Genomic DNA, 72,089 nt, shown 5'->3' with positions numbered 1-72,089 from the left:
CCGTTCATTGAATTCCGTGACAAGGCACAAAAGGACAGGTTCGAGTATTTGTTAACTAAATCCATGAGTGCCACTCGATGCGTGGATAGGAAAATACTACGAACTTTAAAGATTGATGCGATTATGTATGGCATGTTTAATGAGATAGGGTTACAGGGTCTTTTCACACTTCATGAACTATCTTACCCTGCTTTAACCCTCGAGTTTCTAAGCTCATTTACTTACTTTCCCAGTGACCATCTTATCAAGTTTCGATTGCTTAACGTAGAACGGTCCTTAACCTTTGACCGTCTGTCAGAAATTATGGGATTAGATAAGCATACAGACGGAGATTTATACAGTGTTGCTGGGCTATCCGCTATTCGATATTTTCCATTGTTTACCGGTTATGCGGATGCGGATGTCAGTGCTATGGCTTTGTTGGACGTCCAACATGTTTGTCTTCGTTTATTCTTGAGGTATTTGAGCTATTTGTTGTATGGCCGGCACGACAAGAGCAAGACCTCCACTATTGAGGTCTTAATCCTTGCTAGTTACTTGAATCCTTATCGGGAGGAGACATTCCAGTTCTCACCCCCTGCTCTTGTGTGTTCGGCTTTTGACAGGATGATTGGGAGGTATGGGAACCTTGATTATGGTGCTCTTGTCACCAAGATAGCTAGGGCTGTTTGTGATTTTGAGGGTGATGACCCCTACGAGCCCATGGATGACCATGAGCCACTTGTTGATGCTGACCACCTTCGTTATGAAATTTCTTATATTGACATCAAGAATGGGAAGGACCATTACTGGAGGGTCCGGGGCGAGTCTTACATGCTTCTACCTTGTGACCGTTTACCTGCTGTAGACCCCCTTGAGGAGAGTACGGCTGTGGAGCGACCCTCGCCCGTTACTTATCTGGTTCCTGAGGACCTTCTAGTCACTTTTCCTGGGTCTAGTTCTACTACCACTACCGGCGGCCGGCGGCGACGTCGTCAACCCACTACCCATCTGCCTGGCTCATTCCAGTCTGCTCCTCCTCCACCTCCTTCAGCCTATCCTGCTTCAGGCTATGCTTCAGTCTACCATTTTGATCCGGTTATTGCACGAGAGGTGAGGATGCATGAGGGCATCAACACTGCTTTGACAGAGAGACGGATGGGGGAACAGATGGAAGCCATGTCTCTTGCTTCAGGAGGCCAGTATCGGGATGTGACACCTAGCTATTACACCACTCCGGGTGATGACAGCCGTGTGTTCCATCTATATGGTGTGACTCCTACAGAGTTCGGGCAGTTTAGTACTGCCTACGGTGCCTTGGGCCGTCCCTTGTACACTTCAGTCCGCCCCCCTCAGCCTACTTCTGTTTTTCCTGAGGATGTCGGTGTTCCTTGCTCCCAGAGAGGACCGTTTGGTCAGTTTAGTGCTTCTACTTCCGCTGTTGTTGTTCCAGGAGGCAGCCGTGGTAGAGGCCGTGTTAGGAGAGCCACCCGTGGTCGAGGTCGTAGTCCAGTTCCTGATCCTGAGCTGATGTCCCTGTATGCCGAGATTTATGATTATGATGATGGAGCCCAGTAGTGACAGCTGGTCACTACATCCCTCTCTTTCCAGCTGGTTTGGGGGAGGCTACTGCATTACAGCTGGTATTATCTTTCTTGTTTTGTTTTATTGCATTTCTTTTTTTTTCCTCTTCCCTATGTTAGTGGTGTCCTATAGGTTGCTGGATTTCTGTGTGATTGCTATGCTGTAGGCGTCATAATGAGGACACTGTGACATTTAGGTTTGGGGGAGTGTGTTTATTTCTGTTGTGTGCTTTTATTTAATGTTGTGTGTGAAAAAATCAAAAATCCAAAAAAAAAATTGAAAAATTATAAAATACAAAAACATGTTTTTTATTGATTTTGAGTCGAGTCTTGGTGAATTGTATAGCAATGATGATAATTTGCTTTGTTTTGGCATTTGAGTCCCATCTAGTTGTCCATGTACATTGTTTTGACCCGTTAGCTATGATGAACAAAGCTCTTTACTCAAGTCTTGACCGTCACAATATGCCTTATGCCGAGTAGACTTGACTTTATTTTGTTGGTAAACCACTTAAATTTCTGAGATCTTTAGAGCTTCCTAGGTCGGGAACATTATTAAACCGGTCTCATTGTTATTTAGGCTGATGAGTGTGGTCTCCTTGTGGAATATGTAATATCAAACTGCATAAGTGTGACATTAGTTTCTTAGCTTTTGCGCGTTCATATGATTAAGTACATGAGGAAAGGCGGTTCTTTTTGTTCAAATATGCCGTACATTACCCAGTTTTTGTTAGCCCGTTTGAACCATGTAGCCATTTTATATCCTATTTCTTAGCTACATTCCTGAATTTGTCTACCTTTTTCGGGACAGTCGCAGTTGCTTGAGTCCTTATTGTTATAGCTACTTTGGTTGGGTTGGGACTTTTATTGTCATGTGGGGAGTAGCTATGTTTTTGTAGCAATTGTGTGACCTCTTATGTTGAAAAAGAGAAGTATTATGAAGCAAAGAAAAAAAAAAGAAGAAAAAAAAAGAAAGTTTCGAAAAAAAAAGAAAGTTTCGAAAAAAAAAAGTTCAGAAAAGAAAAGAAAGAAAAGAAAAGAGAAAAGAAAGAAAAGAAAAGGAAAAGAAAAGAAGAAAAATGTTTGCTTCATTGAGTTTTGTTAGGAGGTCGTGTGTGGTAATTACTGGAGTCTCATGCACATTTGGAGAGCCTCTTCATTTCTCTCATATGTTGTCAAAGTTGAGATTATTTCTCCAGTTGGATTTTGTTTTATTTCTTATTAGATTTGGCTATTGGTCTAGTGCTGCGATTACCGTCTGAGCCTCACATACCCATACGTGCTTTTGCACAAGCCACTTCTATACCCATGCCACTTTACCACCATTCTGTCTTAGATACATGTACTTGGTCTGTTTTGTGAATGCGTACTAGTTGGAGAATATCTTATCACATTAGATTGCATGCATATTTCATAAGTTGAGTGAGAGTCTTATTTCTTTCTATCTTACATATATCTCACCCCTTATGAGTGCATGAGTGAAACCGCAAGAATCCAATAAAATTGTCTTGCAAGGTTGAAAAGCATTTGGCTGAGTCTCAGTATCATGTCACATCTTGAGTAAGAGCTGCGTTAGTCTATTACCCGTGCTTTTGAATTTGTTTTATTGGCACAACTTTGGTCATTACTTTGTTATAGATGTGGACAGCTGGGATTTGTATGTGCCTAGACATTTGCTCTGAGTTATTCATTCACCATATGTTTGTTGTTCTTTGTTTTGGCCTGACTGCTTTGCTTGAGGATAAGCAAAGGTTTGGTTTGGGGAGTTTGATGTATCACTTTTATATATACTTTTATAGCTCCCTTTATACCATTTTACATACCGTTTCGTGCCTATTATATCAATTATATGCCTTATTTCAATGAATTGTCGATACTGCCGCTATTTTGTGTTTTGATGCAGAAATGACTCGTTATGAGTATGATCAAGCTAAGATTAGCATGGCGGAGACGGCATAGTAGAATACACGAAGCATGGCACGAGAAACGAGGAAGCACGAAGACTAGAAATGAAAGAAGAGAAGAAACCGTCTGTGAAGCAAGTTCCTCGATCGAGTCACCACTGGCTCGATCGAGCAGCTGTCCTCGATCGAGTCACCTCTGGGTCGATCAAGGAACCTCTCTGGCAGACTTATTTCCGCATTTTCCTAAAACGATTATCTTTTGCTATAAATTAGAAACTCGTACTTTTATGTTAGACTACGTTTTATTTTACCTTCATACTGCTGGATACTTTCTTAGAACCCTAATTTCTTCCTTGTGACGGTACTAATCTTTCCTCATTAATTAATCATTCATCGTTTCATGTTAATTGATTATTGTTTCATGCTTTCAATTATGTTTTCATTCTTAATCGTTGTTGTTGTTGTTATCATTATGAGTAGCTAATTCCCCCATCTAGGATGAAGGGGATCTAGGTTAATTAAAGGGAAATTGATTAATTGCTATTGATATCGCTTAAGTTGTTGTTTGATTATTGTACTTCTTCTAGTTAATTAACTTGAGGCCTGAGTTATTAATTAGTGTAGCGAATTAATCCTATCGCCGACCGGGTTAGAAATAATATAGGCTGCGATAATCAAATAGATTGTATCTAATTATAGCGACCGCATGTTAGAATCGATCTAAAGGGCATAATTGAGTCGACCGATCTTATGACCTTGAACAACTTGATAGATTTAGCAATTGATTAATAATTCCCAAATAATTGACCTAGTGAACCGGAAATTCTAGACCTTTAATATTACTATTTAAACCTCCTTTTAATTACTTGCAATTAGTTAATTAGATCAAAACAAAACAAACCCCCCAGAAATTGGTTACCTTTAGACAACTTAAATAATTACAGACTTAGCTTTTACCGCCTCCCTGTGGATTCGATACCTGTCTTACTGCTAACTATTCTTGTTAGTCCTGAGGTAGATTTACTTTGGTTTGGTGATACGACTTTAGTCACATCACACCCCCTTGTCAGGGTTAAAACAATATCTCAGGGCCACTCGAGGAGTAATGAACTGGAAATGCATGGCCACGCTCGGAAGGTATCTATGGTAGATAACTCCGGTCAATCAGTTATTCTCCAGATCGAGGAAACCACTCTCGATATGATCACTTGCAAGTACGACCCGAAAGACACCTTGAATTGAGTGGGAGATAGTAATAGGACAAGAGAATTGGTGACGCACACTTGTCGAGGACAAGTGGGAGATTGTTGGAGTGTCCCCAACAATAATGCGATCACAATTGTCGATCATGATGATCACATGTTTAAATCTCATTTTTAAGAATACGTAAGGGATGATTCATTTTATAGTCAACTGATCAACATTAATCGGTAACGATTGGATTGCTAGAGTTTGACGTTACTGTCGTGGGACGGTGGTGGTCAGTTGATCCCTTAAGGTCACACCTAAAGGATGATGCCCTAATCTGTAAAATTGATTAATTGTATGACGATACAAGTTAATCAATTCCTTAAAATTAAACAATTCAATTTGTGAGAGAGAATATTGATATTTTATTGTAATGGGATTAAATAAGATTTATTTTATTAATTGAAATACTTTATTACTAAAATTGTTTATTGTTTGTGAAACAGCAGAGATGAGAATGAATGGTTAATTATAATTACAAGATGTTGTGAATTATAATTATATGACCCATTTTATTTATGTGATCAAGTATTACTAGTCAATTTGTTGTATGTAATTTAATTAATTTATAAAATGATATTTATGAGATAAATATGCATTAAATTAATTAATAACATGTAACATACTACATGTGACATATTGTGTGACAATTGACAAAATAAAATGGTAGTCCATTTTATAAGTGGACCAAAATGTAGAGGGTTTAGTGGATGGTGGTGATTTATTTTAATAAGCTAAAATAACATCATCATGACACTACTTACCTAGCCTTACATGCCTAAGGTTTTGATAAGAACAAAAGGAAAAAGGGAAGGACCATATATTGGTCTCCCAACCTCCAAAACCGTGACCCCCTTCAACACTAGAGATTTTTGTTCTCTACCTATTCAACTCATGCATGTTTATTCATACACATGCAAAGTTTTCCTCTCTCACATATTCATCTTTATCTTCATCAAAACATGAGATTTTTGATCCAAATTATTCAATCACATTACTAAAATTATTAATGTAATATATGAGTATTAGTAATCAATTTTAAGGTAAACTTCTAAACAAATATCTAGCACATATTATTTAGTAGAGATAAGGGATAATTTTGGGTGCAATCAAGAGGAGTGGCTTCTACACTTGAAGTCTTTGAAGGATCATCCTAACATATGGAAAGCTCAAGAACAAGTGAGGTAGGAGACTTCACTTGTGCCCAAAATATCCGAAATATCAAATGTAAGGAACCGTTTTTCTCCTTACTCTTGTATATGTTTTGCATGCATAAGATCCTTAAGTTTTTATAACTAAAACTTTAAACCATAATATGTGATATTTAAAATATGATTTCTAACACTTCTAAATAATCACTTTCAATATTTACCTCCGTCAATCTTATCCTTACAACCTCTGTCAAAATCAAAATAATTGTCTATGACTTCACCATTGCCACATTTCTTCGTTCACCACCTTGATCTACCACCACTTACTCTGCTTCACTCATCCCGTCTAACATGGAGCCCCTTGTCCCACTCCGATCCCTTCTATTACTTCTATGTCCACATTAATCTTTCATTCCCCATATTCGATTTTCGTTACCCTCCCTCCACCATAACATTTTTCTCCATCTTCTCATCACTTTCTTGTACCGCTATCATCTCACATAAAAGCTCCAAAGTCCTTCTCGGTCCTCACCACTTTTTCCGAGCACCAACACGCACCTTCAAAGATCTTAAATTGTTCTGATCCTCCCGGATAGACCAACACGCCGTCATGCATTCCATCCTCTTCGTCACGGCCAACTCCCTCTACGCACTCTCTCACCCGCTAGAACTAAGTTCTTATTCATCTTTAATCTTATTGCTATGACAACGGTGACAACCATCATCTTTAATTTGCTACCAAGCCAGACAACTAAGTTATAGCAAGTAACTCATTACACCGTTTTCAACAAACACCTTATTTTGGGGTAGTAGTACACTTGTACCAAGGTCTTCCAAATTGTATTGCACATCCATTTTCACGTGTATAGTTTGATTGTCCTGCCTTATTTCTCGCGGGATCACACTTCGAGCAGTTTGTAGGCCAATTTGGTAGTGCATATGCCATCTCTTCCATATCCCAACATCACTTGCCTATCTGTTGTGCAACACTCAACCATTTTTTTAAAGTACAATCAACTTCAAGGGCAAAAATAAGACTCAACTTTAGTCGATCCTAGCACCCACCCGCTTCCTCCAACAAGTGATCCTCAGTCATATGTAGAGCACCCTCTTTTTTGGTGAAATGTGAATATATTGATATAACTTTGAAGATATTACATCACCATACAAGTAAGACGTGCCCCCTTACAAATCACACTAATCAACTAATGCTATGAAGCCAATCATCAGCTAAACCATTACTAAAATTCCTGATCCTATGGGGTATGCGAGACATCAAGCATCGACACCCTTGTATTGGTGTCGTCTCCAATACAAGGGTTGCCCACACCCTTTTTGCCATCCTCCTTTCTAGGTAAAAGTACTCTTCTTAATTTGGTGTCGTGGATCCAAGGGTCGCCCACACCCTTGTATTGGCGTCGTCTCCAATCGTTTTCTAATGCCCAACAAGAGAACGTCTTACGCTTTCCACGTGGTTCTCATAATGAAACTTGATTACTCCTTATTCACGTCAATGAATAAAACATTCGGAAAATACTTCCCTTTAATAACTCGCACCATAAGACTCCCCTCTTCTATCATCAACCTCCCCGCTTGTTTTCCAAGAAGGGCTCTATTGCATTTTGAAAAATATGGAAAGCCCATACTCAATCCGTTACATATCGTATCCCAAACCACCCACGAGATTTTCCTTCTACCATTATCCGAACGACCAAACCCCACCAAAACCTTGAAACAAGCGAATGTAACTCATCACAAAAGTTTGTTGGTAACTTAAACACGCTCATGGCATTTTATCTTTTGATATTCCACTTCTCTTACATGTATACAACCCATATACTCTGACACTCTGTACTTATTTCATCTCTACTTTTGTTTATTTCATTTTCTTTCTAAAAGTATGTCATTTTTACTTTTTACGACACAAGCTATAAAAATGGAGAGAGTAGTATATTTATTGACTAATACATGTCAAATAAATAATGTGCCAAATATTCTTATTGAAATTTTAAATTTTCGACTTACCCTGCATGACAAATTCTCCAATGAGACGGTTATACAACTGGGTTGTAAAACATCGACGACGGTTTTTAAACAATCGACGTTTTCTTAAAAAAAAAAAGATCAAACTACCTTTACTCTCTCTAACTCTCTCACACTCTCCCTTTCACTTATTCAAAAAACAAAAGCAAAACCCTCCAACACCACCATCTCCCTCTCCGGCCGCGCCACCACTGCCCCATCGTCAACAACCACCGAACCACCTCCCCCTCCGGCCACGCCACCACTGACCCACCGGACAATCACCTTTTTCTTTATTGTCCACATAAAAGTAAGTAACCCATATTTTTATTTTTTTTAGTTAACTTAGGAATCAAATTTTATACTTTGAAATTAACTTGATTATGATTGTAGATACCCGTATCCGTCGATATTGGAATTTATAGAGAACCCGACAAACACCCGATGATGATAGGACACATGTATTCTTTAGTTGTCATTGTCATTATTTGGGTTCGTTTTACGATGTAGAATGAGCGTTGTCGACGGAGTATTTTATTAATTTAAATGATATTTAAATTAAATGTTTTTTTAAGTAAATTCATTTTATTGCTTTATTTTGAATTTATTTTCTCAAGTTTATTTTATTGAAAATAAAATAAATAATTGATTTGAAAAATCATTTTATGAGTGTATTTGATTTGAAAAATCATTTATTTTAATGCGTTAATCGATTTGAAAAATCGATTTAAAAATCGAAAAAAAACTCGTTTTAAACACGCGTTTTGGAGCTCGATTATAGCTCGGTTTTTGAGCCCGTTTTCTTTACGAGTTGGCACGAATCTCGAGTACACTAACCAACCTAAGCCTCTACCCATCCAACCCCAGTTCGAACCCCATATCCATGGCCCAAATCACGCCCCAAATCACCCCCAAACAGCCCGCATACACAAAGCAGCCCCCCTGTTTTGCAGCTCAAACCCGAGTCGAAAACCCGCTCCAAACACTACCAAAACCCGTGCCCATTAACCCTAACCCATACCCTAATATCCTACCCATATTACCTTACCTTAACCACCAAGAAAACCCCCCATACAAACCCTAGAAAACCCCACAAAAGCTGCTGGACAGCAGCTATGCTCGTGGGAGCCCGTCCGCCTCTCCCCCTTTTAACCTACTTTAACTCCTTATAAATACCACCCCTTCACCATACATTCATTCCTCTAAGTTCTCCATACATACAACCTTCACTTACAAGCTTTAAACTCCAGAAACAAACCCTAATTGCCTCCCAAAAACCCTCGACAAAACCGACATACAAACAGAGAATCAGTTTGTGTGTCCTCTTTGAAACCGTTCGTTCTCCCTTCAAACTTCCATCAAAATTCGATTTTCTTGTTCCAAATTAACCATACAACATCCATCTACACATTAGACAAAGATTTACGAGCCAAATTGCCCTTGAGAGTACACGAATTCCCTCGAAAAACAGAGTGTTATACACTCTGTTTTGTGATTTGTTCCTGTCTGTCCAGTTCTGTTTGTGCTCGTTTTTCGTGCCCAATAACTCAAAAAGAGCAGGGATTGTTTTAAGATATCTGTTCTCCTCTCTTTCTAGTTTTCAAAACATCTTTTAAATCAAATTTTCACCGTGAAACGAGAGAGAAATCGCAGTTTGAAAGTTGCTGTCCAGATTTGCAAAAAACGTGTTGTTTGCTTTGTTTCTTCGTCGACGACGGCCTCTCGAGATAAAATCTACCATCGATTACGACCCAAGACGGTGTCAACGATACATGTAGGTTGAGGGTGCATCAAATCCTCTTCTTTCTCCCTTTTGTTTCGTTTTTTATGTTTGTTTTTTATAGTTTGTTTTTGTTTGTTTATCGTTTTTTTGTTTATCGATTGTTCTAATTAACTACGAAACTAGTTTAGTCCGAGTATGAGTTAAAGTACCACCATGAACACCCGCGTTGACTTGAGATGGGAAAGAAACCGCTACATCAGTCGGTCGTACACCCCCGTCTCATTTACATATCCTCGTGTTCAAGGTAGGGCATTAATAAAACGAGTTCTAACTTCGCTCTTCGCTTTTGACCCCTCTTTTGTTTCGTGTGATTCGACCCACCTTAGGACCCATTCACATGTTAGTTTGACCTCTGATTGTTAACATATAACTCATTTAGATGACATTAGATCAATTTAATAACCTAATTAGACACGTTAGGGTACATCGACATAGCTTTAAAAATCAACTGACAATTCTGTAACTTAATTGAATACATCTCTCTCTTTCACAGAATTTCTCGCTAGTATAAGAGTGTGTGATTAGCATCATCTTATTAACACTCGATGAGTTAATTTAGTTAGCGAACTTGACCTAATTTGACCCCTTAGGCCGTGTAGAATACACCTTTGCGCGACATCCTTCCAATCGATCAACGTTGTTTCTAACTCGTTTTCTAACTTGTTTCCTATCCCGTTTCGCAATCATCTATCTAACCTAATGAATCTAACCTAAGGATTAGGGTATGCTAGATCGTGTAGGCCGTGTTTGGCCGTGTCCTCGTAGTCCCTTTTCTCGTTGTTTTCTCATCTTTATCTCGTTATTTCGTATCTTGTAATTACTTTGTTTATCGAGTCGTGTTTGGTAGTTTGTTTGTAATTTTCAAGTTAGTTTTCTCTTATCGAGTCAAAACCTCTTTCAAAAACCTTAGTCTTGTTTGGTTAGATGGTTGTGCCCTAATGCATGTAAGAGCGTAGTAAATCGCATGTTGTTTAAAGCAACATGGCCCGATTTATGCTAATGCATGCTTTGGTGTGTGACCCAATGTCTAATTCGATAAGATTAAGTGAAAGCACGCATTACGAGGAGTGACCCAAGGCCGTGAGTCATGTGAGCCGTGGGCCACCCCTTTGTGCACGTTTTCCTAGGCCGAATGGCCGTGTGTCGTGTATGGTGTCGTATATAGAAATTGTATTTAGATCGAGTTGTATCTTTAATTCCTCGTTGTGTCGGCATGAAATGTCTGGGTTGTAATAGGATAGATCCCAACGGCTCCCCCATTCCCCCTAAGCCTTGTTTGCTTTGTTTTGTATGTTGATAGATCAATCAACCCACATGCTAAATTACAACTTTGACAAAGTTAGTTTAGTTGCATCTAAATCGATATAGAAACTTCACATGTTAGAGTTTTGAAAACGATGTTTGCATATCATATATCGTAGTAGCTATGACCTTGTTTGAAATCCGATACTTGACTTAGTAGAGGCCGTTATTGACGGGCGGGGTTAGGTGTCCTTATGGGCTTCCTAACACGTACCCTCACCCCTTACTCAAGATCTATGGTTTGTGGATCCGTCTAAATACCATTGGATTACGAGAGTCATTCAAATCGAGTGATATAGGGTACAAGTCTTTATCTTTAATCACTCGTAGTCGATTGGCTTTATGCTTTTCGATGAAAGGTGTAAAGTTGACTTGAACGGTTCCAAGTTCCCATAAAACTTGGTGGCGACTCTAATTTGTCTTAATTCGATTCGAAAGAACCTCGAGTCGATTATGCCTAGTGTGGATCCCGCGGACAGCTCCCGAGAGCCTTGTCCACGATTTGGCGACTCATTTGGGGAAAAGAGGACTAGTTACACTTTGTTTCTAGGGTCTTTTCCTCCGAGGTGAAACTTGAAAAGAAAGTATTGGAAAGTAAAACATTACTCATAGTGCTACGATTCATGCATAAACCCTTAAGGATTTTCCCGGGCCGTCCCAGCGTTTCTTTGTGATGCGTGGGGGCGACGTCCCACTATGCCAGGAACTCGCACATTGCTTGCTTCCGCTCCGCCTCGCGTGGTTCTTGATGGTGGGGATGCTCTTCTAGGTACTCTACCTAAAGGCCCTTGCTCTATAAGACCGCAAAAGGATGGAGGGCATAGACCTTCTTGTAGAAGACTTGCCGAGACTTAGAGATGTCTAGGAGCATACATCCTTATAACATGAGAATGACAATGTGCAAGGTGTTTTTTTTCCCGATTCTTTTCAAAATTTCCATGTCAATTTCAAAACCGAACTTTTGAACAACTTACTTTCAAAATAGCATGATTTTCAAAACGCGGAATGCTGCCCAAATAGGACTAGAATTTTCGGCCAAAATGAGCTTTTATAGCCGGCATGCTGCCCATTTCAAATCTCATTTTCAAATCAATTATTCGTTTTTTTCCAAATTCAATCCAAAATGTTTCTCGAACCTCAACCAAGCATGAAATGCGTCGAGTCGTGTCCGGGTCCTGGCCGTGTTAGGCTAGACGTTTTTTCGTTCCAAGAGTCTAGAACACGACCATGTTGGGTCACCCAAGCTCACCTCTTGGGCTTTGAGTCATGTTGGTCGACCATTTGGTCTAGGATAGTCCACAGAAACGTCCAAACTAGGCCCTTTAGGACGTTTCACCCGAACCTATGGGCTATGTTAGTCCAATCACGGGTTTAGTCACACCGAGTCCAGTTTAGAACCGAGCTATGATAGCTTGAGTCATGTCGTTTGTCGAGTTTAAAATAAATCGAGGTCTAAATCCAACCGTGAGTCGAACCTTTGGTTAGTTAGTCTCAAGTCGAGTCTTTGCTTGAGTCAAGTTGGTGTCGTGTCCTTAAGTGTGCAGGGGCTCTTACTTTAAATATTGACTCGGTTCGGGGTTTTCTTGTAGAAAGGCCGCCCAAAACCCGACGTCAAGCAATGGAAGATGCTGTCAACAAGCTCACCGAGGCCGTGAACCTCATGATGACCCGAATGGATGCAATCGAATATAAGATGGGTGAAGATTCCCCTCTATCTACCCCACCCCTAACTGATCTGGAGAAACGGTTCAAGTTCATTGAAGACCGTCTGAAACTCTCCCAGGGGAAGAACATCCACTATGAAAATGCTAGGGCCTATGCCCCAGTTCAGAATAAGTTGCCCACGAACATGGTACTCACTGACATCCCAAAGTTCAAGGGCACTGAAGATCCAGTCCACCATGTTAAGGCCTATAAAGGGTACTTAGCACTGAAGGGAGTGCTCACGACATGCTCTCGAAATTTTTGCTCAAATCTCGCATGAACACCGAAGGCGTGGTTCTATAATCTTGACCTTAAGAACTTCCCCACTTTCGAAGATATTACGGTGGAGTTACGCAAGCACTATCTTTGACAATGTTGAGATTCAAACCAACATAAGGACTTTGGAAGTGATGACACAAAAGGAAAAAGAGGGCTTTACTGAATTCCTCGCAAGATGGCGCGCTGAAAGTGTGAAACTAGCCAAAAAGCCTGATGAAGTTGAAATGGTAGATAAGTTCGTGAAGAATTTACAACCTGTTTGCCGTAATGCTCTGAAATACCAGAATTTTGGTTCTTTCAAAGAATTGATAAGAATCGGGATAAAGGTAGAGGATGATGTCCGAATGGCTGAAGCTGAGAAGCCAAAAGGATACCAAGGGGCCTCATCGTCTAAGGGCAAGGCCCCAGCAACGACCCATATTGATGAAGCCATCAATCTCTTAGAAGGGCAATCGAAGAAGTCGCAGCGCCAAACACCTAGGGCATTCACCGATATCGGATGCACTTATACATATGCTCTCCAAAGGCTCATAGCCCAAGGAAAGTTGAAGCCTATTGGTCCAACTCCGGACCCTCCCGCTGATCAACAAGGTAAATGGTATAAACCAAATGCCTACTGTGCCTTTCATCAAGGGAAAGGCCATGATACTGAAAGGTGTTATCGACTGAAGCACGAAATTCAAGACATGATCGAGAATGGAACACTCCCGATCCCAACTGTTAAACCCAATAACATCACCAATCCATTTGGCGATCACGCCAACTTTGTTTATGTCGAAGACAATGTCGATTATTCCCATCTTATCCGCCCATGTCACTTGAAAGGGGTGTTTATCGGGAAGATATTTGTGGATTGCTTTGAATTCTTGCCAAACCCGAAGAATGAAATTCGAGTCGGGAGTCTTGCTCTAGAATGTACTCCTCTGGTTAACGAAGTTAATAAAGGACAATTCGATTCACCAACCTTCATCACTGGCGTAGATCCTCAGAGGACTACCTCAGGATGGAGGCAGACCATCAAAGGGATCAAGGACTAAAACCGAGCATCTAAGCTGACAGCTGAACAAAGGAAAGCTCAAGACCAGATTTGAAAAATTATGAGTCGGGATCTGTTTTCTTTTCTTAGTCGAGTCGAATCTAGGACTTTATTTTCTTAAAGTTGAGTCGTTTGTTCCGCGATGACCTAGGGTGTGTCCTAGGAGTCGTTCCTTCGAGTCTGTTAAGCTTTTGCCATTCCAATAAAAAGTTGCAGTTACGTTTCCAAATATGTCTTGTTTTCAATCCTCAATCATTCCGAAAGCATGATAAAAATACACAACACACTCAAAGAGATCCCTGGGGTAGAAATATGTCTCGTTTCAAAATGTAAGGTACACTAGGATCCCGTGTTTGATTCCTTTACCTATTCCATGTCTGGTGGTAGAAAACCTCCATCTGAACCAATGTTTGTGACAAGCTTTTAGATGATTCTATGACAAACCCGGACTAGCTCCTTGTTTCCCCTATCGATGATGGAAGGCAAGCCTTTTCCCCAACAAAATCATCCCATCTCGAAGAGAGAAGATATCAACCCGTTCTAACAAGGAATTGTTAGTTCTTACCCAAATTAGTTGGCGAAGCCCAGTTTTCAAGGTGTATCCATTTGTGACTAAGGGAATGAATAGAAGACCATTTTCAAGAAGAGAAGAAAAAAAAAGATGAAAAAGAATGAAAAGATGAGAAAAAAAAAGGACGAGAAAAAAAGCAAAAGAAAAAAATGAAAAATGAAAAAAAAAAAGAGATGAAAAATAAAAAGAAAAAGGGAAAGAAAAAAAGAAGAAGAAGAAGAAAATAAAAAGAAATGTCGAAATGTTGATCGAAGTTCAAAGGCGAAGCCAAAATGGTCAGGTAGTGCCATCAGCAGTCATCCCTACCTCTAAGTCCTTCCTGAGACAGTTACAAAGGGATAGTCGGGAATTTTGAGAATTATTCCGCTTGTGTTGTTACACCCAGCCTTTAGGGTCCAGACATGGAAATTTGAACCCACATCATTTTTCAACCCATTTGCACTCATGGTTCATCAAACCCGAGACACCCATTCCAACCACATCAGCAACCATAGCCCTTGGCCTTAGCACCACAAAACAAACCTTTAGAATGATGGTTAACCATTCCAACTTGTTATTACCAAGCTCCACATCCCAAAAGATCCAAGCCTTTTACACCTAACCCCAAACACGGGATTTAACGGTACCTTACAGGCTAGAATAGGATACGACATGATACCTTAGGTGAAACCTTTGAGTGTGTACACACAATCAAAATGCCAATTTAATGCACCTTGATCGAACTTCGTCGGATTTGATTTCGCTCCACGCGAATACGTAGGCAGTCCTTCAGAATAAGGGATTCAATCCACTCATCAACCAAGTTGTCATCTTGTCGGTTTCATACGGGTCCTAACCAAGTCCAAATGAAGCCACCTTTGTTTGAGTCGGTCTTAGCACTCGATGTAGCCTAGGATGAGGATATAGGTTCGGATGAATAGTATCGAGTCTCAGAATGAGCTTTATCTAATGGTTTAGGCAAAGATGCTGAGTCACATAGATGTGGGTTTGTATTGGGAACAGAAAATATGAAAAACCCGCTGAAAAGAAAGAAGGCGTGGAAGAAAAATAGTAAAAGCCCGCTGAAAAGAAAGAAGGCGGTGGCAAGAAATGATGAAACTCGCTGAAAAGAAAGGAGGCGAGGAGAAGAGTGACAGAATGTTCCCAACAAGAGTGATGTGTGATGTCTAAGTGTTCTCATAAAATAAATCTGTGTTTAGTGTCTGGGCGAAGCCAACGTTGTCGCTCCGTGAGTTTAATCCACCTTGTCAATGCCAAATGATCTTGATTCCCATGTGCCCTCGGGAGCACGCCCATGCCATATGATATCTCCGTCCTAAGTCCGACGACCTTGTGATTCCCATTTGCCATCTTTTGGCGCCAGAATGGCCAATTTACATTTCTACCCCCAACAAGTCAATAATCGAATTAAAACCCGTGCACACTTACGGTTTTATTTTCTTTTTTTGTTTTACGGTAGCGGGCTACGCCCACGTTATTTACGGGTCATACAGAGTGTCTGAGTCATATTTCCTGCTCACCTATCAAGGTTCAATTTCAAAATGCGAAATATTTCAGAATTCCGAAATTTCAAAAACTTTTTGCATCAAATTTTGGGTCGACGACCCAACATCCAAGGAATTCATTTCAAATTTAATCAAATTCAAAATTTGGGTCGATGGCCCAATTATTCAAAATTTTCAACTTGTTCAAATTTCGGGTCGATGACCCAGTCATTCAAATTTAATTTTAGGTCGACGACCCAGCATTCCAACACTTCAACTTCAAACCTCGGGTCGATGGCCCAATATTCTAAGTGATTCAAAATTCGGGTCGATGGCCCAATTATTCAACATTTTCAAATTCAATTTTCGGGTCGATGACCCAATCTTTCAAATAATCCAATTTTAAGATCGATGATCCAAATGTGCTTATGTGATGATTATTGCTAGTACGTTTTTGTGTTTCAAATGTAGCAGGATATGCTTCAACTGGGGGCTCTAAAGTCTTCGACTTTAGAGCCATCACAAACTGGGGGCTCTAGAGCCGTTGGCTTCAGAGACCATTATCAAGGTGTAAGGATGACATCCACCAAGAATTCAATTCAATACAAGAGTATGAAATGGAAGAATTCCGTAGCTGAAAGCAAATGACGAAAGCGGCGGCAACCTCCTCGGAAAGTCCCGTCCCATTTGGGCACCTGCCAGCAGATGATAAACTTTGGGTATGTGTCAGCAGTTGCCGAACTACGACGCGGGTTTGATTCCGTCAGAAACGGATACGTAGGCGCCTAAGGATAAGGCTCAATCCACCATATAAGCATTTTATAGGTCAACGACCAACGATGATAATTTGACACAACAGAAGCAAGAGTCAATCCCCAGCGAAGTTTCAGGTATGATCTCTTCTTATGGCTGGCGAGCTTATATACGCAAGTCTAATGGACTATAAACGACCCGCAGAATCCTCAGGTCGAGAGGGACCTGGGGTATACTTTGACTTTCGCCTTGTCCAAGCCTCAGTCAAAGTGGGGGCTCTGTAGATACCCGTATCCGTCGATATTGGAATTTATAGAGAACCCGACAAACACCCGATGATGATAGGACACATGTATTCTTTAGTTGTCATTGTCATTATTTGGGTTCGTTTTACGATGTAGAATGAGCGTTGTCGACGGAGTATTTTATTAATTTAAATGATATTTAAATTAAATGTTTTTTTAAGTAAATTCATTTTATTGCTTTATTTTGAATTTATTTTCTCAAGTTTATTTTATTGAAAATAAAATAAATAATTGATTTGAAAAATCATTTTATGAGTGTATTTGATTTGAAAAATCATTTATTTTAATGCGTTAATCGATTTGAAAAATCGATTTAAAAATCGAAAAAAAACTCGTTTTAAACACGCGTTTTGGAGCTCGATTATAGCTCGGTTTTTGAGCCCGTTTTCTTTACGAGTTGGCACGAATCTCGAGTACACTAACCAACCTAAGCCTCTACCCATCCAACCCCAGTTCGAACCCCATATCCATGGCCCAAATCACGCCCCAAATCACCCCCAAACAGCCCGCATACACAAAGCAGCCCCCCTGTTTTGCAGCTCAAACCCGAGTCCAAAACCCGCTCCAAACACTACCAAAACCCGTGCCCATTAACCCTAACCCATACCCTAATATCCTACCCATATTACCTTACCTTAACCACCAAGAAAACCCCCCATACAAACCCTAGAAAACCCCACAAAAGCTGCTGGACAGCAGCTATGCTCAGGGGAGCCCGTCTGCCTCTCCCCCCTTTTAACCTACTTTAACTCCTTATAAATACCACCCCTTCACCATACATTCATTCCTCTAAGTTCTCCATACATACAACCTTCACTTACAAGCTTTAAACTCCAGAAACAAACCCTAATTACCTCCCAAAAACCCTCGACAAAACCGACATACAAACAGAGAATCAGTTTGTGTGTCCTCTTTGAAACCGTTCGTTCTCCCTTCAAACTTCCATCAAAATTCGATTTTCTTGTTCCAAATTAACCATACAACATCCATCTACACATTAGACAAAGATTTACGAGCCAAATTGCCCTTGAGAGTACACGAATTCCCTCGAAAAACAGAGTGTTATACACTCTGTTTTCGCGGTTTGTTCCTGTCTGTCCAGTTCTGTTTGTGCTCGTTTTTCGTGCCCAATAACTCAAAAAGAGCAGGGATTGTTTTAAGATATCTGTTCTCCTCTCTTTCTAGTTTTCAAAACATCTTTTAAATCAAATTTTCACCGTGAAACGAGAGAGAAATCGCAGTTTGAAAGTTGTTGTCCAGATTTGCAAAAAACGTGTTGTTTGCTTTGTTTCTTCGTCGACGACGGCCTCTCGAGATAAAATCTACCATCGATTACGACCCAAGACGGTGTCAACGATACATGTAGGTTGAGGGTGCATCAAATCCTCTTCTTTCTCCCTTTTATTTCGTTTTTTATGTTTGTTTTTTATAGTTTGTTTTTGTTTGTTTATCGTTTTTTTGTTTATCGATTGTTCTAATTAACTACGAAACTAGTTTAGTCCGAGTATGAGTTAAAGTACCACCATGAACACCCGCGTTGACTTGAGATGGGAAAGAAACCGCTACATCAGTCGGTCGTACACCCCCGTCTCATTTACATATCCTCGTGTTCAAGGTAGGGCATTAATAAAACGAGTTCTAACTTCGCTCTTCGCTTTTGACCCCTCTTTTGTTTCGTGTGATTCGACCCACCTTAGGACCCATTCACATGTTAGTTTGACCTCTGATTGTTAACATATAACTCGTTTAGATGACATTAGATCAATTTAATAACCTAATTAGATACGTTAGGGTACATCGACATAGCTTTAAAAATCAACTGACAATTCTGTAACTTAATTGAATACATCTCTCTCTTTCACAGAATTTCTCGCTAGTATAAGAGTGCGTGATTAGCACCGTCTTATTAACACTCGATGAGTTAATTTAGTTAGCGAACTTGACCTAATTTGACCCCTTAGGCCGTGTAGAATACACCTTTGCGCGACATCCTTCCAATCGATCAACGTTGTTTCTAACTCGTTTTCTAACTTGTTTCCTATCCCGTTTCGCAATCATCTATCTAACCTAATGAATCTAACCTAAGGATTAGGGTATGCTAGATCGTGTAGGCCGTGTTTGGCCGTGTCCTCGTAGTCCCTTTTCTCGTTGTTTTCTCATCTTTATCTCGTTATTTCGTATCTTGTAATTACTTTGTTTATCGAGTCGTGTTTGGTAGTTTGTTTGTAATTTTCAAGTTAGTTTTCTCTTATCGAGTCAAAACCTCTTTCAAAAATCTTAGTCTTGTTTGGTTAGATGGTTGTGCCCTAATGCATGTAAGAGCGTAGTAAATCGCATGTTGTTTAAAGCAACATGGCCCGATTTATGCTAATGCATGTTGTTTAAAGCAACATGGCCCGATTTATGCTAATGCATGCTTTGGTGTGTGACCCAATGTCTAATTCGATAAGATTAAGTGAAAGCACGCATTACGAGGAGTGACCCAAGGCCGTGAGTCATGTGAGCCGTGGGCCACCCCTTTGTGCACGTTTTTCTAGGCCGAATGGCCGTGTGTCGTGTATGGTGTCGTATATAGCAATTGTATTTAGATCGAGTTGTATCTTTAATTCCTCGTTGTGTCGGCATGAAATGCCTGGGTTGTAATAGGATAGATCCCAACGGCTCCCCCATTCCCCCTAAGCCTTGTTTGCTTTGTTTTGTATGTTGATAGATCAATCAACCCACATGCTAAATTACAACTTTGACAAAGTTAGTTTAGTTGCATCTAAATCGACATAGAAACTTCACATGTTAGGGTTTTGAAAACGATGTTTGCATATCATATATCGTAGTAGCTATGACCTTGTTTGAAATCCGATACTTGACTTAGTAGAGGCCGTTATTGACGGGCGGGGTTAGGTGTCCTTATGGGCTTCCTAACACGTACCCTCACCCCTTACTCAAGATCTATGGTTTGTGGATCCGTCTAAATACCATTGGATTACGAGAGTCATTCAAATCGAGTGATATAGGGTACAAGTCTTTATCTTTAATCACTCGTAGTCGATTGGCTTTATGCTTTTCGATGAAAGGTGTAAAGTTGACTTGAACAGTTTCAAGTTCCCATAAAACTTGGTGGCGACTCTAATTTGTCTTAATTCGATTCGAAAGAACCTCGAGTCGATTATGCCTAGTGTGGATCCCGCGGACGCAATTCCCGAGGGCCTTGTCCACAATGATTGTTTGTTTCCTTTTTTTTAATTAATTATAACACTTCATATTGTGTGTCAACGTCCAGCCATAGAGGAACGTTGATATCCATGGACAGACGTTGGGTATCAACGTTTCTCTATGGCTGGTTCAGTCCATGGTTGGACGTTGAGACTCAACGTGTCATATGAACGGACTTTGGATTTCAAATGTCATATGTTGTTTAAAATTAAATGAAACATAAGCTATTCAAAGGAATTTATGTAAATAATTAATACGAAAGGCAAAACGATAATTACGACATCTAACGTCATCTAATGCGGATTTGAAGACAAAAAAAAGTAAGATGCGCTTAATTAATAGTTTGTTAACGTATCAGAGATTCGGGTTCAATCATTGATTTCTTAGCTAAATGTTAATTTTTATTTTTTTAAGTTTGTTGGATTTTTGGGAGAAATTGAGAGAAGAGGGAAAGGAGAGAGAGTGTGTGTTTGTCAAAAGTTTAAGTCATTCGGTATGAAAACGTCATCTATTTGATTTTTTTTTTCCTGTTTTTAGGTGAAGTCGCGAAAAGTCCCTAGCGGCTTTTCTCTTTGGCATTTCCAGTGGGACATTTTAGAAATTTTCTTTTATTTTTTTTAATACAATAGCAAATCGTCAGGCTTCCTAGGAGCTTACCAGGGAAGGAATTTTATATTACTTTACACTATTTTAGGACCCGTGCAAAGTTGCACGGGTATATATAATAATGAGTAGGTCTCCTAAGAGACGGTCTCTTAATAAGCTTTATTGAGAGACCATTGTACAATTTTAAGAAAAAGTAGTACTAAAGGTAATAAAATAGGTACAAATCATGATTAATGATTAAATTGGTACATTTATTATGTAAATAGATACAAAATTATTATGTTACGATCAACAACAAAAGGGGTACGAAATACAAATAAAAGGGTACGAAAGATTGGTCTCTCAATAATTTAATGAGAGACCGTCTCTCCCAAGTTTTAGTGTATAATAATATATATAGTTAGTTAGTTATTTATAGTTACGAAAATTAGTATGAATGTACGATATTTTGCACAAATAAATTAGAGGACAATATTATTGACTTGAAATTCAACATGAGTGAACAAATGTAAAGAGCATTTATGATCGGTGATGGAGCTATGTGGGGGCTTGTACGGACGGTCACCCATAAAAAAATTGAAACTTTTAATTAAATTTATCAATTTTTTTAGTTTACTCTATTAAATTTATCAATTTTCACATTATGTGTGTAAACCTGCTTTATAGGGACCAAAGTAAGACAAAAATGTAGACTAACTTTTTCATTTGTGTCAGTTTATTGTTTATATCAAATTCCATCCATTGTTTCTTGAAAATAAAGTAGAAAACAGTAGTGTCCTTCAAAGTCTAATTCGTCATGTACAACAAACAATTAAACTTGTTAATAGAATCATGTACAACAAACAATTAGACTTGTTAACATAGAAAAACATTGAAAACAGTAGTCCTTTGAAGTCCCCTTCAAAACAATAGTCATTCAAAGTCAACTTTCATCCCTCGTTTCTTGAATCAACCACTTGCTCGGCTTTATCAATTGCAAAGTACGTTATTTCCGAGTAAACAAATTCCCAATATTGAAACCTCTCCGAGCTCCTCTTGGCCAGTTCGACTCGACTAAGAAAGTACGTAGCAGAAGTCCCTGGAGCGTCTGAATTTCACCATGGCATGTCATAAGCCATGTAGTTGTGAATTGTGATCTGCTTGTGCTCCTCGTAGCATAAGGGTAAGCTATATTAGAAACTATTGTCACTACTCAAAATCAAACCTTAAGCTGACATGGTGAACTAAAACAAAGCGTCTCAAAATCACCGTAAGCATACATGTAACATTCATTGACAAATAACTACCCTTTGCAGGTCATAGTGTAGAACATAAAAGAGTAGACTATTATTGTCCACAATATAATAATTTTGTGACTAAATGAATCTTAATCCCTTAAAAATGATCCTAACGCCAAATTTGAAGCAAAAGTTTACTTATGGTCATTTGGAATTTCTCTAAAAACAATTACTTTGTAAAATTCATACTTCCTCCATCCCATTTATTTATTTACCTTATATATTCTTTTTGAGGAGTATTTTAATGTAAAGTAAACAAATAATTGAGAAAAAAGGGGTACGTGTCTATATAAAATCGTTAATGACAAATATGGAGTACAACAACTATTTGCACAACTCCTTTTATTGTACACGCATGACATAGAATCCATATCCTCAAATAATGTAATCCACCCGGATCTCTATCCTCAAATAATAACCAAGTGAATGCATGTACCTCTAGATTCCCATTTATGGATGAATACACATGACTGACGGGGGGAAGTCCTTCACGATATTAGAATAAAAACAAACTTTCCAACTTTCACGTCTTCACAATTCACCATATTAGATTGAGAAAAAAATTATTTACAATAAAGAAAAAACTTGGGCAACTACACGAACATACCAAATATAATGAAAAGACAGTGAAATTATATGGAGCAAATGCAGAAAAAGATTAGTAACATTTTTGGAAGATCATTCATAAAACCAATTCCTAATGTATAAATAATTGGGCGTCATCATTTTGTATCACAGGAAACTAACAATTCACATGAGACAACGACATTAAGTTGTATCAAAACCAATTAGATATTGGTTTCAAGGTAGTTGGCAAAATCCGTTTAATCTTAATGGGGAGGGAGGTTAATTAAATTCAAACATATCTTAATTTGAGATGGAAAGATGAGAAATAATACTAAGAAATATCATGTCTCAATCGGTAACTGAAACGAACAATTTAACATACTTGTATCAATGAAGCAATGAACATGAAACTCGAGCATCTCCCGATTCGCTCTTTCCTATCGTATTCTGCAGAAAACTAAAGGAACAGGGGAAGCATAAATCAACGAAATTAACAAAACAATAACAAAGTTACACATAAATCAGTGATTTTTTCTATCAAAATCCAATCTATATTAAACTATACTAATAAGGAATTGGAAATAATACTAAAAACACAACAGAAAACTATTTACCTCTTTAAAATCTGATTCTGTGAAGATATTTTCTAAGATAACGCTATAACGAACTAAAAGGCGGAAATAAAGGTTTCTAAAACTTGCAATTTGCCAACAATGGTTCCTCTTGATGATTAGAGCGACATAAAACTTCAATATTGGTTCACGATTTAAAAAGCTCGTGAGACAGACAATATATGATCCCCAGTATATGATCCCCTGAGTCCCGCCATATGTTACCCTTGGGTTTTTACACACTGAGCAACTTTATTGTTTGTACTACTGTAACAAAATATGAGTGCAAACTTTTTAAGATATATATAGCATAACCATTATTAGGATTTTGAATAAATCTTATTGACATATAAGGTGGCTAATTACCACTAACAATGTCCCCTCCCATTTGGGTTATAGTGTTATACTACTATGACATGTCATAGGAAATTGAAGTGTAACCTGGTCACGCTCCCTGCACCGTAAGAGACAGTTATTTTAGAAATTATTGTTACTCCTAAAACTCAAACCATCAGTTAAAATGCCGAATTAGCCGAGGCTTCAATAAATTAACAGACACCATCAGTATTGACGGATCTCTCCCATTAATGGATTAACCAATACATTCACATTGTATAAATTAAACTCTTAACGAAATGTTTTTAACATAAATGTCAAATTTCATATGCTATAGTTAAATTTGTTTTCAGCGTCAATTTTATACCAAACTATCAATGAAATGACCCTGACTAACATAGAAATGAAGACTGCTTTCACAGTTTTAACTTTTGCAACCAAAACTCCGACACAAATACTTGTATAAGGCGGTTTTAAACAAATTGATCGTAAAACGAATATTCTAGTAATCACTTTTACCCATTAATAGGATTGTGTTTAAATCCATTTGACAACTTTAGTAATGTAAAAACCCTCATACCCGAGACTAACTCTATAATAATATGGAGATCCGAACATAAGGCAACTAAATCGTAATAAAAATTCATATTTCAGACCCATTATTTTCATATTTTCAGAAATCCTAATTAAACATTAAGAAGCAACCTCAATAATTGCAAATACTAAATACAACCATGAACAACAAAGTATAATATTGAATCTGTCGAAAAGAGAAAAATCAGATGTCAACATATTATCATAAAAAACATATGTAATTGAAAATAATTACCCCGTAATTGATTGATCGCAAGAAATATATGGAAAAAAAAAAATCAAAACCAATTAGAGTTATTGGAGAAGATTACCATAAACAATATGTTCATTCTCATGAGTAGAGAGGCAGTTAAATCAGGTTGATATGTTTGGATGTATTGGCAGAGATGTATAAATGAACACAAATTGAGAAGACCAGAAGAGAAAAGGGAGGCTTGAAAAATAAATATGACGACTAATATTATTTGTCATTAGGGTTAGTTCAATATTTTTAGCCTAGTAAAGAGTACAGAGGGCGGGAAAATTTCTGATGGGAATGAGACACGTGTCTAGATTTATGTTTAGTGGTTCTTGTTTTATAAGTTTATATAGATGATTTCTAAATTCTACTTCGTATCGTATGTTTTTAAGTTGCGTTTATGTATTTTTTTTTTCAAAACAAGAATAATACATAAAACTTACTCTCATAATTCCCTAAAAAAAAACTACTCTCATAATTAATGGTAAATAAATAAGTACAAATAATTGAATGAAAAATCTTTAAAATTTCACAATTTACTTTTCGAACCATCATGACTATAATTAATCATTTTAATTATGTCATTTCCTCTTCCAATTTAAGTTTTCTCCAACTCCCACCTTTTGATTGTTTTTCTATAAAATTTACCTTACTTTTTTAAGTGGTTTATGCTTTTTTAACCATTATAAGATGATCGTTGATCTCAAAATGGAGATCTTAAAATATTTTTTAAAATTTGTTATGAAGCGTATATTGTTGTGTAATTTTACTATTATGCTTTCTTGATCAACCTATTTGAATTTATATTTTTGTATTCATGAGTATAATCATCTCTAACATATATTTTTCTTTTTCATTTCATATGAACTATTATCAAGACATGTACTAAAAGGAAGCGTACTAAAAAGAAGCAAAAGTGAACCTTCAGATAAATATTAAATAGTATGGTTTCTAAATTCTAATACGTATATTTTTTAAGTTTATGTGTTTATTTTTTTCAAAACCGGAATAGATTATTTTATAGTCTTTAATACTATTTTTGTTTTTCTATAGGATCGTGAACATAAGTATAATGAGAGATGGATCAAATTCTTGAAATAGTAATAAGGAACTTAAAAAAATTTATGAACCTCTTGGAATTCGAATTTAGGAAATATAGTTTTTTATATTATTGAGCAATTGAAATGAAAATTTAATTCATAATACATGGAGTAGATACCGACCATACCATTGAATCGTATTTAATATTTTTCTATCGATATAATAAATGTTTTTCGGATGTAAATAATATTTGAAGCATGCACGTGGTGATAAAACTTTAAAGATATTTCTACGGGAGGGTTGATGGAGAGGTCTGGAAATAATTTGGAGATGACTATACTGAGGTATTGAGTTTACAACCTTGTAAGGCATCATTGAAGATTTTTCCATACGAAATCTTATTTATTAAAAGAACAACCACATAGTCTACGTGTTGCTCTGTGGTTAAAAGTCAACTTTTTCAAAGTTCCACTTTTTTAGCAACCCACGTTTTGTACATTATTTTAATTACCTTGGCATATGATAATATGCTTACTCAAATATGTAAAGCAGGTTTGTAATCTATAGATTTTATAACATTGATTAAAATCGAAAATTAAATAGGTGTCATTTCGATAAGTAAATAACTTTTGCAATGTAATACAATCATACAATATAGAGCAGCAAATAAATGTACAAATTTATGATTACAGAATTTAGTTTTAGGATTTACAACTGAAATCACATAGTATATGTTTCTGGTTAATTAACAGTAATTAATAAACATAATTCATAAATAAATGTCAGGAAAATAAATCCAAAACAATGATATAAGAGAAAAATGACAACGAAAAAAACAATACAAACAAAAATTCTTGAAAAAATTTCATGGATAACATTTTTAATAAATGAGTCACTAGATCTACAAAATTCAATAACTTATGAGCAAAGCTTACCATACAAAATTTTTGAAGCAAGGTTCTAAATAATTAATTATGTTAAAATGGCATGAAATGAAAAATATCAGAAAAAATTATTAAAGAAATTAACACAATAAAAAGAGAAAAAAAAACAAAACCAATTCCGTAGAAAAAATATAAAACAGATGAAAAAAAACGTGTTAATTGAAAATATACATATTACAATGCACAACATGACCTCCCTCCATCCCATGATCATGCCCAGCAACCCCATTCCCCACACCTCCCTCTCCAAAACAACCTAATTGTCTTTCAAACTCCATTTTTGAGGGACAAGATTCAAAAGAAACTTCTTTATAGATATTACACTTTTTAATAAAAGATTCTTGATGTTTTAAGAAATTTGATGGTTTGAACAAACCTATTCTGATTTCCTTTTATAGATGAAGTGCTCAAGCAGCTGTCATCACACAACTATAGGGAAAAGGAAACTTACAAATTCCCCATCAGAGGAAGAAGAACTATTGGCTTAATTAGCCTCGAGCCTAAAAAAAAGTAGAAGTCCAATTAAATGATCTGCAAAACAATGATTAGCAATATTAATGCAAGAATTAGACGTTTAAGATTTGGAATATTGTTGGATTGTCAGACATAGAAGTCTAGGGTTTGCAAATGCCCAATTAATTTGTTGGAGAATTTGCAGAGAATTTGCAGGTTTTGATTTGATTAAGATTGATGATAGTGTTTTGGGTAAAAGTTTTGGATAAGCATTAGGATTAGGGATAGGTTAGCACGTGCTCTCAAAAAAAAAAGAGAAAAGCTCTCTCTAGAAAAGAAGAGAGAGAAATGAAATGTTGGTCTGTAAAATGATCCATATATTACTTTTTTTTAGGAGTGCTACCAACCTTCTCTTTCCGACCTTCTCTCCAACATTCTCCCTTCACCCTCTCACAACCGATTAAATTAATATATATCGGGTGGGGTCACAAGACAAGTAGAAGAAGCAAAATAAGCGATATTTTAATCGATTGTGAGAGGAGAAGGTAGAAGAGAAGGTTGGAAGGAGAAGGTAGATAGTATTCCTCTTTTTTTTAACTCCTTATAATCTACCTTTCATGTATGTCAAATAGTTGATTAAGATTTGAAAGTGATATGTATGAAAGGGATTTCATATAATTTGAGTGAGTGGGAGCGAGAGGCTGAAGAAGGGTTAGAAAGAGAACGAGTATGAGTTGTATATTAATGAAGTATTAGCAAAACACTAATAAAAGTGATAAATGCAAATGGGTAAAACAAGATTTATTTAGAATGAACACAAATTGGGTAAAATGGGTTGAACGGTGGCGGCGACTAGGTTTTCTCTTCCACGGAGTATGTTATATTTATATTGGTTTGTTGCTTTACACGGGCCACTTTTGACTAATGAGAAAAGTGGTAATTATTTAACCTATTCAAATCTTAAGATGGATAATGGGTGTCTGTCTTAAATGAGAAGTTGTGTAGTGTTACTTACATGGGTCATATTGATAGACCAAAATTGTATGAAATAGTATATCTTATTACGGGATACCCGTTTTATAATTAAAACGGGATTTTGAGATAGATTGAACAATATTTTATCTATCCAAGGGAGTAATATGTAAACAACTTTTACTATAAAATCATTATATTCATCTTAAATATGAATTTGTAAAATTTTACATCTTTATATGTAAATTTAGATAACTTATTCAGACATTTGGCCAATTTATGTCTACATCTTTGATTTGGAACTTTAAAATGTGAAGTTTGACATGTCAATGAGTCGGGTTTTAACTTTAAAATAACGGGTCATTTTGGATTTGGAATAATCGAGTCGTTGGCCAAAATTTGCTAATCTTTGATCCTAACAAACAAATTGGGTTAGGGTAGGTTTATGGGTCAGTCAAGTTTTGACAGGTAGGTCTACATTGACTACATGGCTCAACCTTATTATTGTGATAATGTATATTAAGTATTAACCCATGTTCAGATTATTGTACATACATATAAGTAAAAAAAGTATACCTCTAAGTTACGAGTAATAGATCGTAGGGGTGAACAAACATGTATGTACGTGCTTAATCAAATTTTATTTAATGACATATAAAGCTATTCGTCTACAATTTGTATTATTTGTTAAAAAAAAAACAAAATTTACATAATAATTTATAATTTATATAGTTGTATTAGAAATAAGAATTACAAAAATAATTGCACGGGTTATATTTGGAACGTACAATATTACATCTTTGCGATGTACAACCTTCCTAATTGCAAATGAAATTATAATACGAATATAAAATCTTAAATATGACCAATAAAAACTTAAATCATTATTTTCTACGTTTTTAATAATAACAAAATTTTAAATGGCAATCCCGTGCAATTTGCACGGGTTTAAGACTAGTTTATTATATACGGATGGTTTCAACTTTTAATATTTAAAAAACTCACTTTATTATATTGCGGAGTAAAACACACGTATATATAATGAGTCGTCTTTGTCATTGCTCCGTTGTCAAGTTTCTCAAAATTAGTAGCTACCACATTGTCACTTGCAGGATTTGATTTAAAAAAATAAACTAAAGTTGTCAAAGAAATAAGGTATTAACTAACTAATCAATACTATATATTAAATCCAGAAACCAAGGCACTTTAATATAATTAAAGAAAGTTATACAAATTAATTATACTATATAGTTTTAAATCACTAGCACCGTGTGATGGACCCGATTAAGGGATCTTAGTGCAAATATTATATAGTTTGGGTTAAAATTAAATTATATAGAAGCTTGGTAATTTTCCTAAACATTTGTAAGAGACTAAAACATGGTCAATTTCCTTAAAATAAAATAATTAATTAAGATGGTCAATTTCCTTAAAATAAAATAATTAATTAATTAGTATAAACATGCACACTTATGGTATTAATTATTATCATCATAAAATTATATATATTAAATTTAAAATCTATGTAATTTTATTAAACTTTATAGTTTATTAGATGTATAGAAATGTTAATTATTTAGCATATAAAAATATAATATAAGTAGGTTATAAATAATTCAAGTTAGATTCCATAATATATAATATTGCATAATTCCTTCGATATGATTTAATGCATATATGTAATATATTTATATAAATATATAATTCTCTTAAAATTGCATGCCTAAGTAGTAAAAGTAATTTCGTCAGTAAAAAAAGAATTGTAGTAACATTGGATATAGTTATATGATAGTAATCACTCATTTGAATAGTAAAAGTAACAATATTATCAGCGAGATTAGTGAAAGTGGTAGAAACAACAATGAGAGTAGTGAAATAATCAATATTAATGCGGCAATAGTGAAAGTAACAATAATTACGGCGGAAGTAGTGAAATCATCAATATTAATGCGGCAGTAGTGACAGTAACAATAATTATGGCGAGAGTAGTGAAAGTAACATTGATTGCGGACAAGTAGTGAAATGTTATTACTATTGTTTCATTAATAAGAGTAAAATATTAATAGCGGTAGTAGTGAATTTGTCTCAAAATTTATTTCATCGTAATTTTAGGATATGTCATAGAAAAATATATTAATGAAAAAAAAATTAATGGTAAATAGAGGTAGCCCGGGCGAAGCCGGGCACCAATACTAGTTTCTAATATTTTAAAACTGTATATTTTTAAATGAATCAACAACTAATTGCTCGAAAAAATATTAACAATACGATAAAAATATCAAAACTAAAATAGATAAACCCGTGAATTTCACGGGTCACAAACCTAGTTAGCATATATTAAGATCAAATTAAGAGTGCACCTTAATTTAATATTCCTTCGTTGTATCTCAAAAGGCATATCATATAACCGGTTTCTTTTGTAAAGAGTATATTAGATTTTTATGAAATCGGAACTGCATAATATATGCTAGAAGGAGCAACGGCCTACTACTATTTTACACCAAAAAGAATAGCAGATAATTTAGGTATTTTGTATCCTATTCCGAAGTCGCTTAACAACAAATGTTGGAAAATGATCACAGAAATTGATGATGTAATACAAAAGATGCCAAATAATACTTGATCATTTGATCTCAGCATACTAGTAGTAATCAATATTCAACAAACCAGATGGAATATTTGATCCACCAAAACACTGCCTAGTAGTAGTATAGTAGTAGTAGTAGTAGTAGTAGTAGTAGACTATAATAGTAGTACCAAATTACAGCCACACTGGGAACCATCCGAAACAAAAAAAGAGTCGACTGTGATCATACAAAACCTCAGTCTCAGCACCATGGCAGCATGCCTGAAAGCAGAAAAAAGGCATTACAGAAGATGTAAACATGCAGTCTCAGATGCTAGAACCAGTGATGCAAATAAATTGTGAATTACAGAAACATGAGTGTATTTCTATTGTTGCGAAACCAATGAAATGATTTCAGACAGGTGCAACAAAGAAGGCAAGTATCTAGAAAATCTGCACCAACAATAACACATAGCAAGTAGGTCAGCTCGAGTTATTGTATTTTAAGTTTCAGAACCTTGGGTCATTTTTGGGTCTGGTCATTACTCATTACAGTTCATGTCTATTTAAGCTTTTGTTGTAATAAAATTAGGTGTAGCTTGAATCCAACCACAACTCATTGACTGTCTTTCCCAAATTAAAATAGCAAGAAGCGAAACAGAGATTAGCATACCTATAGAACCCCAGAGACAGTAGCGAGGAACTCCTCGTCCTCTGCAAACACCTGCAAATTCTTGGACTTGAGGAAATATTCAATTGCATCCTCAGCAAATTCCACCAAAAACCCGAGCTTGATGAGTTCGCAAAGTCCGGTAATCAGATCCTCTTTCTCCCAAAGCAAGCCTCGAGATACAACTTCTGCAAACATTGTGGCATATTCTAAAACATTCTTAAGCCCACCTGACTTGTCGAGCTTCTGAGCGATAAATTTATCACCATCCGTCTGCCAACGTACCATTTGACTGCTACTAACCTCGACTATCTCCCCAGAAGTCATCTTCAAGCTGTAGCTCATTGCGATAGCCTCAGATGTCTCAAAGAAAGTGAGATTCAGTAAACCTTTGACCATGTCATGTCTGCTCTTCGCCTCGATCTTCAGTTCCGGGTCAGCAAGAAATCCTAATATGAGCATCAAGAGGCCTTTAGAAATATGCACATCCTTTGGGTTCATCTTCTTCCATTCAGTGCATTTCAGGTTAGACAGCTCGCATTTACTAACACTTTCAGAGATTTTTCGGACTCCAGTCTTGGAGAAAAGATGAAAGAGCCTATGACGGGAGATGGCGCCCATATTTTTCCCCGGATACCAGACAAATATTGGGTTTGGGGAATATTTGTCGAAAAGATCTTTCAATAAGAGATCATCCGGGATAAATACATCATGCTTGCTCAGCAAAAGAGCATCGGTTGATCCACTGGAAAAAGCAGGTACTTTCGCCACACTCTCAAAAATCAAACTCTCGTTTTTCGAGTTGAGACACATCATGACTTGCCCCCAAAAAGCCTGGCATTCATCAACTGATAATGTAGACCTTGAGTTTTCCCACTCCTTCCAGAGGGTGCAGTAATCGTCAATAGAGGGCTTGAATTTGACCTCAAAGGTCTTCGAGAAAAACATAAGGAGGTCTGGCTTGTATTGCGTTCCATCAAGCACATGAAAACGTGACTCGAAAAGACCTTTTGCATCATGCAAAACACATTCATTTGGGCTGACCCACATGCCATCATCAGAGCTTGTTGGGAACCAGATTTTCCAATCCCCAGCATTCGGTTTCCAATTTACTTCATTCAAAAATGAATATATCCGCTCAATCTTGGTAAACTCGGTAAGAGACATGAGGTGGCTAGCGAGCATTGAATTTGCATTGCTACTAGGCAAATCAATGGTGACTCCTAGAGTAGCGAGCTCTGTTTTGTACGATGATAACTGCCCGTAGTACTCTTCGTCAATGAATGGACCGTCACAACGTTGCAAAATCCTTGGTTGATCATAGAACAAGCACTCTTGCGGACTCTTGTACCCAAAAGTGGACTTCAACCACTTTGTTTGCTGAACTTTTTTTAAGAAATCCGCTGGAAATGATTCCGGGTTCTTTAGTTTAGCATACCTGATACACCTGAGCAAGGAAACTATGCTAACAGGAGTTATACCCTTGACATCCTGTGGGAAAAGAATATGACACAAAACCAAATGAGACCCTTCATCGAGATCAATCACTACACCCATACTTCTAAGCTCATCTCTCCACTCATGGATAGCTTCACCATAGCAATTCACGTCATCGACAAAAGGAAGTGTGGTAATCTGGTCTATAGCCTGCCATTCTGAACTGAACAATATACAATCCTTGGGTGACCTGAAATCCCCAAGTCGGGTCTTTATCCATTTTGCTTCCTGAATACATGCTCTTAGATCCTCAGTAAGTGTTTGCCTAGCATTCTTCAAGTTTTTATAGCATAAAATAAATGAGAGGGCATTCTCCTTGGTGAAATTTTTTGATGAAACTCTTTGCCTGAACACTGCACAAAATTTCTCAACAACATAGTCAAATTCCACCGCCACCCTAATTTTCTTCAGCACATCTTTGTAACGGAATATGCTACCTCCATAGAAATCAACATCAATGCAAGGAAAATCATCAAATACCTGCAACAAGCATCCCCATTCTCGATCAAATAGGAAGCATTCACTAGGACGCAAGTAACCCCTGTTTGTCTTCAAGCACTTGGCAGATTTCAACGCAGCAACAAGTTTATAGGTTTTACGAGTGTTGCTAATGCACTTGAGAGCAAAAAGTAAAGACTTGGAGGATAAACCATACAGAGTTGCAGCAGGTTTCACATTGTCAATCACAATCTGATAGTTTTCATTGAACTCCACCATAACCCCCAGTAAACCCAGCTCCTCCTTGTAATTCATAACTTCTTTACTATAATAATCCTGATCAATGAAAGGTAGATTACTGACCGTTGATGCATCTTTCCAGGATTCAACATAGAGGACAGAATCGACAGGGGACCTGTCTCCACTGGAGGTCCTCACCCATTCCACATTTTTTATGCTGTTTATGAATTCATCTACTGGGAGATAGTTAGTCCTCAAAAACTGGATGAAATTGAGCATGGCAATAACCTTGGTACTACTCAGGTTATAAAATTTAGCCATGGACATGAGATGTTTGCCAATGAATTCACATGCTTGCCCACATTCAAACATTATTCCAATTGCTTTAAGCTCATCTTCGTAATGGGTTAATTTATTATCGTAAAATTGCAGATCAACCAATGGTATGTCAACCATGTCAGAACCATTTTGGAGTAGACTTCCCCATGATGAACTAGGAAGAAATGATTGAGATGGAGGTTTGTAAACTGTACTATCACTGATTTTCACCCTCAACCAGTTCCCATTCTTGACACATCTCAAGAATTTCCTAGGCATCACAACTCCCCTAGATCTCAAATTCTTAATCCAATCCAAAAGAAGGAACACATTGTCCTTCTTTAACGGTCCAGAAACGGCAGGAACTGAAGTGTTTGGCGGAGATATTTCTGGGATGTCGAAAGCACCAGCCCATTTCCGAAGAAACTTAACCAGCTCATTTTGAGGAGTGCGATGACCAGCATGTTGGCCTGAAGTCATGTAATCTTCAGTAAGCTCCATGAACTCCTCATCTCTCCATGGATTGGAACCCAGCAAATCAACCCACTTGCTTCCGTTTGCAGGAACCAGTACACCCTTCTTGCCAACATATACACCACCATATCGGTCAACAAGTGGCATCTGGCTACATATACTTGTCACCTCGGTATCTTGAAGAAAGTGGTTTCCATAAGAATGATAAAGAAAGTGTGCAAAAGCTATGACCAGCCTAGAGCTACTATTTCTGAGTGAGCTCTTAAGAAGATTTGAGTATTCACAAATATCTAGTGTCTTTACTCTGACATGATCTTTCATCCAAGTCAATATAGCATCCAATTTTAAGCAGCTCTCCTGCATCTTTTGAGGCAAGAAGGCTAGCTTTGATGCAGATAGAAATTCTGTGCTCCACTTAATAAGCCATGAAATATCCTTCGAATTTTTTGATCGGCAGAGAAGATATGACTGATTTACTGCTTCATTCACAGTTAACAAAGAAACATCGCCAGCAGCATTTACATACTTCAGAAGAGGTATGCTTCTCATAGAGGATATATCGAATGAGTTCCAATTTTTCGCTAGAAAGCAAAGCAGCTCCATGTAAATATCTTCCTCCATACCCACAAGATTACAACTTTGGATGCACTTTGGATACCAATCATGGTCAACAAACTTGATCCCTAGGAACTCGAGCTCATCATTGTATTTACTGGTATCGAAAGAAGAGTGCAATATGTGTTTACCGTGGGAGGAAAGGTTGTGTAACTTTGCTCCTTGAGCTTTTGCCTTTAACAATATCTTCCAAAACGGTGACATTAACCTGCCAACTTCACTTGGTTTATGAAAAAACTTCTGACTCGAATGGGATTCTGACATTACTATGCTTTCTTGACAAAGCCTCTCTTTTATCGCCTCCCTGATAACATTCAACTTAGAGTAGGCCGAACTTTTAACCGGCAAAAATGCAAACATGGACGCCAGGCTGGAAGCGGGAGCATCTTCCCTTGCTTTCACAAGAGAGACAAATGCATTAATAAAAGCACTGGGAACACAATCAAGGATGCCTTGATTCCATTTGTCATCCCAAAGAATAGCCTCTCTAGATGATGGGAGAAGAAAATCAGCCTGAATTATGAATGGCAGATTTGTGGCTGTCTCCGTGGGGAGGAAAGCGTAAATGCCAGAGCACGTCATTCCTCGATCAAGACGATTGCCATATGGAAAAGCCAATGTAATAGACCATTCCTCGATATCCTTCCTCTTTTCTACCTTATTCTCAGCCTTCACTGGGAACTTTTGCCTCCACATATAATAACTACATTCGCCCTGTGAATCGTCACCACCTTCCTCAGCAGCCAAGTGAACAGTATAGGACTCAGAATCGATGTTTTTCTTGGATACAAAGTCCCTCTCACTAGAAATTGAAATTGCACGAACACTATTTAGCTTTGGGTTTTGATTATCCTCCTTAACCGAGAGCCGCTTGATTTTTGAGAGAAATAAGAGCAGCTCCGGATGGAGACTTGACAGTTGTTCCTTCACTGCTTCAACTTTATCAGCCTTTAAAGGCAAAATCAATGTGGTGGTCGGCAGAGATGTATGACGACCATAGATTTCCTGGATGTCTGAGATGCAAGGCTTGTCAACCCACTCCGGAACAATGTAGGCAATATCACACTCAGTACAAGGCGTTTCACTAAACCGTATTTGGTAGCCATTACTGAGAATGTATGGATTAGCTGTTAAGAGAAATACACTTTTGAAGCCGATACCTAACATAAGACATAAAACATATGGATCAATATAAACTCAGCAGATAGTGACTGTTTTAAAATGATCAGAAAAATTCTGTTTAATTAAGTACTCCAATATATCAGTCACATAATAAAGAAAAAACTACTTCCTCCAATTCTTTAGTCTCTTAAGGTGACTTGGAGAAACCGTGTGTGCAGGCAGGGTGGGAGCAATTTGAGAACTGAAGTTAACAAAGAACACAACTGCTTGTTTAAGACGGATGTTTTTTAGTTAAAACGGGTCAAGTAGTACCCACTTGCTTAGATAAGACAAAAGAATAATATCCAGGGAATTGTCCCATTTATCTAAATAGGGTAGTATTTGACTCGTTTTAACTATAAAACGGAAAATTCCGTCTTAAAAAAGACTAACTGACTAACTGTACAAAGAAAGGATGCCCATCATAATGCTAATACTTTTCTTAGGTTCCTCCGCAATCAGAATTTTAAGTACTCATAATAAAATTAAAATAAAAAAGTAAAGGAAATATACTACAACAAAAACACTTCATCCTTGTTATTAGTTTTAAAAGGTGTAAAGTGCACGAAGATAACGAGCGCACATGGTGACAAGGCGTAGATAAAGGCGCGTGATCAAGGGCGCTGTTTTTCTAACAAATTTATACATAGTATTTCACAAATTAAAGTAGTCTGAAGCAATGCCCAAACTAGTTTGCAGCGCCTGATAAGCCTTATGCACAACACACAGTGTTAGAACACATTGTGTTGATGATGCCAAGTCCCTTTGCTATTTGATTGTTTGTTCTTAGTTGAAATGATTAGTGATTGAAGCAATCAAATGGGCTTTCAACAATGATTCAAGATGATCAAGCTAATCAAAGAAGTCAAGACAATGATATTTTCCAAGCCTTAGTCGAACAATGTAAGAGTAAGTGTAACATTCTCATTTAAGTCAAGTAATGGCAAAACCATGCAACAGTACGCTGTACTGTGGTTTCTAGTACTATCATACGGAGGAGGAATTTCGACCAAATGTTTTTAAGTGTCAAAACTTTGCAAATTTTAAACCTTAAACATTTGAATCTGAAGGGAGGGGAGAGAAGGGGAGGGCAAATGGGATGTGGGTGTTTGGATAACAAAAATTATGAAGGGAAATGGAAGGAGAGGAAGGAGGGAGATGAAGAATGGATGGAGGATTGAAGGATGTTAGTGGTATAATTAGAGTCCAAATAATGTTTTCTTTCCAAATCTTGTCACCATTGGAAAGATTATAGTTTGTTCTATAGGAGGAAAAATAAGTCCTCTCATTTCTCTCCCCTTTCATTTCCTTTCTCCCATATTTTTTATCCAAACAAAGTAAATTAAATCCCTCCCTTTCCCTCCCCTCCCCTTCTCTCCAATTCCTTCAATCCAAACGGACCCTAAGTGTCAAAACTTTGCAAATTTTAAACCTTAAACATTTGAATTTTCAAAAGTTTGAAAATAATCTGAAATTTTGCAGTCACAAACCCACTTGACTAAGCCTCTAGAATTGTGCAAACACCTTTTACTAAAATGGCAAAGAAGACTTGTCAAACTTCTAAAGTAAGAAAAGCTTTTTGTCATTTTGGTAAATTGTCACATGTTGAGTGTAGTAGCTTAAGTTTTCTGATTTCTCAAGCCCCAAGCCTATAGTCTAACACTTACCATCACTCAAATCTATCATTTTAATATTGGATTTAATCTTTCTAAGTTGTACTTACCTAAGACTAAATCCACTATAAATAGAGTGTCTTAGTCACATTTATTTCTTAAGACTTCCAAAGCATTTATTGTAAAAACCTTGCAAATCATTTGTGCATTTAAAGCTTTGTTCTTCAAGTGTTTGCAAAACGTTTTTCTGATTTTAAAGTCTTCAAATTGTTTTCGAAAAAGCTGTAAAACCTCCAAGTATCAGTTCGATGTACTGTGACATAATGAGTTTGTTCTATGATTCTCGTGTTAGATCTTCATTGTGATCTCCATGTTCATTTAGTGAACTCTTGAGATTCAAGATTCTGTAACACCTTGAGATAGAACCCATAAACTCTTGAAGCGGAGTAGCTTTAAGTTTGAGTGCAACCGGAGTAGGTTGGCGAGTTATTTTCATTGTAAGGGGTTTAGTAAGTTTGAGTAAATTTCTAAACAAGTAATAAAATAACGGTTGGACGTAGGCCTCGGAGTAGAGGCTGAACCAATTTTTAAAATGTCGTTTGTTTGTTCATTTACTTTTACGTTCTTCCACTTTGCTATTTCTCGCATGTACCTAATCAAGTTATGTGTCACAGTCACCTATACTGTGACATAAAACTGTTGTACCTTCTTGTGAACTTACATTCAATTAAGTTTCTCGAGTCTTGTACTTCAATATTCTTAGCTTAAAGTAATTAATTAACTAAGTTAAGGATAAAATTTTTAAAAGGTACACCTAATTCACCCCCTCCCCCTCTTAGGTGTTAATCGTTCTTAACTCTTCAATTGGTATCAGAGCCTCGTACTCTTGATATTGGTTAAATCCAAAGAGTTGATCCTATAGTTATGGACGATTCAAAACACACTAAATATCCCATTTTCAAGGGAGAAAACTATGCCTGGTGGAAACATCGCATGGAGCACTATATCAAAAGTGCGGACTATGAATGTTGGTTAATCATTCAAAAGGGTCCCTTCAAAATCGAAGTGACTAATGCTAATGGCACTAGTACCTTAAAAAGTGAGGATAAGTATGCTGAGGCCGACTATAAGAAAATCGAGAAAAACTCTAAGGCCATGTCCATTCTTCAATATGGGATCGGTGACCAAGAGATTAATCGTATATCTGGATGTGCTTCGGCCAACGAGATTTGGGACACCCTAAGCCTTGCTTATGAGGGAACATCACAAGTCAAGAAATACCGTATTGATCTTCTCATGCAACAATATGAGATGTTCAATATGGAACGAGATGAGTCAATTAATAGTTTGTCTTCACGGTTTTCTAGTATTGTCAATGACCTTAAGAGTTTAGGTAGGAGTTTTTCAATCCGAGGATTTAGTCCGTAAAATCCTTCGTAGCCTAACTGAAAAGTGGCAACCGAAGGTTACGGCTATTGAGGAAGCTAAGGGCCTTTATTTGCTCACCCTTGATGAACTTATGGGCTCACTTATGACTCATGAGTTAACTCTCATGAAGCGTTCTTGTGAAAGCTCTAAAGGGAAAGGACTCGCTCTTAATGCTCTCTCAAGTGATGAGGAGGATGAAGATGATGAGTTTGCAATGTTCACTAAAAACATTGTTGGCATGATAAATGGTCGAAACTCTCAAAGGTATAGCAACAACTCTAGTAAACGCCGTTTTCCTAAGAGAAGATCTAACTCCACTGTTGGTTGCTTTAAATGTGGTGACAAAGGTTATCAAATCAAAGAATGCCCAAAGTTGAACGATATCAAATCTAAGGAAAAACGTGACTTTGCAAAACGTGATTACAAAAACAAAGTAATGACTGCTATTTGGGTTATGTCTGATTCTGAAGAGGACGATGTCCTTGAGGATGAATTAGACGCCAAACTTAGCATCTCGTCTAGTTCCTCAAAAAATGTTTCCAAATCATCAAAGAAAGAAGACATCAAGTGTCTTATGGCTCACTCCGCGGACTCAGACTCTGATTCAGACCATGAGGTAATTAAGCTCAAGAAAAAGGTTCGATCTTTCTCTAAAGACAAAGTTTGTCTCCTCCTAGATCAATTTATTGATAAATGTCGTGTCCAAACTAATAAGTTGGAAGCTATGCAAATCGAAATTGAGGACATAGCTGAGGAAAATGTCGTCCTAAAAGAAAGTCTAAATGAGAATGATCAACCTAGTTCCATATTGAGTCTTGAGAAAGAAATCAAAAAGCTTCGAAAACAAAATTTGTTTTTAGTCAACAAAGTTGATGAAACCGGTGCAACAGATCCCTGCACTGTTGCATCCAGTTCTAACAAAGGAAATGTGTCGTCACTAACTCAAGAACGTGACCAACTTTTGATTGACTTAGCAACTCGTAACAACGAAACAACGAAAAGGATGATCTTGTTAAGATTGCTGAAATGTTAAATGATGAGTCTAGTCATGTGAAAAGTGCCTTAGAACGAGCTCAAAAATCAAATTATGACTTTCTTGCTCAAATTGAGATGTTAAAAAGGGCTGAACAGACTCATGCCACAGAGGTCTCTTCTGTGGCATCTGAGTCGAGAAAAAAAATAGATACTCTCACGAAATTAGTGTCTTCTTTGACTAAGGAACGTGACACTCTTCTAGTTGACCTCAAATTGTGTCAAAGGGATAATAAACAATTGGAACAAATTGGGATGTTACTTAGTGATGAAGCAAGACTTGCAAAACAAGCTTTCGACAATTTAGGTAAATTGAATCTTAATCATCTTGCTAAAATCGAAACATTGACTAAAGAGCTAGATGAGGCTAAGATGTTCTACTTAAAATGGGAAGGAAGTCAGAATGTTTTGGAGTTTCTCTTGAAACAATCACAAGAATATGAAAAATTTGCAAAGAAAGCTGGACTTGGTTTCAAATGCAACAAGAGAGCACACACTGTTGCACTCGAAACCAGGATCCAAGTCAAACCGACTTCAAGAAGAAAGTATCTTTGCTCTTCCGAGTACATCATTTGTAACTATTGTGGCAAAACAGGTCATGAGTTTAATGGTTGTGAAAAAAGAGTCCGTGACTTAGAAAGAAACACTAAAAATGCTAAACAAGTGTGGATTAAGAAAGAGGAAGTCAAAAAGGTCGTTGTCAAGAAGGAGCCTAAACTTGTTTGGGTTCCTAAACTAAATGTTTGATTTCTTATAGGCATTAGTGAGGGGCAGCAGCAATTGGTACTTAGACAGTGGATGCTCTCGTCACATGACGGGAGATGAAAACCAATTCCTCTCGCTAGAAGCCTACGATGGTGGCATGGTGACTTTTGGCGACAATAAGAAAGGTGAAATCATTGGTATTGGAAAAGTTGGTAAGTCAAAGTCATTATGCGTGGACAAAGTGTTGCTTGTCAAAGGTTTGAAACACAATCTCTTGAGCATTTCACAACTATGTGATCGAGGTAATATTGTTGAATTTCTTGTTAGTGAATGTAGAATCATCAATGGAAAAACTAGAGAACTTATACTTGAAGGTAAACGTGTCAAAGATGTCTATATGACTAACTTATATTCATTGTCGGGTCAATCATTATCATGCATGAGTGTTCAAAAGAATGACCCTTGGCTTTGGCACAAACGATTTGGTCATGTAAATGCTAAGACACTTAACACCCTCAAGAGACTTGATCTAGTTGACGGCATTCTTAACATTAAGTTTGAATTTAAATCACTTTGTGATGATTGTGTTAAAGGAAAACAAGTTAAATGCTCTTTTAAATCCAAAAAGGTTGTTAGCACTTCCTTACCTCTTGAATTCATTCATATTGATTTATGTGGTCCCATGAGAGTTGTGAGTAGAGGTGGAAGTCGTTATATTTGTGTCATTGTAGATGACTTCACAAGATTTGTCTGACTTCTCTTCTTAAATTTTAAGGATCAAACATTTGATGAGTTCTTAATTTGGGTCAAAAAGGTTCAAAACAAATTTGGCTATAAACTTGTCTCATTGAAATCCGACCATGGAACCGAGTTTTAGAACTTATCATTTGAGTCTTATTGTAATGAGAATGGTGTTAGTCATAATTTTTCGGCTGCAAGAACCCCACAACAAAATGGGGTTATTGAACGAATGAATCGAACTCTTGAAAATATGGCTAGGCCTATGCTTATTAGCTCTAGAGTTCCTAAGAATTTTTGGGCCGAAGCCGTAAACACTTCTTGTTATATTTACAACCGTGTTATGATTAGAAAAATCATTGAGAAAACTCCTTATGAACTACTACGAGGAAGAAAACCTAATCTTTCACATTTAAAATGCTTTGGTAGTAAATGCTTCGTGCACAATAATGGAAAAGACAACCTTGGCAAATTTGATGCTCGTAGTGATGAAGGAGTCTTTGTTGGTTATTCCGATCATAGTAAAGCTTATAAAGTTTATAACAAAAGGACTATGAAAATGGAAGAAAGCGTTCATGTAATATTTGACGAATCTAGTCTTTTTGTCTCAAACACCCAGGTTGATGATGAGGATGATGAATATGATGACGATTTTGAGATTGTTATGACACGACATGATATGGATCAAGTGGTGGAAGAAGCTGAGCAACAGTTGGAGCCACTGTTGCATGAGGAGGATGTTCAAAATTCAGGGGGAACTAATCGTCCACCTACACAAGATGATGCTACCTCATCCAGGGGGAGCAAGGATGGTGAAAAACAGCCCAATCCATCTATAAACGAACCACAATCACCTCCTTCAAACAATCCTCATGTAACAATCCCCTCTACTGTTGCAGACGAACAAACCGAATCCTCTAACCCACTTGTTCCCAAAAAATGGAAACACCAAAACTCACACCCGTTATCAAATCTAATCAGTGACTTAACCTCTAGAATAAAAACCAGATCATCGCTCCAAAATTTCTGTGCACACAATGCTTTCATCTTAAAAATTGAACCAGGCCACGTCACAGTAGCTTTGACTGACTGGGTGATTGCAATTCAAGAGGAATTGGAGCAATTCGAAAGGAACAAGGTATGACATCTTGTCCCTAGGCCCTCCCAACGTACCGTAATTGGTACACGGTGGGTCTTTCGCAACAAGCTAGATGATGTCGGAGAAATCTTAAGAAATAAAGCTAGACTAGTGGTGCAAGGTTTTAACCAACAAGAAGGAATTGATTACGATGAAACCTTTGCACCGGTAGCTAGGCTTGAAGCCATACGAATGCTTGTAGCTTTTGCGTCTTTTCAAGGTATAGAACTTTTTCAAATGGATGTCAAAACCGCATTTTTAAATGGATATCTTGATGAAGAAGTGTTTGTTGAACAACCTCCGGGCTTTATAAACAACGAGTTTCCCAACCACGTTTTTAAACTTGATAAAGCACTTTATGGTTTAAAACAAGCTCCTAGGGCTTGGTATGATAGGCTTTCAAAGTTTCTATTGGAAAATGGTTTCTTACGTGGGTCCGTGGATAAAACTAGACCTGGCAAAATCAACCCGACCCGATTGACCCGACCCGAAAAGGATGACCCGAGACCCGAAATCGACCCGAATTGCTGAACCCGAATGACACCCGAAGCCCGAAGTGACCTGACCCGACCCGAAAATGACCCGAGCTTTCATGGACCCGTAACAGACCCGACCCGAAATGACCAATCCGAAACCACTCAACCCGAAAATGACCCGACAAAATATAACTTTAATTGACCCTAATAGACATGAAATGCCTCTCTTCTCTTAATCTTTGACCCGAAAATGGCGTGACCCGAATTAACCCGACCCGCTTGACCCGAAACACACCCGACCAGCAAACCCGAAATAGACCCGTAACCCGAAATAAACTAACCCGATCCGATCTAACCCGAAAAGTTGAGAAACCCAAAATGACCCGACCCAAACTTGCCCGACCCGAACCCGACCCGGTTGACCCGTTTGCCAGGTCTAGATAAAACGTTGTTTATCAAGTCACAAGGAGATGAACTGTTGCTTGTGCAAGTGTATGTCGATGACATTGTTTTTGGAGCAACTAACAATGTTCTTTATAAGTACTTTTCTGATTTGATGACTTCGGAATTTGAAATGAGTATGATGGGAGAACTTGAATTCTTTCTTGGTCTTCAAATCAAACAATGTGAAAATGGAACGATGATTCACCAACAAAAGTACTTAAAAGAAATGCTAAGTAAGTTTGGGTTGACTAATTCTAATCCTATGCCTACCCCAATGGTGTCTAAAATCAAGCTTGACAAAGACGAAAATGGTAAGAGCATTAGTGAAAAGGTATATCGAGGTATGATCGGCTCCTTACTCTACTTAACCGCTAGTCGACCCGACATACAATTTAGTGTGTGTGCTTGTGCCCGTTTCCAAGCAAATCCTAAAGAATCACATTTCAAAGCCGTCAAACGGATTTTTAGGTATTTGATTGGAACACAAGGGCTATATCTTTGGTACCCAACTCACTACGAACTTGATCTTGTAGGTTTTTCGGATGCGGACTATGCCGGTGATACATTGGATAGGAAAAGCACTTCGGGCATTGCTACATTCCTAGGACCGTGTCTCATTTCATGGGCTTCTAAGAAGCAAAACACCGTTGTATTGTCCACGGCCGAAAGTGAATATGTGAGTGCCGCTCTATGTTGTGCACAAACTCTTTGGGTACGTCAACAATTGCATGATTATGGCCTTACTTTCGAGACTACCCCTATATTTTGTGACAACACTAGTGCAATTAATATATCAAAGAACCCTATACAACACTCACGAACTAAACACATCGACATACGACATCATTTTCTACGTGATCAAGTTGAAAAAGATAATATATGTCTAAGCTTTTGTAAAACGGAAAATTAAATTGCGGACATTTTTACAAAACCGTTGGAAAGAGAACAATTCGAAAGACTTCGGTTGGAAATTGGTTTACTAGGTGACATGTAGCTAAAATAAATTATTTTCCTCAATGATTGACTAGAAGATGGAACTATGTGTTAACAAATTAAGCTAATCCATCTAATGCATGCAAATGGGTCGAGAAAAATGAACAATCAAAATTCCTTGTGCATTTGAGTTAAATAGCTTTGAGCCACCAAAACTACTTTATGTCAAATCACATAAAAAGCCTACTACCTAGTCTTAAACTCTCAACACTCAACCGTCCACTCACCTTGTTAACTACACCAAACCCTCATTTACCTCCATGTTCCCACACTAAGACTCCCTATTACCCACTAAACAATAACCAACCCTCACCTTTTTCAAATTCCCAAACCGTCAACACCTTTTCCCTTTCCATTCTCTTAAAATGTCCCCAAAACAAAGGTTCTCAAAAGAGGTTCTCCAACTCAGAAATACATTTAACCCAAAATATATTGTCAAAAAGAAAATGCCTCCCAAAACCGCTGCCAAAACAGATGAGATCATCCCTGCCACTGTCAAATCAACCGTTGCACGAAAGAAGACAACCGCCAAAAGAGGCGGTGGTCGTGGCAGAGGAGGTCGAGGTAGGAATCCTCCTATTTCTTTACAATTAGATGCTGAGGTGGACTTTGACACGGATGATGAGAACTCCAGTTCTAAGGGGACAGAGAAAGATGAAGAAATTGAAAAAATGAGTGATGTTATGAAGTCAAGTGAACAGGAAGTCCAATCAAGTGAGATGAGAGAGGGGGAACTCGAAGGTGACAATCCAAAAGAGAATAATGAAAAATCAGAGGGAGATAATGAGAAATCAAAGGATTGTGAGGAAAAATCAGAGGGAGAAAATGAAGAAAAATCAAAAGAAAATGAGGGAGATTCAAAAGAAAGTCCGAAAAAGATAAAAGGAAGAAAGAAAGTTTCGAAAGAGAAGAAGGAGAAAGGTGGTAAAAATAATAAGAACAAGAAAGAAAAGAATGTTGATGTTAGTGCAAAAACGAATGATGGTGAAAATGAAACTGATAAGGAAAAGAATGATGGTGATGTGCTTTTGAAAGACTTAGTGAATGAGCAATTGGAGGATGATGAACCGGATAAGCCGGATGCAACAAACACCCCTACTGTTGCAGAGGAAATCGGTCTTGGCATTGAGAAAAACGATGAAAACCCAAAGAAGACCGTGCATGTTGAAGAAGTAATCAATGTTGAGGATCATGGTGATGCTGAGAAGGTGTTTGATGATGGGCTTGACCCACTATTCTCACAAACCGCATCAAGAACTCGATCTAAGCGAAAGATGGTTGAAATCTTCGGTGATGATGATGATGAAACACCGGAAGCCACCCCACCAAAACCCAAGGCTACACAAAGGAAGAAAGGATCCGGTTCCAAAACCAAGGCAACCAAGAAGGCTCGATATCATCAAGAGATGTCTAGTGTGAATGAAGATGAGATTCTTGAGGAGAAGGTTCCACTCAATACTTGCATGGACCTAGTCATTGCTCCTTTTGGTGATTCATTCAAAAATGACGTCCTTAACCATCTCAATTCTCTCGATCTTCCGGATGAGACTCTCAAGCTATGCCACGGTATGCTGATTTGTTGCTTCCACAGTGGAAGGCGTTATAAAAAATCTTGGTATGACACCTCTCTTGCTTTCAAATACTTCAAAGAAGCTATGTATGCACAAGGTTGGGTGAATTTGTTGGACAAGTATAGCCCTATGTACTTGTCCGAAATCATCCAATTCTATGCAACTGTCAAAGTTAATGTTGCATCGGGAACCCTTTCCGCCTACATAAATCAGAAACATTTCGTCCTCACACTTGACCAACTTGCTGCCCATCTCGATGTTTGTAATGTCGGACTCACCTCCTTTCCCAAACGTGACTGGGGAGAAATTGATGAGGTCACATCCACCCAAGTCATGAAGGTTCTTCGACCTCATGATAACAATGGACCAACCAACATTTATGCCCTTGAATTATCCACACCCATTAGGTTTATCTTTAACCTTATCTTTCGCAATCTCGTCCCTAGCAACAATAGCCGTGGGAGATGCTCTCTTCTTGATATGCTCCTCATCCATCACATTGTCAAACACAAACCCATTAATCTCCCTTGCCTTATGTTTCACCGAATTCATGAGATGTCCACTGAATTTCAAAACGGCAATTTCGACAAAAATGTCGTGGTGCCGTATGGTTTGTGGCTCTCCATCATCTTTATAAAGGAAGGGTTAGTATTAAAGGGAAGTCCTGCAATTGAGAAATTGAGTGATGAGATGACACCCGGCCTCCTTTCTCGAATGAATTTGGAGATTAAGGATGAGAAATTGAAAAAGAAAAATCAGTCGGGAAGTGGTGCCACAATGGGATCTACTGTTGAATTGAGTGTGGTGTTAGCAAAATTGGATGAACTTCTTGGAGTTGTTAATCGCTTGGTCAAAGAACAAGGCAAGTTACGGGATGAGGTGGGTGATCTTCGTACTATGAATGAAGACTTACTTGAACGCCTTGATGCTACGAAGCCCAACTCCTCCACTTGAGCACATGCCCTTCTAACCGTTTATCTCTTCCTTGAACCTTGGCTCTTTGTTATTTTAAGACTCTTTTGCACTCTTTGGTTGCTTGTGTGTTTGGTTTGCTTGAACAATTTGTGTGTGTTTTTAAATCGTGTTGCTGAACTTTGGACATGTTTTATCCAACTTTGACGATGTCAAGAGGGGGAAATAGTTTAATTATGCCATGTGTGATCTTTTAACTCTTCGGCCAACGTTCACCGTGACTATGTCTTAGCTTCCATGATTAGAAGTTTTACCTTAGCATAGTATGTTGCACCTTTCGACTACCTTGATCATGTTTATAAATTATGTTTATGTTGAAATGACCAAAGACCGACTAACCATGGGCTAAGGGGGAATATCACACATGTTTGGACTTGTCATCATCAAAGGGGGAATTTGTTAGAACACATTGTGTTGATGAAGCCAAGTCCCTTTGCTATTTGATTGTTTGTTCTTAGTTGAAATGATTAGTGATTGAAGCAATCAAATGGGCTTTCAACAATGATTCAAGATGATCAAGTTAATCAAGGAAGTCAAGACAATGATATTTTCCAAGCCTTAGTCGAAAAATGTAAGAGTAAGTGTAACATTCTCATTTAAGTCAAGTAATGGCAAAACCATGCAACAAAGATGTTTGTCTTGTGGTTTCTGGTACTATCATACGGAGGAGGAATTTCGACCAAATGTTTTTAAGTGTCAAAACTTTGCAAACTTTAAACCTTAAACATTTGAATTTTCAAAAGTTTGAAAATAATCTGAAATTTTGGAGTCACAAACCCACTTGACTAAGCCTCTAGAATTGTGCAAACACCTTTTACTAAAATGGCAAAGAAGACTTGTCAAACTTCTAAAGTAAGAAAAGCTTTTTGCCATTTTGGTAAATTGTCACATGTTGAGTGTAGTAGCTTAAGTTTTCTGATTTCTCAAGCCCCAAGCCTATAGTCTAACACTTACCATCACTCAAATCTATCATTTTAATATTGGATTTAATCTTTCTAAGTTGTACTTACCTAAGACTAAATCCACTATAAATAGAGTGTCTTAGTCACATTTATTTCTTAAGACTTCCAAAGCATTTATTGTAAAAACCTTGCAAATCATTTGTGCATTTAAAGCTTTGTTCTTCAAGTGTTTGCAAAACGTTTTTCTGATTTTAAAGTCTTCAAATTGTTTTCGAAAAAGCTGTAAAACCTCCAAGTATCAGTTCGATGTACTGTGACATAATGAGTTTGTTCCATGATTCTCGTGTTAGATCTTCATTGTGATCTCCATGTTCATTTAGTGAACTCTTGAGATTCAAGATTCTGTAACACCTTGAGATAGAACCCATAAACTCTTGAAGCGGAGTAGCTTTAAGTTTGAGTGCAACCGGAGTAGGTTGGCGAGTTATTTTCATTGTAAGGGGTTTAGTAAGTTTGAGTAAATTTCTAAACAAGCAATAATATAACGGTTGGACGTAGGCCTCGGAGTAGAGGCTGAACCAATTTTTAAAATGTCGTTTGTTTGTTCATTTACTTTTACGTTCTTCCACTTTGCTATTTCTCGCATGTACCTAATCAAGTTCTGTGTCACAGTCACCTATACTGTGACATAGAACTGTTGTACCTTCTTGTGAACTTACATTCAATTAAGTTTCTCGAGTCTTGTACTTGAATATTCTTAGTTTAAAGTAATTAATTAACTAAGTTAAGGATAAAATTTTTAAAAGGTACACCTAATTCACCCCCTCCCCCTCTTAGGTGTTAATCGTTCTTAACTCTTCACACAGTCACACACGATGCATTTTGATTGACTCATCAAGACATGGTGCCTGCTTTTACAAATGAAACGGTCTTGATATAGACGGGTGGGGCAAACAGACGGGTAAAGACCTCTAATAAAATGGGTAGGAGGGACAAGGTGGGGCACCCCCCATGTGCTTCCCACTTTATGGCAAATGAGTATTTTGTGAGGGAAAATGGTATCCGTCTATACGTATAGACGGATAGTGTCCGTCTATAATGAGAATTTGTGTTTACAAATTTAGGCTCAGCAGCACAATAAGTATTGATAGTCTCACATAATAGACTTCAAGAAAATGAAATGGTACCTTTCTCTCCGATATAACCACGTTTTCGGTTGCCAGCTTTGGTAGAATTACCAACACTACAAATAGATTCAATATTCTTTCTCAAGAACCCCTTCTCATTGTTAAAGATCAACAAAGTAGCAGGGGCTCCAGTGCCTGTTATATCGCAAGAAGTTATCAAAAACTCCAAAGATGGTTCCACACCTTCCAAGTACTCATTGTCCTCGGCGTTCTGCATCAAAGATAATCTAAGTCAGCTTTATTCAACAAGAATCAACTGAGGACATATTTAACAGAGAGCTTACGCAAAAACAAAAGTAACAACTACATCCATCATACTTAAGTTGACTACACACACTATAGCGTGTTAAATCCTCGCTCAAGCAAAATGTAAATGTTTATCGATAAAGTTCCAAGCATACCAAACTGCATATGCTTTTTTCAGTTTTGTGTAACCATGTTTGATCTCATTCCCAGGATAAGGTAAAAGACCCGACTGTCTTTACCTATTTCGCGCATATAGTCCTAGTCTTTAACCAGCCAGATACATCAATTAAGGTTATACAACGATTTTCTGACACTTCATTTTTGTGTCCAAGAATATGATTTATTTTTCGCAGAATCACCATGTCTAGTATTGTCTACTATCTAACACTCATCAGTCATCATCAGTTCATCACTATGTGGGTCTTGTCCGACACTTCCAACCGAGTTAGACCGGAAGGAAAACCCGACTACTAAAGCTCCAACAACCAATTTCATCATCAACCAAAACAAACCATGCAATCTAGCTAATGGAATCAAAAAGTAACATCATCATTGACACAATATTACCCTTCACTAAATTAAAGCAAATTGGGAAAACCCAAACAAGAGTAAAATTAAATAACCTCATGAGAATGATGTCAATGGTATATAACTTGCCAGGTTTCTAACAAATGATAAAGTTGAAATCAATTACTCTCTCCATTCCACTTTTATTGTCGGCTTTTTATTTTGGAGATTTTAAAATAAATTCATAAACTATCAACTATACCCATTGATGGCGGTTGGTTATTTAGGGGTGATATTACGGGTTTACCATTTTTATGCGAAAAGAGTAGTTTATTGTGAGACCATGTAGAACGGATTGGATCTACAAACAAAGTTTAATAGCCGTACAACTTCCAATCCAATGGAATACAAAGAAAACTACATAAACTTGTAAATTGAAACAGGTATAGTAAGGTTATTAGAGCAAGTCCAATGGTTTGGGCTTAGTGACCGCTTTGCGATTTTAAAAATTTGTTTGAAAGTACCAAACCATTGAAGAAAGATGATAAATTAGCGTTGTTTAAGAACTAAACTTCACGTTTGAAGCTATTCTTATATTTGTTTAAATGGACCTACCACAAGCAAACTACCAATAAAAAATTAGTATCTTAAAATGTGGGTCCAATCTAGCTAATAAAAAATTAAGCTAAACCATTGAAATGCATTATTAGCTCAAACATTTTGTAGCTTAAAATTTGATGTGGCAAAGGTAAGCCAGTAGAAACTAGCTTACCATTGGACTTGCTCTTATAACCTCCAAAGTTTCTGAATGAACAACTAAAAATAAATAAATTCATGTATAAATGTGATACGAGTATATTAATCTATGTGAAACCGTCAGTCAAAACACTTTTAATAATCCAAGTGTATCATCAAATGGGTTCATCTAATCTAATTTCTGTATAAAACGGATTTCAACAACCTAGAATGCGTTACTCTCATCTTATCTATATTAATGCAAAAGACAATGCTCAACACAGGATGCGCCACGTCATTCACCCAAAATTTTTTTTTTGGAAAATTCAGGTAATGGTAGGTCCCGTTTACGTGGAAAGAGTTTATTTCTTTAAATCGTCTCTGACAAACATGCGACAAATTATGTCATAGAAAATATTTTATGAAATAAATAGATAATCGGCAGAAGCAAAAGTAATTGCATATAAACTAAATGAATTAAAAATCGAAATAAATGAAAATAATTACATATAATCGGGCTGAATTGCATAGTTAATGAAATAAATAGATAATCGGCAGAAGTAAAAGAAATTGCATATAAACGGAATGAATTACAAATCGAAATAAATGAAAGTAATTACATATAATCGGACTGAATTACATAGTTAATGAAATAAATAGATAATCGGCATAAGTAAAAGAAATTGCATATAAACGGAATGAATTACAAATCGGAATAAATGAAAGTAATTACATATAATCGGACTGAATTACATAGTTATTAATAAAATTACAAAATTAGGTGAATAAATTACATTTACTTACGGGATTGAATAACAAATAATGTGAATATTTTACAGAAATTAATGAAATAATTCGTCTTTGCCTTTATGCTTGACGAATATAGGTGTTCATACCTCCAATAAACTTGGTGATTACGGAAAATACGTAACAATTAATGTCAAATCCCCGAGAACCACTATCATGAAAATTTTCAATTTTTAAAATAATTTGCATATGTTAAAGTTGATTATTAAATTATATTTCTTTTTTCGGGATGTAAAATTTTTTTATGTATGCAAATTTTATTTACAATAGTATATTACGTTATTTCCTCTTAAACCATTGCATGTGAACACGTATTTGAAACAAGTGTAAACATTAATTAGCTAGATCGCTGATTTAGACCAACTAGATAATTACAATAGAAATGCAAAAAAAAACAAAAAAAAAAATACATCCAAAAACATTCATACCGGCCCAAATACATACCCGTGCAATTTTGCACGGGTTTAAAACTAGGATAGTCATATAAGACAAATAAGTGAAACAAACTTACAAACCCATAAGTCGATAAAAAAATAAGGGTTTTTCTAAAATGTGCTCTAAGGGCACATGTTAATAACCTTAATATGGTAAGATTGACAACATATTCTCATGAGATATTCAAATATAAACTTATTGTTACCATAATTAGTGAGAATATATTGTTAATCTTACCATATTAAGGTTATTAACATGTGCCCTTAGGGCACATTTTAGAAAAACCCAAAAAATAATTAGGGTAAGAATTAACAAAACCTGAATAAGTTCCATCAAAAAGTGAACGTCTTTGGAATATAATTCAGCAGAAAGATACTTAACACCCATTCTTAAATCATTACGCAACGGATTTTTGGTACCAACTCCTATCCAGAACTTTTCTTTTCTCAAATCTTCAATGTGTTGTTTTGCAGACGCCATTTTTGCACAATTCTCCATGTATTTTTCTAAATAATCTTTCAAGTTGTTAGTATAATGAAAGAGGTTGATTAATTAATTTTTGAGGGGGATTATATAGTGAAGAAAGTGGTGGTAAAATCAGTGGCGGAGCCAGAAATGTAAGTCAGCGGGGGCGAAACGGTAATATTATAAGGGGCCTCAAAAAAATTCGAAAATATTAACATAAAATTTCGAAAATTTCAAACGCCAGCGGGGGCGACCGCCCCTGCTAGCCCCTCCCTGGCTCCACCACTGGGTAAAATGGTAATGCATTGAAAGTAGGAGACTTTTTGCATGGCATTGACGGTAAATGTGTTAATTTTTACTGGTCTTCAGGGGTGTCTAAGGCCACGGGCAACCACGGGCGGTGGAACCGGACCTCCGGTTTTGACCATCGAATTTAAAAGTTTTATTGATGAAATTCTATACAAGACACGACATATAATACACTTCTTATTCATATTTGGGGCCTCATTTTTTCTGGTACACCGGACCTCCATTTACTTTAAAACGCCCCTACTGGTCTTTTGTGTCGTTTCATGCTCTTTTCCTTTTGTTGGTTTTAAATTTTAAACTTTTTTTACACATCAACAACTTTTGTTGTTATTGGTCGTTTCCCAAAGTCTTGAAAAGTTGACTAGGGTACTATTCATGTTTGTACGGAAATGCTTAGCGAAGAAGTTCTAGACTACGATTTGATGTTGGTAGGGAAATGCTTAGGGACGAAGGTTTTGTGCAACACAAAATCTCATTGAAGACGACACGTATCCGTCATTTTGGAGTGACGGATACCATTTCCTCTCACAAATGACCCAAATAGAGGAGAGAGGAAAGCACATAGGGGTGCTCCCACCTTGTCCCCCCTATCCGTTTTGTGAGTGGCATTACCCGTCACTTCCTCCGACCCGTCTTCAGCAAGACTAACTGTTTGTGCAAAGATGCTAGGAATACACGACCTGTATTAGGCCTTGGTACACGGGCCAATCAACTCGCGTTATGTATAAAGGTAAGTCAAAATTCTTTTTTTGTTTGGAGAGAAAAATGGGAGGGATTTTTTCTGTTTTGGCGGGAGTAATATTGGGAATAACCTCAATATTAATTAACATATTTTAATCTAATCTCCATAATTAACAATACTTATTTTAATCTAATCTTTATAATTAACAACACTTATTTTAATCTAATCTTTATAATTAACACTTTATCACTCTTATTATTTTCATTACTTAAACAACTGTAAAATTAAATACAGTAACTTATACTAAAAAAAAATATACAGTGATTAATATTTTAAAATTAAAATTTTGGACACCTTATTTTTTAATACTCGTTCAACATTTGATTAAATGGCACTCGATTTTGATCTTAATAACGTGTATGAAGAAACTGAATGTTCACGGGCAGCAGAAACAAAAGGCAATGGTGAAGCAGAAGATAATGGCGATGTTGATTTAATCAAAGAGTATGTCCAGTTGTATGGCGACGGTCCAGTGGATGATGATGACACCGTCGTTACTGCTGCAGAGAACGACAACATTGTTGAACTTGTTGTAGGTTTGGCTTACAAGTCATCTGAAGAACTCACAGCTTTTGTCCATTCATACGCATATAAAAAGGGGTTTTCATGGTACATTCGTAGTAATAAACTCTTTAAAAAGTACAAGGAAGACGGTGTTTCAAAAAAAGGTTCATTTAAGAATGAACCACGGTATCATATGTATGAAAGATTAAGGCTTTGTTGTGGTCATGCTACTAAAACCACGGATGCCTGCAATGTTTACATTGAGTCCCGTTATTTCGACGATGAAGACGTAGTGAAGATAACGAAATGTCATTTGGAGCACAACCATGAGATGGACCCTAAGAAAAGTCGGTTTTTTGTTGGGTTTAGACATATAAATGACTACTTCAAGAAGAGGATGATGATCAATGATGCTGTTGGTATTTCAATATTAAATAATTACAAGTCGTTGGTCTTGGAGGGGGGAGGTCATGAGAACCTTGGTTTTAAGTTTAGTGATATGATAGTCGAAACGCCATCAATCAAGAATGAAGACGTAGCCTCATAGATGGCGATGCGGAAGAATTGAAGGCATATTTTGAGAAGATGAAAGAGGAGGATCCTAATTATTTCTATTCAATTGAGCTCGATGATTTTGGGGCTCCAATGAATGTTTTTTGGTGTGATTCACGCTGCCGAGCTATGTTTAAAGCGTACGGCGACGCTGTGACGTACGATACAACTTTCTTGATGAATATGTAAGATGTTATATCTCAATTTATCTGTGTTAAAATGTTATTTTGATTAATCATATTTGTTTGTTGGGTTATGTAAGAATAGGAGTGTTTTACCCTGTTTCAAGAATTCATAAAATTAAAATTAAAATTACCAATTTAATTGTACTATATAATTATTCTGATTATTGATTTTATTTGTTTGGTTATGTAAGTTTAAGTTTTGTAGTATATCATTAATCTGATAGAATAAATCATGGTGTTACAGGTATCGCATGCCTTTTTCCCCTTTCATAGGAGTGAATCAACATGGGAATTCAATTGTTTATGCTTGTGCTTTGGTTACGCGCGATTATGAAGAAAGTTTTGAGTGAGTTTTTTGCCAAGTTTTTAGAATGCATGGATTAAGCTCCATCAGTTATATTGACAGATCAGGAAAGAACAATTAAAAAACGTCATTGCTCTTTCAAGTACGATTTTTACTCTTTCACAGACTTTTTACCATTATTTTTCCTTCCCTTGCCCTTCCCTTCCCTTGCCCTTCTTCTGAGGAAAAAAAGGGGAAAAAAACTAATTCCCTTTTCTCTCACAAAATTCAAATCAAATTAATCAATTATGGATTTTAATTCTCAAGTTAATCAGGCAATGATTCTAACTTTCTAACTTAATTAATTATGCATCAATTATACTATCAAATTAGGGAGATTTAATTGATTTAGGTTTTAGGAAAATTAGGGTTAATCAAAATTAGCAATATAGGAAAGGATGGCTGGGTAGTAGAGGCGGACGTCGGAGGTCAAAGGAGTGGAGGTCGTCGTTCAAGGAGATGAGGGTGATGGGTGGTCATCAGATGTGCAGGGGGTGACGGAGGGATTATGTCTGTGGTGGGTGGTTAAGAGGTCGTGGGGTGGCTCGAGTGGTTCTAAGGTGGATGGCCTGGTGTGGTGGGGACGTTTCAGCCTTCAGGGTGGGTGTGCATTTGCGATCGGGAGTGGTGGCAGTATAGGGGGTGGTTCAATGGTGGTCTGGGAGGTGCGAGTCTGACGAAGTGCGGGTCTGGGGATTGGGTGTGGTAGACAAGGGAGGGGCGGTGGAGGTTGGTGCACGGTGGCTGTCGGTGGTGGTGGTGGTTAGCCGGTGGCCTACGGCTATGGTGGACGTTGCTGGGTGGGTGGTGGTGGTGGTTGTATGGGGTGGTTGGTTGGTGTTTTTTGGAGTGAGTAATTTTTCATGTTTAATTGTAATTAGAACAAAATAGTAAATGAGGTCAAATAACAAGGGTATAATGGTCATTCATGTCCATGATTAAGTAAATCATGTCCATGAATGAGCATAACCCTTAAAAAAATCTTCCCCAACACTCACCACAGGCTCTGCCTTTGGCACATATTGAAAAATGCTGGTAAAAATCTGGGAAAACATCCACTTTGGAACGATATCTCAAATGACCTTAATTTAGCAGTTCACGACAGTTTTGAGGTGCATGATTTTGAGATAGTATGGAAGGAAATTGTTCGTAAATATGGTATTGAAAAATGTTCGTGGGTGACGGAGTCGTACTTGATTAGGGAGAGTTGGTTCCCCGCATATTGGCGTGGGATATTTTGTGCTGGGATGTCGTCGACGCAGAGGAGTGAGCGACAAAACCGTTATTTCAAAGGTTATGTCTATGGGAGGACTACCTTAAGTCAGTTTGCAAAGAAAATTGAGGAAGCCTTGAAATTGAAAGTGGAGGAGGAGACCGCGAACAATCACGATTGCACAGAGAAAACATATAAGATTGAGTGCAACTTACTTGTTGAGCAGGTTTTCCATAAATTGTATACTAAGAAGATATATAAGTTGGTACGTAACGAGGTAATTGGGTTAATTTATACCAACGCTTATCCGCCAAGAAGACTTGGGCATAGTGTGACATTTAACGTTGAAGATAAAAAAAGTGGCGTCATTTGGTAAGTGTAAGAACTATTGGGTTGATATTGACAGAAGTGTGGGACTGCTCAAGTACTCATGTAAGTTATTTGAGTTCAAGGGTATACTATGTCGACATATTATTAGTTGCATGGTTATCCAAGATGTGAAGGTGATCCCGGAGAAGTATATACTTGATCGATGGCGAAAGGACTTGGTTAGAGAATACGAGACAATCAAAACTGGGTACTATAATCCGGAAGCCTCAGCTCGTGCAAATAAGTCGTTGGAGGTGACTATAAGGAACCACTACATTTCCACACTAGAGCTTCGAGACGATGAAACTTATACAACATATGATATATTGACTTCTGAACTAATTAAGGAGTTGGAGGGGATCGTTGGTGTTGAAACTATAGACGCCTATGTCCCTGGCGGTGTTTCTTCTAGGGTATTGGGTCATAGAAGGCTACATTCTAAGGAATGCAATATTAGACATATGAAGAGGAACGCAGCACAGAGGGAAGGTGGTCTGCAGGATCCTGTTGACAGAAGAAGATCTGGGAGGGTACCAAAAGGCAATAGAACTCCCGATGCTAGAAAGAATAAGAAGGTGAGTGATAGAGTAATTGTTATTCATTGTTATACTAAATTGTGTACTCGGATTTTTTGCATAACCCTATAAATAACTTCATAATTTTTTTAATTCCAGAGAAAAACTAATGTTCCAAACCCATGCACCGCTAATAAGAGCAATCATTTAAATACTGCATGTAGCGAGTTTAGTGCATCGCAATCTACTCCTACAAGACAGTTTGGTAAATCGCAATGTACCCCTACGAGGAGCCAGTTTGGTGCGTCGCAATGTACGCCTTCGAGGAGCCAGTTTGGTGCGTCGCAATGTACCCCTACGAGGAGCCTGTTTGGTGCGTCACAATGTACCCCTACAAGGACCGAGTTTGATACGTCGCAATCTACTCCTACAAGGAGCGTATTTGGTGCATCGCAATTACGCTCACCTTATTCTACCCCTAGCAGAAGCACATTTGGTGCATCACAGCCTACTCCTCCTTTGCATGCGATGGAAGGAGATGTTAATCAATCGATGTATGAGTCATCTTACGAATTTTACCGTTAGTATGTTTGTCATGTAAATTGCATATGAATGAAATTGCATTTTGCATAATGAAGACAATCATCTACTTAATTAAGTCTAATTATATTATACATATAAATATATAATATACATGCCATAATTTGACACAAAAAGATATCCGACCAAGTTTAATTTTACATACCATAAGTTTAATTACAGAAACCATGAGTTTATAATTACAAATTTACATACCAATTTAAACTTAGAGCCCTAAAAGATCATCTTAAAAGTAAATAAAGTCATGGACAATATCGCCTCTTATAATCTTCGTCGTAAAAGAGGTTCTCAGTACACACTTGGTCTTCAATACGTTCAATGGTCGGGCCTAAGTGGAACCACCAGGTATATCATCCCCTTGTTGCCTTGCTCACAGAACGTTTCTACCAGCCGCACCTGGGTATTATATAACCCACCATCAAGTCCTCATTAGAACCCACTTCGTAAGCGGATGATCTCTCATCCATCCCTTTGAGGATGACCTTTCCTTTTGGATACGCAACTGAATTTGGTACATGCCTAGCCCTTATAAGAAATCTTTCTTCCTCTAATTTTCTTATTTCTACCTCCCAAGGACAATCCGGATTTGAAACCGCTTGTCTTTTATTTGGATGGTGAAACTTCCACCAGTTAAGGTCGCACTTCCATTTTCTGTACATATGCATAAGCTCTTCGAAAGATTTCAGTAAGATCAAACATGCATAACGATTAACGAGATACATAATGTTACTCAAAACTCACTACACTATAAAGGAACATGCATATAAGGCGATAATAAATTTAATTTAATTTAACCCATGAACAATATGTAGGATTAAGAACAGACATGCATGTTTTGAAGCTTTCCTTTCATATAATCACAATTATCAATCCTTTAAACCTAAACCTCAATATATGTAGAACATGCATATTTGGGGATTTTATATTTGGGGATTACATATCATATAATCAGAATCATCAATCCTTTAAACTTAGACATCAATATATGAAGAACAAGCATGCATCTTGGACTGACACTACTACAGATACAGGCTATAACAACGGTCAAAAACCGTTGTTATATAAAAAAGCGGACGTTGTTAAAGCGTCCGTTGTAGAAGGTTTTAACAACGGTTGGTTTACTTAAGGAAACCGTTGTTAAAACTATTAACCACGATTTTATGTATAAAAACCCGTTGTGGAAAGTGTGACTCAATTTTGGGGGGAAAGTTATAACAACGGGTTTTAATATACAAAACTATTGTTATAACTAAAGACAACGGGTTGTTTTAAAACAACCGTTGTTGTTTGTTCTTAAAAAATAAAAAAAAATTAAATTAAATATTACTAGATGCATGCATAATTACGGCCTATTAGAATTCCGATGCATGCATTATTACTGACATCACTGTACATATGAACGGATAATATGGAATGAGAAGGGTTAGTAATAGGATTTGAAGCAGCATTATTGAGAGATATGATGATGATTATGGCACAACTTCCTAGCATATATATTAATTAAAAAGCAATTAACTCAACCCACACATTGCTTAGTATAAATACATTGCATATCTCAACTAACATTTCCATTATCTCATATATTCATCTCCAAACTCTAACTGCTAAAACAAACTCTATTTAATCTTTCAAATCAAACTCAAAAAACTCCAACAAAATGAATGATTTCATCCTTAAGACTCTTACCATGATCGAGAACAACAACAACTTCATCCGCCGGTTCCTCCATATTGAGGAAAGTTTCAGGAGCTACCTTGCGGATGCTCGATCCGCACCGAAGCACGCCAAAGAAGATGGCTTGACGGAGCGGCGAGCGATTGCGGCTATATAACGATATAGCAATCTGGCTGAACGGAACCTCCAAATAGCCAAGGAGGAGAGGACGGATACGATAGAGCGGAATAAGATCCTCTATGAAAATATAAGAATTGCATTTTTACATATGTAATTTTTTTTTTAATTTATGTATTTATAAATATATATATATATATATATATATATATATATATATATATATATATATATATATATATATATTAATTATGTTTATCTTACTTCTTCATCTTGCTTCTTCATTGTTTTACTAACTAATTATGCGAACAATACTTAAACAAATAACATAATGGTCGATAAAAAGACATACATGCAAAAGAAATAAATAGAAAAAGAAAATAATGACGATGAAACTAAACGGTGACGGCGAGATTTACCGATAAATACGTAACGTAATAGACGATGAAATCACGTGACGGCGAGAAGATAAAGCGACGATGAGAAAGAGAAAAATAGAGAAAGAGAGAAAGAGAGTGTGTATGTGTTTGTTTGTCTGCTGTGTTTGTGTTTGTGTATTAAGGGTTGTGTTTTGTGGTCATCGCAGCAGACTTCTGTTTGTGTGGTTTATAGTATGGAAGGTATTGACAACGGTTATTAAACAACAACCGTTGTGAAATAAGTTTTAACAACGGTTGTAAAAAACACCCGTTGTTAAATAAGGTTTAACAACGGGTTTCAAAAATAACCGTTGTGATTACTTTTCACTAACTTTGCGCCAATTTTGCGCCAAATTATTAACAACGGTTGTGAATGTGTGACCTGTTGTTAAAACTAATAACAACGGTGTTTATAACAATACCCGTTGTAATTTATTTTAGTAAAATTCGCGCCATACATTCTACAACGTCTATTGTGATTTTCGTGAATAATCGTTGTTAAAGGGGCGTTGTAGTTGCCTGGATTTGTAGTAGTGTGACTAAGCAACAATAATCATTTAAACTTATACAGTGTATAAATTTAGGGCAAAATTTGTATACAAAGAATAATATTCCATCAAGTACTTCATCTTCTACTGATTAAGAACAATAATCCTTTAAGATATAACATACATACTTGTTAATTTATTAAATAAACATATTTAAGTTTAAATGTGAGATCAAACCTTGTTGATAATGATGAAGAAGTAGGCGTGATGTAGACGTTATCAGACGGTATGCCTCTTCAACTTCTCAAACTGTCTGCGCAGTCAGTTTATATGGGGAAGTGAAAAAAGAAATGAATGGGTGCCAATTTGTTGTGTAATATTAAAATAAACGATTTGTTATTTTTTTTTTGTTTATTCAGTACAATATGAACATGATTATAGTGTAGTTTATATATCTATGTAGAAGATATAGGCACCAAATAAAAAAAGAGATAAGATCTTAACAATATTGCATTATTTTAATAGGTTGATACGGATATTATAATATTTCAGTATGTGATATGATGATCTAAAAACGAACGAAACTTACTTAGATAAACATAAACATTATATATTAATATATTCTCTTCCATAAAATGATCTAAAAACGAACGAAACTTACTTAGATAAACATAAACATTATATATTAATATATTTTATTATTCCATAAAATAAAAAAACAAACAAGACTTTTCCTTATTGAATATCGTCCATTTTCATGGACAATATGGCCGTTTTCGCCAACTAGTAATTGAGTTAGTATACTTGCTCGTTTCAACACGACCACCTTCCCTATAATACCAACTGCCCCATGCTTTGCAAACCAGGACAGTATTCATTCTAGTTTCCCTATCGCATCTTGGCACGATGTAAGACATGATAAGGTCCTTGCACGAACCAACTCTGAATGCCGGTGATGTCTTGTTGTATCCCTTGACCTTATAGTTCTTTGGTGTATAGAGAAAGAATGGTTCTCACCACATCTTTTTTCTTTTGGTTGGGTTAACACCTTCCATTTAGGTTTTCTAGGGTTTTTTGGTTAAGTTATGTTGATTGAGAGAGAAAAAAATCTATGGGGACACACACACACACACACACACACACACACACACACACACACACACACACACACACACACACACACACACACACACACACACACTGATGCGTGTCTTTTATATAAGGTTTTCACCTCATTTTTACACGCATTTCTGTGCTTTTTATGTAGCATCTGGCTACAAATGCCCCCGAATATTCTACTTTGGTCCGTTTATTGTATTTTGCAGGAATTGACCGAAGAGGAGCTAAAACGAGCCTTAATTGTCCCATTTGTATGCATTCATGGGAAATATGGAGCCGGAGCTTAGGAATTTCACACCTAGAGTACGCATGAGCTGAGCAAGGGAGAAACACAAGTCCTGACGCACTTATATAGCTCGATCGAGTGGTTTCATTGCTCGATCGAATGCTTTATCCATCCATCTTGCTCGATCAACGATTGGAGGAGTCGATCGAGGGAGTTCATACAGCAGTGCTCGATCGAGTGGGTGCATTAGCTCGATCGAGTGACTTGGTGTTCGATCGAGTATTCTCTCTACTCGATCGAGGGGGTTCTCGTGTGTTTTTAATATTTTCCGCCTAAATCTTCTATGGGCTTTGCTAATCAGTCCATGGATTAGGTTTAAGACATTTTACAGTATAAGACTGAGGAGAACACTACGTTACTCCTATCTTCTTTACTACGCACATTTTCCACTGTTACTTGGAGAGTTTTTTCGGATCTTTGTTCACTACTTTTGCTACTCGAATTTCGGTATTATCAATTCATTTAATTCTTAATCATTTATTATTGTTCTTAATTCCTTTTCTTCTCTTTGATTTATAGTCGTTCAATCATCTTTTTATATTTGTCATCATGTTTAGTTTTGATTCTTTGGTTATTATGATTATTACCCCCATAATTATGAGTAGCTAAATTCCCATGCTAAGACTATAGGGGATCCATGATTGAAGGGAGGGTAATCGAATTACTGGGTTAATGCTAGTATCGTTCATGTTGTTAAAATGCTACATATAATTGTAATTGCCTAATTGAGTCGACGCAATTGGACCCTTATTCTTGGTGGACCTTGACCTGGACCGAAAGGTTGGAAGGGGCAGACTAGTAGCGAACAATAGAGTATTGCAATGAGGGCGAAAGTTAAACTGTTTACACTTTAGGGTGAATTAAGGACCGAAAGGTGACATTCGCTACCCCTTGGACTGTATTGCATCAACCTGGGACCTAGATTACTCGACCGGACGATTGTGGTGAACCGCTTGTCTTAGCTATTCCCCTTTATCTGTTAAATCCTCTTCCCTTATTTCTCTTTTCTTTACTCCCTTTAGTTTAGAAATCACAAATTATAACCCCCCAATTTGGTTACTTAGACGAACTTGAGTCTAGCCAACAAATTCCTACCTCTCTGTGGATTCGACCCGACTTCCCTAGCTATATTAGTTAGTTGGCCAGTTGGTTATTTTTGACAGGTACGCGACAGGCGTGTCAAATTTTGGCGCCGTTGCCGGGGAGGTGGCGCATATTTGTTGCTTTAATTAAGTTTGTCTTTCGTCTCAAGGGATTCATTCCTTGAGACTGATCTCATTTTCGCAAAGCTTTGATTAGTTTTGCAGGATAACAGTCTATTTGTCAAGATGCCTACGATTACAGAACATACAGAGCCATGTGGTAGATGCGGCGAGGAAGGGCACGACCTTTATGAGTGCACGGCAGGTGTAGAACGTGCCATTGCATACAAGAAGTTCAAGCAGGGAGTTCCCTTCTCCCAGTTGTACGAGGAGATAAAGAGCGTTTCAACCCCTTCTACGCCAATATCACAAATGTAGGGTTCTCCTTCTTCAAGAGAAGCAATTGCCGAACCGAAATCCATCATGTTACAATCGGATTCTCGTTATATCGGAGTTAAGAGAGCAAGTCGCGCAGTTAACACTCGCGGCAGATCAAGCCAGGACTTCTCCAAATTGTGATTCCGTCAGTGGGATGAATTTCCACAGTGACCTTCCTCACGAAGAAAACGAGGTGTTGACAGCTGATGATGATTCAGATGACGATTTAGAAGAGTTCTGCAGGAAATGCTTGCTGCGTGTGCAAAGTAACCACTCGGTCGAGCAAAGACATCCACTCGATCGAGCGGTTTTAACCACCCGATCACTCGATCGAGTGACATTGTGATCGATCGAGAAGCACAGAGCCCCAGCTGGTCGATCGAGTAAAGTGGTGAAGAAAGCACTCGATCGAGTGCCGGGATAGGTCGATCGAGTGAAGTTGAGGAAGAAAGCGGTCGATCGACCGGTGAAGACGTTCGATCGATCTTGTAAGTGGCGGGAATCCCAATTTGTTAATTAATACCGCCACCGTGTCATCCCCCCTTGTGGAGACGTCACGAATTGATAAGGGTAAAGAAAAGGTCGCAGGACCACTCATTGCTACCAGGGTACCCTTTCCGAGTCGCCCGAAAGACGCAAGGATCGAGCAACAGTACGGTAAGTTCGTGGATATCGTGAAGAAACTTCAGGTAACTGTTCCTTTCTCTGAACTTGTCACTCAGGTTCCTACTTACGCTAAATTCATGAAGGATATTATAACGCGTAAGAGAAACTTGAGCGAATTTGAGACGATTTCATTTATGGAAGAGTCTAGTAACCTACTGTTGAATAAGGCCCCTCCAAAAATGAAAGACCCGGGCAGCTTTTCTATTACCTGTGTCATAGGTAATTTGGTTATTGATAACGCACTTTGTGACTTAGGTGCTAGCGTCAGTGTCATGCCCCCCGGTCCGTAAGAAATTGAAGTTGAGTCACTTCAAAGTGACTAACGTTACCCTGAGATGGTGATAGATCTCGTTAGGAGACCTTTAGGTGTCTTGGAGGATGTGCTGTGAAAATAGGCAAGCTTTACATCCCCGTAGTAGATTTTATTGTCTTGGATATAGCCGAGGACACCCGGACCCAGATTATTTTAGGAAGACCGTTCCTTTTACACAATTTGGGGCCGTCATTGATGTCGACAAGGGCGTCGACCCTTGCAGGAGGGGATGACGCTATCACATTTAGTTTGCCTCGCACTTTAGCCCACCCAATGATAGAGGACACTTGCTATTCGGTCGATATCATTGATGAGTCTATTTATGACTTCTGGTCGGGTTCTTTTGTGAAGGACCCACTAGAAGCTCTCATGCTTTTTGATGAGTGTGCAGATAGCCCAGAGGACGATGACGCTGCATTGGATCTGCTTGTTGATGATTTAGATGAGTGTGAGGGAGAGCAGGTGGAGCAAATGATCAGCACTCTTTGCTCTATTGAGGTAAAAGTACCGGAACGTAAGCCTCTTCCTTCTCATCTTAAATATGCTTTTCTTGACGACACAGAGCAGTATCCTGTCATTGTTAGTGCTAAGCTTAGTGATGATCAGCTAACTTCTTTATTAGCTGTACTTAAGAAAAACAGGAAAGCGATGGGCTATTCACTGGATGATATCACGGGTATTAGTCCCGACATTTGTATGCACGGGATAGAGTGGAGGAGGATCACAAACCTTGCAGACAGGGTCGGCGCAATTTGAACCGAGAAGATGGAGGATGTTGTGACGGCTGAGGTAATGAAGCTGCTGGATGCAGGTATTATCTATTCGGTAGGCAATTCTAGATGGGTAAGCCCCGTACAGGTAGTCCCGAAGAAAGGAGGGACAACTGTAGTTAAGAATGAGAAGAATGAATTAATACCTACTCGAATAGTAATCGGTTGGCGGATGTGCATAGATTACATGATACGGACTAAATGCCGCCACTAAGAAAGACCACTTCCCCCTTCCTTTTATTGATCAAATGGTAGAAAGGTTAGCATCCCACAAATTTTTTCGCTATTTAGACGGGTATTCGTGGTTCTTTCGGATCCCTATCCACCCGAGATGATCGGCCAAGACTACATTTACCGTCCTAAGGGCGTTTTTGCGTGCACCTGCAGAATGCCTTTTGGTTTGTGCAATGCCCCTGCCACCTTCCAAAGGTGTATGATGGGGATATTTTCAGAGTATATTGAGTCTATCATGGAAGTTTTTATGGACGATTTCAGTGTTTATGGAAGTGATTTTTCCGATGTCTGTCTAACCTTGAGAAAGTGTTGCAGTATTTGTATTGAGGTTAATCTTGTGCTGAACTGGGAGAAGTGCCACTTTATGGTCAACGAGGGAGTTGTCTTAGGGCACTTGGTTTCTGATAGGGGAATAGAAGTCGACAAAGCAAAGGTGGAAGTGATTCAGCAATTACCACCTCCTGTTAATGTTAAGGGGGTGAGGAGTTTCCTTGGTCACGCTGGCTTTTATCGCCGGTTCATCAAGGATTTCTCCAAAATTGCTAAACCACTTACACAGCTGTTGCTTAAAGATGCCCCTTTTGTGTTTACTGATGCTTGTCTTTCCGCTTTTAACAGGTTAAAGCAGGCCTTAGTCTCCGCGCCGATCATACAGCCTCCCAACTGGGACTTGCCGTTCGAGATCATGTGTGACGCGAGTGACTATGCACTAGGAGCGGTGCTAGGCCAGAGGAAAGACAAAGCCTTGAATGCTATTTACTATGCGAGCCGAACTCTGGATGAGGCTCAAGTGAAGTACACTACCACGAGAGAAGGAGTCGTTAGTTTGTAGTTTATGCCTTAGAGAAATTTCGTACTTATTTAGTTGGGTCGAAGTCACTTGTTTTCACCGACCATGCAGCTTTGAGGCATCTCCTTGCTAAGAAGGAGGCTAAACCGCGGCATCGAGATGGATACTCCTTCTTCGGGAGTTTGACCTGCAGATCAAGGATAAGAAAGGAGCCGAGAATGTTGTAGGCGATCACTTGTCGCGGGCGATGCGACAAGAAGGGGAAGATTCTCTACCCATCGATGATTCTTTTCCTGACGATAGTTTAATTGCTTTTGTGTCGTCTATTGTTGACCAGGAACCCTGGTATGCAGATATAGCTAACTTCGTTGTCAGTGGCAAGCTGCCGCCTGATCTTTCTTCTCAGCAGAAGAAGCGTTTTCTCTATAACGCTAAACAGTACTTCTGGGATGATCCTTACCTGTTTAAGGAGTGTGCAGACGGTCTCTACAGACGGTGTATTCCGCAGTGGGAGACCAAAATAGTCCTGGAAGGCTGTCACTCCTCTTCATATGGTGGTCACCACGGTCCATCGCGCACCGTGGCTAAGGTACTTCAGTCTGGTTTTTACTGGCCTTCTTTGTTTGCTGACGCCAAATCTTTTGTTTCAGCTTGTGATGCATGTCAACGATCAGGGAATATTTCGAAGAGACATGAGATGCCACAAAACGGCATCCTAGAGGTCGAGGTTTTCGATGTCTGGGGCATCGATTTCCAAGGACCGTTCCCATCCAGTAAAGGTAACAGGTACATTTTAGTAGCTGTAGACTATGTGTCAAAGTGGGTTGAGGCAATTGCTTCACCTCATTGTGACGGTAAGACCGTGATTAAAATGTTCAAAAAGATCATATTCCCCCGTTTTGGTGTCCCTAGGGTCGTCATTAGTGATGGGGGGATGCACTTCAAGGAAAAGAAACTTACTTCCATACTGTCTAGAGTTGGTGTCCAACACCGGCGTGGTTTGGGGTATCATCCCCAAACTAGTGGTCAGGTAGAGGTCTCTAATCGTGAACTGAAAGAGATCTTGTCTAAAGTAGTTTCTAAATCACGGAAAGACTGGAGTCTTAAGCTAGATGACACGTTATGGGCTTATAGAACTGCCTTTAAGACACCAATTGGTGCATCACCTTATAGGTTAGTTTATGGGAAATCGTGTCACTTACCTGTTGAACTGGAATGTAAGGCCTGGTGGGCAATTCGTGAGCTTAATTATGATCCTAAACTGTGTGGTCAGAATCGTCTTTTGCAGCTTGATGAGTTAGAGGAGTTTAGGCTCAATGCTTATGACAGCTCACGCATTTACAAGGAAAAGACGAAGAGGTGGCATGACAAGAGGATCATACCTCGGGAGTTTCATGTGGGGCAGAAGGTGCTGCTGTTCAATGCCCGGTTGAGACTATTCCCTGGCAAGCTGAAGTCCAGGTGGACTGGTCCATACACGGTGACGGCCGTCACCAAATTTGGATCCGTAGAGCTTGAAGACTCCGAGGGCCATAGATTCAAGGTGAATGGCCAATATGTGAAGCATTACTATGAGGCGAGTGAAGCGGACAAGCCCGTTGAAGTTTTGCACTTCGATGAGCTCGACGCGCCAGTTACTTGATACCAGAAAGGTCGTGCGGGACCTCTTAAACCAGCGCTCTCCGGGAGGCAGCCCGGATAGTTTTACTTGTGTTTTTGCTGAACTATTTGTTTTTCCGTTTATTTGCTTCCCTTTAAACTTTAAGTCAACATTTAGACGCTACTTTGGAACAATTCTTGTGTTTTTCCTTGCTTTTATGCGTTTTTGGCAGATTAAAAGTACTCGATCGAAGGACTTTGTGCTCGATCAGCACTTTCTGACGCGGCTGCTACTCGATCGAGGGATGGTGTCCTCGATCGATCAGATGCTTACTCGTGCCCGCTCGATCGAGTGGGTTAGTAGTCGATCGAGCTCTTCTAATGCTTAGGCTCACTCGATCGAGCTGTTCCAAGGGCTCGATCGAGCAATTGAGACTCCAGCTGCTTTATTACGTCTGTAAAGCCGCTGTTTGACTTTCTTGACCTCCCATGTTCATGGTCGGTTTGGGGAGGTCCCGCCATATGACGTTTTGTAAGTTTTCAGACTCCAATCTTTATTTTCCTTTCAGTTTGCATTTCTTCCCTATTTTTGGTACAATGAGGGCATTGTACGGTTTGGTTTGGGGAGGTATGCATCCACCTCTGTGTCTGCATGTTTCTTGCATTTCTGCTTGCACGTTTATTTATTTCCGCATGCATTGTTTTAATTAATTCCAAAAAAATCATAAAATTCAAAAAATTTTCCATCTTTTTCATGTTTAAATTGAGTCGGAACGTTTGAACACTGACGCTACTTTGAATCTTTACTTGAGCCTTGCATATTCTTGACTTTTAGTTGGCATGACTATGTGCATAATCTACGAGTTTTTATTTCTCTCTTATCTGAACGAATAGACTCGATTCTTTATGTCGGCAAGCTACAATAACATTCTGAGGTTAGAGCTTATTAAACTGGTGACATTCATGACCGGTTTCATTTAGAATGTGAGTAGTACTCTCTTTAAGACATGTAACATTAATTTGCATAAGCATGAGTCTAGTCTTCTTAATACCTGTATGCATTCGGTCTGTGGATGGTGACACGTGTTAGGAGAGGCAATCCCCTTTATTTCATTCTACCCATGAGCCTCACATAGCCAAATCGCCCTTTTTGCCCATCAACTACTTTCTATAATATTTCCTACCCTAGCTGAGCTAGTAACGAGTAGTTCGTGGAATGTGTTATTGCAATATGGTTATTTCATCTGATTTCAGAAGATGGTGGAAGAATTGAAGGGAAAGAAAAAAATGTGTTGAAAGAAAGAAAAAAAAAAAAAAAAAAAAAAAAAAAAAAAAAAAAAAAAAAAAACGAAAAAGTGTGATGGAAAAAAAAACAGACAGAAAAATTCAAAAAAAAAGATGAAGGAAAAAGAATGAGAATTGCTCAATGTTTCACACTCCCATGCCTTATTTATATTTTATGGGGAGTCGATGATTTTTGGTGTTATGAGTTTAGTGCATAATTTTTGCACCGTTTCATCTTGCTGTTATGAGTACGAAGTTGGGATGCAGTCTATACTTGGATCCGTTGTTGCTAGCTTAGCTATTAACCCCACGTATCCAAATTCATTTTAGCCCCTTCTTACCCATTACCCCACTAACCCAAATGTAAGTCCTCGGCACGTGTCTTGGTCACTAGTATGGTTGGAATGCATATGTACGGTTGTAGAGGCTCTATTCATGTTAATTGCATGCATGTTCTTATAGGTCGAGTTAGGTGAGCGTCTTGCTTCTTCCTATCTTTCACATATATACTCACCCTTTACCTGATTTTGAGTGACGAGCGACCCGTGAGAGTCCGACATCTTTGAATCTTGCAAGGTCGACGGTTCGGTAAGTTTGAAACATCAATTTAACTCGTCTGCACTTTTCAGTTGCCACTTTGTCATTTTGTTGCATTAAATTGGTTCTATGGGATGATTTGTAGCTGATGCGTTGGTCCCGTTCTATTGTTCACCCTTAGTTGCATTCATATTTGCTTGGGGACAAGCAAAGGTTTGGTTTGGGGAGATTTGATGCGTGTCTTTTATATAAGGTTTTCACCTCATTTTTACACGCATTTCTGTGCTTTTTATGTAGCATCTGGCTACAAATGCCCCCGAATATTCTACTTTGGTCCGTTTATTGTATTTTGCAGGAATTGACCGAAGAGGAGCTAAAACGAGCCTTAATTGTCCCATTTGTATGCATTCATGGGAAATATGGAGCCGGAGCTTAGGAATTTCACACCTAGAGTACGCATGAGCTGAGCAAGGGAGAAACACAAGTCCTGACGCACTTATATAGCTCGATCGAGTGGTTTCATTGCTCGATCGAATGCTTTATCCATCCATGCTGCTCGATCAACTGATTGGAGGAGTCGATCGAGGGAGTTCATACAGCAGTGCTCGATCGAGTGGGTGCATTAGCTCGATCGAGTGACTTGGTGTTCGATCGAGTATTCTCTCTACTCGATCGAGGGGGTTCTCGTGTGTTTTTAATATTTTCCGCCTAAATCTTCTATGGGCTTTGCTAATCAGTCCATGGATTAGGTTTAAGACATTTTACAGTATAAGACTGAGGAGAACACTACGTTACTCCTATCTTCTTTACTACGCACATTTTCCACTGTTACTTGGAGAGTTTTTTCGGATCTTTGTTCACTACTTTTGCTACTCGAATTTCGGTATTATCAATTCATTTAATTCTTAATCATTTATTATTGTTCTTAATTCCTTTTCTTCTCTTTGATTTATAGTCGTTCAATCATCTTTTTATATTTGTCATCATGTTTAGTTTTGATTCTTTGGTTATTATGATTATTACCCCCATAATTATGAGTAGCTAAATTCCCATGCTAAGACTATAGGGGATCCATGATTGAAGGGAGGGTAATCGAATTACTGGGTTAATGCTAGTATCGTTCATGTTGTTAAAATGCTACATATAATTGTAATTGCCTAATTGAGTCGACGCAATTGGACCCTTATTCTTGGTGGACCTTGACCTGGACCGAAAGGTTGGAAGGGGGAGACTAGTAGCGAACAATAGAGTATTGCAGCGAGGGCGAAAGTTAAACTGTTTACACTTTAGGGTGAATTAAGGACCGAAAGGTGACATTCGCTACCCCTTGGACTGTATTGCATCAACCTGGGACCTAGATTACTCGACCGGACGATTGTGGTGAACCGCTTGTCTTAGCTATTCCCCTTTATCTGTTAAATCCTCTTCCCTTATTTCTCTTTTCTTTACTCCCTTTAGTTTAGAAATCACAAATTATAACCCCCCAATTTGGTTACTTAGACGAACTTGAGTCTAGCCAACAAATTCCTACCTCTCTGTGGATTCGACCCGACTTCCCTAGCTATATTAGTTAGTTGGCCAGTTGGTTATTTTTGACAGGTACGCGACAGGCGTGTCACACACACACACACACACACACACACACATATATATATTGGAGATGAAGATGGTGTCTTTTCATTTTTATACTCCATATTCAATGGTCAGTTTTACGTATATTGTATAGGTTCAATGTACATATGGCGTATGTACATTGAATCTATACTCCATATTCAATGGTAATTAATTTGAAGATGTGTGCAAAAAGGTCCGTTTACTACGTCGTCTTCACGTGGAAATGCAATTCGTTAATTTAAAGTGTATACCAACAAATTTACATAAAATTAGTACAAACGACGTATGTTCTTAATAGACTTCTCCAATCAGTTTCTTAATGATGTAACTGCTCCCGTTATTTTGGTGACCCAACATAAATCATAACGCTAACTTACGGCACATTTTACCGTCTTTCTCAAGTTCTGCTAGGTTTCCATCAGACGGATATAGTAACTTTAGAAAACGGTGCATGACGTAAGTTGCTGAATCCCCCTCGATTGCCACTCCTTTCTTGTCCTTCAGTTGCCATTTACTGCACTTGAGCGAAATGCCACCGGCCAAACTTGTTGCTTTGTCCAACGTCCTTTTCTGCAAAAACATATAGAAAATTCCATCTATTAACGTTGTGTTATTTATGCTTTTGTAGCACATAACATATACGAAACGTTATTAGGACATTAATAACGCTTGCTTACCACAACTTTATGAATATTCGTGTTCTCAACTGAATAATCGGTTGTCTTGTAAACGCGTACTGACTTTTTACACTTGTTCACCAAATACAACATCCAGAGGCCATCAAGAAATACAGGTACCTGGAACTAGTCAATAAACATGGAAGGTTCAGGCACAAATTAAAACAAATACGAGTGAGGCACCGATAAAACCATTATGCATGCAAATTTATGCATAAAAGGCACTTACATGGGTTGTCTCACTTAGTTTACATCCCTTACTTATATCTTTTTTTATTAGGGTGGCCATATTCGACATGAACTTATGACAGCCTCTACCCTTGA

General features: G+C 37.8%; 1 protein-coding gene and 1 long non-coding RNA gene across 2 annotated transcripts; both read right to left on the bottom strand.

Moving 5' to 3' along the window:
- Positions 1-21,664: 21,664 nt before the first annotated feature.
- LOC141657215 (uncharacterized) lies at positions 21,665-27,298 on the bottom strand. The gene is made up of 3 exons (XR_012548693.1): positions 26,980-27,298; positions 23,147-23,211; positions 21,665-22,056 (listed from the first exon to the last, which is right to left on the bottom strand). It is a non-coding gene; the product is annotated as an uncharacterized LOC141657215 (long non-coding RNA).
- A 3,231-nt stretch (positions 27,299-30,529) lies between these two features.
- On the bottom strand, positions 30,530-52,388 carry LOC141601776 (uncharacterized). Its single transcript, XM_074422082.1, has 4 exons — positions 52,180-52,388; positions 49,132-49,342; positions 31,193-35,931; positions 30,530-30,801 (listed from the first exon to the last, which is right to left on the bottom strand). The coding sequence occupies exons 1-3, from the start codon at positions 52,357-52,359 to the stop codon at positions 31,193-31,195; spliced, it is 5,130 nt and encodes a 1,709-aa protein (XP_074278183.1). The 5' UTR covers positions 52,360-52,388; the 3' UTR covers positions 30,530-30,801.
- Between the last annotated feature and the right edge of the window lie 19,701 nt (positions 52,389-72,089).

Source organism: Silene latifolia, chromosome 1 (assembly GCF_048544455.1).
Source record: "Silene latifolia isolate original U9 population chromosome 1, ASM4854445v1, whole genome shotgun sequence".
Classification (NCBI taxonomy): Eukaryota; Viridiplantae; Streptophyta; class Magnoliopsida; order Caryophyllales; family Caryophyllaceae; genus Silene; species Silene latifolia.
Note: the sequence above shows the minus strand (reverse complement) of the source record. Positions and strands in the feature narration are given on the sequence as shown.

Excerpts from the sequence above, each read along its gene's own strand:
- LOC141601776 (XM_074422082.1), bottom strand. The coding sequence starts at position 52,359 with ATGGAGAATTGTGCAAAAATGGCGTCTGCAAAACAACACATTGAAGAT. Across the intron at positions 49,343-52,179 it reads TTTTGATGGAACTTATTCAG|AACGCCGAGGACAATGAGTA; the intron begins GTTTTGTTAATT and ends TCTTTGATGCAG. Across the intron at positions 35,932-49,131 it reads TGGTTATATCGGAGAGAAAG|GTATCGGCTTCAAAAGTGTA; the intron begins GTACCATTTCAT and ends GTCTTATGTTAG.